General features: G+C 46.9%; 1 long non-coding RNA gene across 1 annotated transcript; it reads right to left on the reverse strand.

Moving 5' to 3' along the window:
• Window positions 1-3,702: 3,702 nt before the first annotated feature.
• Window positions 3,703-22,139, reverse strand: LOC311595555. Its single transcript, XR_014778483.1, has 3 exons — window positions 22,035-22,139; window positions 7,998-8,185; window positions 3,703-3,888 (listed from the first exon to the last, which is right to left on the reverse strand). It is a non-coding gene; the product is annotated as an uncharacterized lncRNA (long non-coding RNA).
• Window positions 22,140-72,089: the final 49,950 nt, after the last annotated feature.

Here is a 72,089-nt window from a genome sequence, read left to right on the forward strand (position 1 = left end):
CAGGTTGCTGGGAGTTATTATCCGTATCTGAGCTTGAAGATTGGTTGGTGACTCTGTGAGACTTATAACATGGTTTTATAATATAGGCCACACAGGAATCAGAGGTGAAAACATGTCATGATCCAACAATAATCTGATTCTCTGAACTGGGGAGAAAGAAAACCATTTGCCTATGTCTAAAATGTTCATTATTTCAAACTCATCATCTATATTGTTTGCATTTAGAGCATGCATTGTAAGTTCTGTTTGCTTAACGGTAAATGATCTTCCAAAAATCTAAGCAGGTTCTTCTTTTCCTAGTTTGTATTGTGTTATTTCCCAGCAGGACACACTGAGTGGCCTGTAGATCAGTCTTCGATCTGGCCAATGCTAATAATAGTTCCATTCACAATGATTCGTTTTCTAAATAAAGTCACATTTTGAAGTTCTAGGTGAAAAATGAATTTTGGAGAGACACTATTCAATTAAGTACACAGAGATAATAATTTACAATGTCAAGCTCTGGTGGCTGGAAGGATGATGGGGGTTGGGAGAAGCGGCCCCTCCCCCTGTGGGCTTCTTTCCTGGGATGGGGACAGAGCTCAGCAACATCTCAGTCACATCTCAGGAACACGCATTCACTGAGCCGGGGGACTTGTGAAATGGATGTGACACCCAGATCCTGAGTCATTGCAGAACAAAAGCAGTCACTGCTTTAGTAACCTCCCTGAGGGAAGAAAGGCAATTCCTGCGGGACTGAGGAAGTTGGCTTGTGATGGAGAGGACGGAGAGCTCCCTCTGGAGCCTCCATCTTTGGACACAGTGGGTTTCCACACTTGGCGCCCTTCCTGTGTAGCTCCACCCCAAGTGGGAAGTATCTCCCACCTCTAGTCCAGTGTTCTGAGACAGCATCCACTGCACTTGGGACATAGGTCATCCTACGTCCTGGTGCCACCAGCCTCACAGCAGGAAGAGAAGAACTCGACTCTTTCCCCCCAGCTCCCCTCCTGCTTTGCTGGCTATTGCCAATGTCCCAGCACAGACATGGCAGCTGTCCAAGACATTCAGTCATTTAGAGGGTGTGCACATACACCCAGGACAGGAAGGACTGGGGAAATCCAACAATAACTTATGCAACTCCTGGGCGAGTCTATTCACCCTCCCCACACCAATGCCAGGAAAGCAGGGTCCTCCAAGAGGTAAAGTACTGGACAGGCCACACTCCAGGTTGTGAGGCAAGAGGTCTGTGGGGCTGCCCCACCCTTCCTTTTAGAGAGCATCTTGTGCTTGGCCAGCATAACCACCCCTTTAAACAGCCCTGGCTAATTCTGGCCCGCCCACCATGCTTTTTGGGGCTTGTTCATATTTGCTAACAATAAAAGTTATTAAAGAAACAAGCCCCCATAACTATTTAGGCAGCTACTGGGCTGCAGCTCCCAGGTATCATGAGGCCTTGTTGTAAAATACGTACAGAGAAATGTGCACCAGACTCAGCTGGTGAAATCTCCTTGTGATTCTTGTATGGCTGGCTGCTTCCCTGCAGGCTGCAAAGATTTATGGGGCCTTTACACTTCCCTCTGTGCAGTGAGGGGGGTTGTCTGTGAACTAAGTCCTTGAGAAGCACTAACAGAGAGCAATAAAATCTTCCAGAGGTAAGCCATCTCTTCTCACACATGCCTCAGGTCCAGGCAGGAGCCAGGATTTGGGTCTCTTGTTCTAAGGACTTGTGGTAGCCACCAGACTGCACGCAGCACAGACACATTTCAAATGAGATTCCAGGCTCCTGGGGTTGAATGAACTACACTCTGAAAACGTTCATGGTAAACTGGGCCTTTCTCACCTGCAGTCAGTCGGCCAAGCTTTTGGGTTTGAAGTGCATGGAAAACCTCAGATTTGTGCCCATGGCTGTAGTATAAATGTGACCTGGGAATATTGCTCAAAGAAAGAATGCTCAGCATATGTGAAGTTCAGGGTCTGATTCCCAGAACCATAGTCACAAAAAGAAATGATATACTATTGGGGGGGGGCGGGTAAGAATGTAGCTCATTGGATGGAGTGCCTGCTCAGAATTCTAGGGACCCTAGGTTTAATTCCCAGTGTCACATAAAACCAGGTGTGGTGGTACATGCCTGAAATCTCAGCACCGGCGGGAGAGGCAAGAGGATCATCCTTGGCTATATAACAGATCTGAGGTCAAGCTGGGCTAGAGTGAGACCCTTTCTCAAAGAGAAAATAAAATAGATCTTGATAATAAATACATGTTATGTATATAATTTGACTACTCTTTTAACTCTGAAATTCTCTGATTTTTCCTTGCCCAATACCCTCAGCGACACTCCTTGTAGTTAGACTATGAACTTGATTAGCTGTATATTATTCACTATTCTTTCAAGTCCATATGAAGTGCATAAAAGGCCTCAGTCGCTTGTGTGTGAGCACCTGATATCCTCCACTTCCTGCTTTTTGATGCATTAAGAGCTTTGTTAACAATATATTTAAAATATATTGCCTCTGTGATGTATTTTACATGAGTGCAATCATACAATGTTTCCATATGTGTATGCAAGCCACCCCCTAAACGTGTGCACATACACACAGGTGCACATACACACAGGTGCAGATAGGACATAATTCTGCTTAAAAGAAGTACTTCGAAGGGTCCAATTCACACAGAGGCAAAAAAATAATGAGGCCAAAAGAGATGGATCAGAGGGTAAAGGCACTTGCTCTACAGTCCCAAAGATCTGCATTCAAATCACAGTATCCACATGAAAAACTAGGCATGGATGCACATGCCTGTGGACATAGCACTGAGGGGTGTAGAGAAACGTGGGTCCTGAGAGCTCCCTGACCAGATAGCCTCCTGTAGCAGTGAGCTTCCAGTGCAGTGGGGTGTCCTGCTGCATGGCAATGGGATGGACAGCTGTCCTCCTGCTCTGGTCTCTGCAGGCAGAGAAGAGAGAGAGACAGTGTGCGTATGTGCATGTGTGTGTGTGTGTGTGTGTGTGTGAGAGAGAGAGAGAGAGAGAGAGAGAGAGGGGGGGGGGGGGACGGACAGACAAATGGATGGACGGACGGAAGGACAGACAGACAGACAGAGAGAGACTGAGAGACGGGGGAGGAAGCGGGCGTGGGGGGGAGGGAGAGAGAGAGAGACAGAGACAGAGAGAGACAGAGAGAGAATAAAGAACGTGGTTAGGAGAGCCGGAAGGAGAGGAAGGGTCTCCAGAAGAGAGCAGACTTCGATAGATTGTAAGTGGTAACGATTGCCCAATAGAATGCATGTGCTGAATGTCACCGAACAGTCCACTTCAAATAGGTAAGATGGAAAATTGTATGTGCTGCATACTTCACCACCAACACATACTGCGTATATATCATCTCACGAGCAAGCGTAACCTCACCTTCTGTCGCATCTACCTTGTAACTGATTTCAGATGACCGTTCTTTTCTGAGTCTCTCTCCTCTTCTACAGGCTGCATCTCGGCTTGGGTCTTTGTCTCTGAACTGTTCCCCAGATTTGGCTTTCAGTCATGCAGGAGGAACGGGGCTCTGACACCCCCTGCTCTGGCCTCCTTCTTGTGTCCTCCGCAGCCACCTCCTCTCGGTTGCTTTTAAGTAGACAGACAAAGCCCATGGTTTTGCAGTGGTACATTTAATAATTCATAAATCACCAGAGGTTCAAATGAGTTCAAAGTTTAAAAGTTTAAAAGTTTTGTTGAAGCTGTAAGTTTAAGCTGTCAAAGACTTTGACAAAAATACTTTTCCTGTCCAGAATATTTAAGATTGTTGTGCCACATTAGCTCCAGGGTCTCCGGTGGTCTCCCCTCCCAGAGTGGCTCTCTCGAGAAAAGCATGGCACTGTAGATGGTCAGTGTTCTCTGTTACAGCAATGAATCCACATGGGTCCTGCAAATGTGCATAGAGGAGGCTAAACGTTAAAAGAGAGCAGTGAGTCCTCAGGACATGCTCACTTTAGCTAAAGCCTTGGAGAAGCCACTGTAGGGGAAGCTGCCTTTAAAAGGATGGAGATTGCACAGTGCAATCCTGGCAAATGTACATAACAAGGTCTTGATGGAGGACAGCAAATTGTGTCTGATCTGATGTTTCAAAATCTGGAAACAGAGAGGCCACGTCTTCTGCTGATCTCCAGGAGACCCCCAATTTTTTTTAGGCATAGTGACTGCATTTGCATGTACATCTGAGCATGCTGTCAGCTACTCACACCGAGGTACTTTCTGGAGTTTCTTGGGATCAGAACAGTCATTCTTTGTCAGACTGGTCCTTCTAACATCCTGACCTTGTACCCTGGCTCCATATATGCTGTTGTTTGGATGGCAATTTCTCAGAAACCTACCACGGCTCCCTCTGGGGGTCGGATGCCAACCCATTGACTTGCCATGCAAATGTGACCACGATGGATTGTCACTGCAGCCCCTCCTTGTCACCACCGTAACCTATCCCATTCACCGACTGCTGCTCAGAGCTGAGAGCATCCTCCCCCTGTGCACCAAGCTCTTTTTCACGCACCGTCCTCAGCACCCTCCCCATCCAGCGCCATAGGCCAAGCACGTCAATACCAGGAACAGCTCTGGCATAATCAAAGACCTTCCCTAGCTTCCAGAATTATGCGACAGGATGTTGTAAAATCACCCATGACGTGAATGTTATAATACTCAACTCCCCACCTTGGGCCCACTCTTTATAACTGTTATAAATCACTTCCTGTGTCCTCGGGAACTTCTCCTTCATGCCCCTATTGCATGTGATGAGCCCATGATCGTAGGTGACGCTACTAAGAAAACTCAACAGTTATTTTCCCAAGTGTCTTTAATGCAGTGTCTTCATGACCTCCACAGCTCGCACGGGGCTCCTCCCCATGCTTGGCGCACTCATAGCCTATTCCATTCCTGGCAAATGGCTGCCTCTGGGTCTCTAGCTGCACAAGTAAAGCCCAAGTCTCCACTCCCCGGCTCCTGGATGCCAGGACCACTTTCCTGCGTCTCCATTACTCCTCACACTGTAAACCAGCAAACCCAAGCATTTTTATTGGTTGGAATCAAAATTAAGAAGACCTACATTCTGTGCGTGGCCCGGTCCTTCATCCCTTCCAAGCTCAGTTTTACCCTTTCTTTCTACCAGTGCATCCTTGGTGCTTCCTCCTGAGTGAAGTGCCTGGCTGCCCACAAGAGACATCCCAACCTCTTCTTCGCAGTTTCCTCCTTGACTTTTCTGTCTGACCTCAGAGAAGTCCTTTGGGGTACACTAATAGTCTCCAGTCCCCTGCACTGCCCCCAACCCTCCTGAAGCCCAGCCTCCCAGCATCCTTTGTTTTCACTGTTGCATTAGCCTCCCTCCTGGCTGTCTCTCTCTCTGTGGCCTTCCCTCTTCCATCTCGACAGGACCCGCCTCCTTCCTGGCGCTGTGGTCCACATGAACACATGAGGCCCTTCCCAGTCTGACCCAGTGGGCTTTGTCAGTCACCCTCACTGCCACCCACGTCCCCTCTCTTCCTCAGTCCTTTACTCCAGCCATGCCACACCAGACTTCCTGCTGTTCCCAACACACAGCCTCTCAGACTGCCACACCTAGGCAAACATAGTCAATGCTATATGGCTGCCTTTCTCGTGGCCTCTGCTGGTGAGCTCTGCTTCTCTACAGGCCCAGCTAGCTTCCACCAGGAGCCTAGGGCAGGAATCTCTGATCCTCCTCCCACGACATGCACCCTATGCCTAGACCACCCTGTGCCATACATGAGACCTGCTTTCCTTGCCTGGGAGCCTTCTCTCATGACAGCAATGGCTCTTGGGAGTATAAGATTAAACTCACCGAACTGATGAGCCCGACCCACCAGGTAAGCTAATTAATTAGCAGCCAGTTAGCGCAGAGCTGAATTTCTTGAGTCACTGTTCCTTTCTGGCTGTCAATTCGTCACTCCTCCCCTGTGCTGTGCTTCGTCTGCTGCACGGGATCAGTCTCTGTGTTCGAGTGCTTTGGTCTGCAGCTAGCTGTGTGCTATGTATCGAAGTTGTTGAAGGTTTAGAGTGTGGGGCTGACCTTGCTGGGGGGAAGGAAGGTCACAGAAGGGCCTGCGGAAGTTGTCCCTAGACCCCAGTTCTGTCCCCCACCCCCACTCCTTTTTATTATTCCTGTCCCCCAACTCCTTCCTGTCCACTATAAGATAGTGTCCCCTCAGACCTACTCCTGCTGCCACGATGTTCTGCCCAAGTGTCACATAAGGCCACTAGTAGGCTCCAAAAGAAACTGAGGACAAACAGCTAACTGAGGTTCCTATTAACATATCACAGCAGATGCTGACTGCCAGGCTTCCCCTGTTACAGAGTCCTGGCCCCTCCCAGCACATCTCACCCCTGCCCCTACCCTAGACCTCTCCAGACAAGGAGGCTCACTTCCCTTTCCCCAGCTTTGCTTTTCCTACGTAGCGTAGCCCAGCCATTGGGCCATGTGCCATCTTGGTTCCTCTTGGTTCTTCTCCCCCCTCCTGGTCTCCTCCTTCCCTCTTCTCTCCTCCTCCTCCTCTTCTTCCTCCTCCTCCCCTTCCTCCTCCTCCCCTTCCTCGTCCTCCTTCTTCTTCTTCTTTTCTCTCTCTCTCTGTCTCTCTCTGTCTCTGTCTCTGTCTCTCTCTCTCTCTCCTCCCCTTTCTCTCTCCTCTCGTGGCCTGCTCTATTCTGCTGGCCATGATCAGTGTGAATCCTTCCAGACGCCTCTGGCTGTTCTCTCCTTCACAGCTACAATGAGAACCTTCTCCCTAAGCATACCTAGGGGCGGTCACGCCCTCATTGTCTTTCGGCCACTGAACCCTCTGCAACCGTGAGGCCAGATAAACTGCTCCTCCCTAAGGTTTGCTTCTGCCAGAGTAACTATCACCATCAGTTTTTACTCTTGAAGATAAAAGAGAGTTGAGGCAGGTTTCACCCTCGGTAGCAACATCTACTCTCTCTGCAGTGATAAAAGCCATTGCCCAGTGCCGGGCATCTAGGTATTGTGTATAGGACTCTAATTTCTCCCAGAGTAGCCATAGTCAGTACATGCTCACACCTGGACACCACCGGAGGCTGTAGCTCAGTTGGTAGAGTGGTTACCTAGCATGCACCAAAGCCTTCCCCACCCCCAGACAGGATTTCTCTGTGTAGTCTTGGCTGTCCTGGACTCACTTTGTAGACCAGGCTGGCCTTGAACTCACAGCAATCCGCCAGCCTCTGCCTGCCAAGTGCTGGAATTACAGGCATGTGCCACCACACCCAGCGCACAAAGGCCTTTTTGTTTGTAGCAACACATACTCTCTGCATAGTAGAGCAGTCAAGAGGTAGAAGGAAGGCTGGGCGGTAGTGGCGCAAGCCTTTAATTCCAGCACTAGGGAGGCAGAGGCAGGCGGATCGCTGTGAGTTCAAGGCCAGCCTGGTCTAAAAAGCAAGTCCAGGACAGCCAAGGCTACACAGAGAAACCGTGTCTCGAAAAACAAAAACAAACAAACAAACAAAAAGAGGTGGAAAGAAGATCAAGTGCTGAGGATGAAAGGCAGGGCCTTTCTCAGGCTGAGGAAGATCCCCACCTATGAGCTACCCTCCAAGGAGGGCTTATGAGTGGGAGTACAATGCTTAGACCAGGATGCGTAAACTCTCTTTGGTTGCCGGGTGGAGGGTTTTGCCTTAGAAACAGAAAGCAGGCTGACATAGAAGAATGAAGCTATAAGCAGGCCAGTGGTGGCACACGCCTTTAATCCCAGCACTTGGAAGGCAGAGGCAGGTGGATCTCTGTAAGTTCGAGGCCAGCTTCGTCAACAGAGATAGTTCCAGGACAGCCAAGGATGCACAGAGAAACCCTGTCTCAAAAAACAAAACAAAACAAACAAACAAACAAAAAAAGTAGAAGGAAGGAAGCTCCAGGCCATACTTGCCTACAGTGAGCTTGAGGCCGGTCTGAGCTACATGAGATTCTGTGTTAAAGTAAATAACTGAATATTAGAAGTCAAACAGGAAAGACAGCTATGTGCATACTTGATAAGGAACAGAACTTTTGGTAGAAGTTTGGTAGAACTCCTGGTCTATGCGTTAATGATAAGATCTGTCCGTTGCCTCCATATCACGATAAATCTCAGGCTCCAATGCCAGACATCCAGGCTTTAAACTCTGGCTCCATCAGCGTTTCCCCTGGATCATGTCGCTTGTAGCTACAGTTTTCTCACCTGTGAAACAATGAGATGCCTTTCAACCTGCCGTAAAGACCAAATGAGGTCATCTCTTTGAAGCCCATCTCCCAGATGCCTCAACCACATCTACTCCTACTGTACTAAATATTTCTATATCATGTACCTGACACACAGGAATATGGAAATGTATGTATATGTACGTATTATATGTGGATATAAATACTTTATATGTATACACACATATGCAGAATGGCTGTAACAAAAACTTTCCAACAACTTTGTGGTGTGGGCACTCCAATTCCAATTTACAGATGAAGAAAGTGGGGGACATTGTGTAACTGGCCCCATGTCACACAGCTAGTAAGTGGCAGACTTGGAATGTAACCTCAGGCAGTTTGAACTAGAAGACTGTGCTCTCAAGGTCTCTCAGTGTCTCAATACCCTCGTCTACTCAATCTATGTTAACTGTCACCACCCTCCTCATCCTTGTCATCATTATCCAAGATACTAAGCACGTCTATGCCAATAATAAGACTAGAGTGAGCTAAGTGTTCGGCTTTAAGGTAGTAACCATGTTGTTCAAACAAAACTATTCGTCTGGCAACACAGGGCTGCAAAGGTCAGTCTGGTGTGGTACTAAAAGTAAGAAAACACTCTTAGGGGGTCTTGGAATGCCAGAGTCAAGTCAAGAGACCCCTGGCACACAGTCAGAGTGCATGACCCCGGCACACGGTCAGAGTGCATAGCCCTGGCACACAGTCAGAGTGCATGGCCCTGGGCATGGCCTCAGCACACATTCAGAGTTCATGGCCCTGGCACACGGTCAGAGTGCATGGCCCCGGCATACAGTCAGAGCTCATGGCCTCGGCACACAGTCAGAGTGCATGGCCCCAGCACACAGTCAGAGCTCATGGCCTCGGCACACAGTCAGAGTGCATGGCCCCAGCACACAGTCAGAGTGCATGGCCCCGGCACACAGTCAGAGTGCATGGCCCCGGCACACAGTCAGAGTGCATGGCCTTGACACACAGTCAGAGTGCATGGCCCCAGCACACATTCAGAGTGCACGGCCCCGACACACAGTCAGAGTGCATGGCCCTGACACACAGTCAGAGTGCATGGCCTTGACACACAGTCAGAGTGCATGGCCCTAGCACACAGTCGGAGTACATGGCCCCGGCACAACTTCGCCCATGGGCTCGACGCCTTCCAGCCCTCAGATGGAGAGAGAGGCTGGCGGATCCCAGCCTCCCCACCAGCTCCAGCCAGACTGGGGTTTTGTAATTGTGTCTGCCTCCTATCAGGGGCCCCACAGAAATCAGACATGCAAGAGCCGTCTTGGGCTGTCCTTGCATTCCGCCCCAGTCAGGAAATGAGAACTTCTAACCCAGTGTCACTGCTCTGCTATAAAAATCACAATTACTTGTAAAATACAGGAGAGGAATTCAACATATCTTGTGACATGGGCTTGTTTACCAGAAATGTCACTTAGCTTGTGTTTTCTTTTCCTTCTTGTCATCACCTACAGTTCCCAAGCCACCTTGCTCCCTTTCCCAAGGCCCCTGTGTAAGCTTCCTGTTTGTCTTGGTCGCATAGAGCCCTGGCATACACGCCTGCCTGGTTTGTTTTTGCTCTGAGGATCAGGCCAACGTTGCTCCCTTGAAGCCTAAGTTTTGCATAAGGAAAACGGACATAATAAAGAGCCCAGGTTGACAGAGTGGCTGGTGCAGCAGCCATTGTCTTAGACAGACCTGTCTCCGAGACCAGTCCGCTGGGTGGAAGGCAGGAAGGCAGCAGTCTGCTTTGTTAGTCCTCTGCGGTAGACCCAGGGCCACCAGGAATAAAGATGCATTCATCTCTGTTACATCTGGGACATAGCATTGGGACACTCATATCATTTTATTTAATCTTCAAAAAAAGTCCTTAGAGAAAGGATCACTTATATGCCTGTTTTTTTTTTTTTATAGAAAATGATGTTTTATTTTTTAATCAATTTATTTTTACATACACATTTATATTATTACACATAGATACAATAAACTACCTACAGCAAGAAGAACCATGAAACAATCAGGAATTACATAAATGTTGCATTCTTAGTGTTTTTGTATTTGTATTTGACAAACTTGAAGAAAGACATCTTTCCTATCTTGGTGCAATTAAATTTCTGAAAGTAAATCAGTCGCCATCACATATTGTCATTATCAACATAAAACATCTATCTAGACCTAAAAGCATCTTAGTCCCTAAACAACTAAGCTTCATTGTAAAACTGAACTAACTGGTCTTCAACTCCTTCAGAGACTTGAGAAGGAATAAACTTGATTACCTGAGTAGGGGGGAAGCGGGAGGAAGGGAGGAATGGGAGGATACATGGGATGGGCTAACAACTGAGATGCAATATGTATAAATTAATAAAAATGTATTTATATGCCTGTTTTACAGAAAAAGGAGCTTCAATTCAGATCACAATGTACCAGGTATGTGGCTTGCAGGAGGCTGCAGCTGCGGGAGTGCTATGAATTTAAGGATATCATCTGCACTGCATTCTTTCCAAAGAAGAGGAGCCTCTTTTAAGTGTGTGTGGTTTTTGGAAAAAATTGAGTTTCTTGTGTCCACAAGACTTCTGGCCTTGCTGAGGGCTGTAGCACTCACCTGTAATCCCAGCACTCGGGGAGGCAGGTGGATCTCTAGGAGTTCAAAGCCAGCCTGGTCTATAAAGTGAATTCAGGACAACCACAGCTACTCAAAAGCCAGATGAGGCGGGAAGACTTCTGGCTTCTTGCTGGATGCTGGAAGGAGGCCATCCTTAGGTCCTAGGAGATCCCTAATGGCCAACCACATGGCTTTCTGCAGAAGAAGTTCACTTCAGAGCAGCAGGTGACTCTCTGCCTCTGGTCCGCAGAAATGAGAGTCCATCCTCTGTGATACCCAAGAGATGCTGTGTTCTCCTAAAGAGACATTTGTACATCCACACTTTCCACTGCTCATTTCACAATAGCAAAGAAACAGAACCAGACTAGATGTCCATCCACAGATGAGTGACTAATAAAGATGTGATACATAGATAAATAGATACAGATATAGATTGCAAATATCTACAGATATATCTAGCTTATATATATATGTATGTGTGTGTGTGTGTGTGTGTGTGTGTGTGTGTGTGTGTGTGTGTGTAAAGAAAAGCAAAATTTGCAGGTAAACAGAACTGGAGACCATTATATTTTAAGTGAAATAACCCAGACTCAGGAAGAAAATATCTATTTTTCTCTCTCACGCAGACTTTATATCCAAGTGGGATGAAACATGGGCAAAGGAAACCGGAAAGGGACCAGTGGAGTAGAAATAGAGGCTCTAAGGGAGGGTGGAGAAGATAATAAAATTAAGTGGAAGCAGGGAACACTGAGGACTAAGGAGCACATTGGAGATGGGTGAGCAGAAAGGTGAAGAGAAAGCAAGATTGAGGAAAATTAAACAAAATGAAATATGTATGAAATTCCTACATGAAAGCCTACCATTTGGAAGCTAATTTTTAAAGTAATTAAATTTATTACTTTAACTTTTTATTGATTCTTTGTGAATTTCACATCATGTGCTGCAGTCTCTTTCATTTCTCATCCCTTCATATCCACTCTTCACTCTTACACCTCCCCCCCGAAACACACACACACACACACACACACACACACACACACACACACACACACACACAACATAAGGCATAGAAAACCATTTCATTGTGGAAGCTGTACTGCGTCACTGTGTGTCCCACACTGCATCCCTCTGTCCACACATCTTCATTCGCAAATGTTCATTGCAATGAGTCTGGTTTGAGGTCTCTGGCTTCCGTGACATCATCAATACTGCATGCTCACTGAGACTCCTCTCAGCTGTTTGTGGAGACCCTGCAGCTTTGGAACAGCAGGACTGGCCCTTCCCACAGATCCCAACCATTCACAGGTGATGTAGACTGTGGGGTGGGCCAACTCAAAGCCCTGGATCTGGCCCTCTGTGGTAGCTGAGCTGGCCAGCGTGTCTCTAGGCTGAGCTCTGCAGCCCTGTTCTGGCTAGGCCACCCCATGCTGCCTTCAGCCAGCCGGAGGCAGGGCCAGCTCTCCTGCTCTCCTGCTCTCCTGCTCTCCTGCTCTCCTATTCTGCTCTCCTGCTCTTGGGGAAGGCTCTCTTGTGCCTTTGACATCAAGGTCAGCTGTAGTGTGCTGCCCTAACAAGATGCAGGGCCCACTCGATGCTCTCCTGAGTGCTGCAGCCAGTGCGGGTCAGGACCAGCTCACCCACTCTCCTGACTGCCACAGGTGATGAGGACAGAGGCTGTGATGGCATCATCCCCACCTACCCACATAGATGAGTGGTGGGGCCAGTTCTGTCATGCTCTCATCCTCAGGGCTGGCTCACCTGTGTCCTCACTAAAATTTAAAATTTTTAAAAGCAAATTTCATCACAGATAACATGGGCCTGTTTCTACCATTGTGTACTACTCAGATCCAAACCATGGTTTTTCCAAGATGCGAGACCAGCTGATGGGAGATCAGTATCTTCAGAGGTCTGAAGATATGGGGAAGTGCATTAACAAAACTATCCAAAATGCAGTCCTCTGTCAGTAGCTACATTCACTTAGCAAATGCTTCTGTAGTTCCTCAATGTGCAATATAAACATTATTTTGGCCACTTAGCAGAGAGATGTCTCAGCTCTTGAAAGAGTTTGCTGTTTTACAGAGGGCCTTGGTTCAGCTCCCAGCACCCGTGTGGTGGCTCTCGACTGTCTGCTGCTCTAGTTCTGGGTGGTCTGATGCACTCTTCTGGCTTCTGGTGCACATGTGCATGAAGGCAAATACTAATACACACAAAAGAAAAAAAGATCCTTAAGCAACGTTTTAGGAACTATAGAAACATTTCCAGAAATAAAAGAGGCTTTAATTCATCAAAATAAGAGTTAGAAACAAAGGCTGGAGAGATAACTCAGAGGTTAAGAGCACTGAGTATTCTTCCAAAGGTCCTGAGTTCAATTCCCAGCAACCACATGGTGGCTCACAACCATCTACAATGAGATCTGGTGCCCTCTTCTGACCTGCAGGTGTACACGCAGGCAGAGCACATAGAATAAATAGTAAATAAATTAATTAATTAAAAAAAAGAGTTAGAAAGAAAACTTTATTCATTTTTCTACTCCATGGTTTGTTTGTTTGCTTGTTTGTTTGGGTGGGGTGGGTGGGGGTATTTTTATTGTTTTTGTTCTTAGAGGGCCCTCAAAATGTAAGTCCTTAGGGGGGATGACAAAAAGCTATTGTTCTGAAGGGGCTCAGAGTGGCCAAGAAAATAGACAAACACACAACTCACTATACACTGACTTATATTTACACACACACACATACATGTGTGTGCATGCCTGTGCCATAGAGGACAAAATTCACAGTGACTTTTCAACTCAGTAGGCTAGAAGAGAAAGAAGCTGGCGCACTCTCACCATGACTTTCTTGGCAGGCAGGGGTGGGGGTGATGAGAGCAAAGAGCTTGCAGACTATTTTCGGTGGGGTGGGGCTTGTTTTGAGAGCTGTCACGCCTCACTTGTAAGTGCTGTTAGTGAGATCCAGGGAAGGGAAGCCTTTGCATGGGACCTGGTGCTGCCTGCCCTGACATCAGCCCCAGTGATCTCACTTTGCAGTGATGTGTTCATGGCAGTATGCTCCAAGTTGGAGGAATTTCACCGCGCGGTAACAATTCTCCGTTTACCCAGAGGTCAGCGCCTGAACATCGAAAACACTTCGGATTTAGACAAGCTGAGGGCTGACGAGACCAAAAGAGTTCTGTCAGCAGGAGCTAACCTATATGTGGGAACGCTGGATGTTTCGCTGAGGTCTTGGCAGGGCAAGCTCAGGAATCCTTCAAACCTAAGAGGTGTCGATCACATCAGCTGAAGGCGAGCACAAAATAAGGAACCGCTTAGCACAGATGTGATATTTGCAGTGTTTTCCAAACATTCTTCAGGGACAAGCAAGGCTGTTGCTTGTCGCTTAAGCTTCCCGGGGTGGGGGAGGGGAGAGCCCCAGGGATTTCTGCGCTAGTTATGGAGGAGGGGCCCAAGGCTCAGCTTTGGGACCAGTCCCTCCCACAGCCACCAGCATGAGCTCCCACTCTCAAGCTTGTCACCTTGGAGGGGATTGTCCTCAGGAGCACACCTATAGGGGTGCCTCATGAAGGTTCCTGGGTGCCACCTGGCTCGCTGACCTGAAATCCCATGTTAGCAAACTTGGAAGCCCTGCACCAAAGCAAACTGCTCTTCAGAAGAAAAATTACTTTTATCAGCCATTTATATGTCAGTGCAAATGCATTTGTCACAGCCTTGACCACAGAGCACCCCAAAAACATCTGAGGACAAAGAGAAAGTTATGGAAAGCCACAGAAGGAAAGAGAAGAAAAAACAGAATGCATCACGGACAAAGAAGCTCAGCCTCTTTGGAGGAGAGAGAGGCATAAGTCCAAGAAGATAAAGGACCAATGCAGATGTCTCCCCATCAACAGGACTTTACCCAGTGAGCACTGGCCCCGCCCACCCCAGACAACCTTACTAGCAACAGCAGTGCCTTGAGCGGTGTTTACCTTTGCTGGCCAAGCATAAGGGGTGAGGGAGGCATCAACCGTGGCTTCTGCGTAGTTTTGTTTCACTTTCTCATATCGCTTAGAACCCTCATGCTTTCTGTTCCCAAGGTGAGCAGTGTTTGCCTAAGGAAACTCAGGCTGCAAGGAAGGAGGCCCTGACCCAGGCCTCATGGTCACCTACTGTGGCAGGCCTATCAGCAAGGTAACCTCAAACCTGCCAAGCTTGCCACGACTGTTTGTTTATAGGACACAGGGATGTCACAACCCCCGACCAGTGTTTCCAACTCCCCAACTGTGAACGCACAGGAGGGCAGGGAACACCAGAAGGGGGCTTGTGAGAATCAATTCACTGCTTTTGCCAAAGTCTTTCTGGCTTCCTAGAATTGGTAATTATTCCTGAGAATCGTAGGCCTGTTCTGTAGGCCAGACTGATCAACCCAGCACAGGCTACTACTCATATTGGGCCCACATGTAGGGGGTGGCTCGTGCACAGACAAAGCTTGAGACGCTGGCCAGCAACAGAGCCCGACACATACACATAGTCAACAGTTTCACCTAAGCAGTAGATGTGTTGTATATAGTCCTATTTAAAAAATAAAATACACAGCTGGGCGTGGTGGCGCACTCCTGTAATCCCAGCACTCAGGGAGGCAGAGGCAGATGGATCTCTGTGAGTTTGAGGCCAGCCTGGTCTACAAAGCCAGTCTAGGACAGCTACACAGAGAAATCCTGTCTTAAACAACTAATTAATTAATTATGTTCAAGGAACATGAATAAAAGTTTTAAAAAATCTTTTCATTATGTTTATATATTGGGGTACCCCATGCACGGTCATAGGTCACAGGACAGTTTGTGGGAGTCAATTCTTTCCTTCCACCATGTTGATCCTGGGAATGGAACTTATGTCATCGGGCTTGGTGCCAATCATCTTTACCTACTGAGCCATCTTGTCAGCCCAGGAGCAGTAGATTTTCAAACGATGTTCTCCAAGCAATTATGCTTGCTAAACTCTAAAGAAAAGCCTAAAGAAGGAAGCTGCTACCCTCTTAGCCTTATCTAACATCCAACTCTTAATCGTAAATATTTTATTCCTTCGGACCAGGAGCAAAACAATCAATGCCTTCCGCAGCAGCTCACGGTGAAAGACTCCCCTTGTAAACTGGTTGCTGTTTGGGCAGTTCCATGTTGTATAGCATCTTGTCTTTGTTTTTGAAACAGAGTCTCACCATTATCTCACAATGTAGCTAAGGCTGGCTTGGAACTTGTAGCAATCCTCCTGTCTCAATCTCCTGAATTCATTTGCCAGTAAGCGCAGCTATGAGTGACTGTTTAATGACCTCTGACACTCACGGCAAGAACACTTCACGGAGCTTCGGTTTACTATCTAACCAAATGATACCTCCAGGTGGAAGTCAGATGCTGCTTGGCTTTAGGTATCAGGGAGCCCGTTATCCACAGCGCTCAGCTTGGATGCTTTAAAAACAAAACAGGGGCTGAACAACGCCATGGTGCATGGCTTTAACCTAGCACGAGGAAAGCAGAAGCAGACGGGTCTCCATGAGTTGTAGGCCAGCCAGCCTACGTAGTAAGAAGACCCTGTGTTAAATAAATGAAATTGATAATAAATAAACGCTTCCCCAGAGAATTTAATTATGCACTTCTTCTTAGAGAGGATGGATTCTGGAAGTCTTTTGGAGACACATTTGCTGCGTTGAAGGTTCTGTACCTCCCACACTGGAGCCCTCGAGTTTGAAAAACTACATCATTTCTGGTTTGATGTATCTCCAAAACTGAGAACACAATGTAAGGGGTGGGTACCATATTTCACTCCACAGTGGAGTCACAGGTTTTCCTTAGACGTGGTTTTAGCATAAAGTAAATTGTATTTCCAGGATCGCCGCCAAGCATAACAATACGAATAATGATGACCAAAAACAGTGACATGCTAGTGAACCAGAAGTGATGATGTTTCAGAAGGAAATGTTCTAAATAGGCTTTGGTTCCACTTGAAGATTAATTAATTAAACCAAGTTGGCCAAACCCCAGCACACAGAGCTGCAGTAGAAAGGAAGCCAGTAGGATCCAACAGAGGTGTAAACAATTCCTAATGTGTACTGATGCAAATCAGGAGAGTCAAGTTTCAACCACTAAGGATTTTGAAAATGGAGTTTGAAAGAATCTACATCCTCCTCCCCCTCCCCTCTTCCTCCTCCTCCCCCTTTCCTCACTACTTATTTATGACACTGGCACAATAGTAACTGTTTTCCAGAGTCTCCATATTACTCCATCTCTGGATTATAAGACTCTATCTAGCAAATCATCCTATCAGCCTCAAATCACTCATCAGACATTAATATGAAAGTCCCTCCCTGCTCTTCTTCAGGGGAGCGCAGCAGGTTAGAGGTGCTGGGGACAGCAGGGAACAGGCCCTTCAGACAAGAGCATTTCTGGCTGGTGCATAACTTTCCTCATGTAATTCTCACAACAATGCTAGGAAATGGCTCTGTAAAGCAAAGTGAGTTATTAGAGTCCAAGCACACTATAAGTTCGGGAAGCACGAAGGAGAATAGAAAGCTCTGGAAGTAGGACTGCGTTCTGTGGATCCTATTTTACACGGCTCAAGAAATTCAAATGACCAAAGTTAGATTTAGACCTTGCCTTAGACCACCAAGTTGGGACATACTCTATTTTTTCTCTATTATAACAAAATCCTGGTGGCGAGCTAACCATATTAAAAAAAAAAAAAGGAGGTTATTTGCCTTACTATTTTGAAGGCTGAAGGTGAAAAAGGCATTGTGCCACTCTGATGAGGGTCCAGGTGTGGATTATGATAATACATGGCTCAGTGAAACAGGAACCAGAGAGGCAGGGTCCCCAGTCCCTTCCTGTGGCATGCTTTAGCTAACCTAAGATTGTCCCACCAGAGAGGCAGGGTCCCCAGTCCCTTCCTGTGGCATGCTTTAGCTAACCTAAGATTGTCCCACCAGAGAGGCAGGGTCCCCGTCCCTTCCTGTGGCATGCCTTAGCTAACCTAAGATTGTCCCACCAGAGAGGCAGGGTCCCCAGTCCCTTCCTGTGGCATGCCTTAGCTAACCTAAGATTGTCCTACCAGGCCCCAGACATGGATGCTGAGGACCAACCCTCTAATGTATGAATCCTTGGGAGACAGATCACATCCAAACCATGGCAGGTGCCGTCTTACGCCAGGGGCAACTCTCTGAGGCAAAACCATGAGGATCTCAGCCTCAGCCTAGACATGAGACTCCTTCTTATTTGTGTAAGGTTTTTTTTTTAAACAAGGGAGAAATGTGGTAAGAAATACCATAATAAATACATTTAACTCATTGTTTTGTGCCTCTTCAAGGGTAGAGCTGGGTGGCCACTGCAGTGTGGACAGCACTTGCCTCTGAATCCTTCGGAGTGTGTTAGTGCAGTGGTATCATATCTTCAGTAGATTTCTAACATCTGAAAGTATCATTTAAAACCTGAAGGAGCACTTATAGCCTCTGATAAAGCAGTGTACCAAAGGAATCTGATGCTGCGCAGACTTTCTTTGGTTGATGTTTTCTCCTCTTTTGCACTTACATTTTATTTTATCCTTAAGGAAATATATGAGTGAAATGGTAAACGTGTTTAGGAAAAATCTTTTGTTCAATAGTGTAGAGACATAGCTGAAGAACGAGAAAGAAGAGCATGGCTCCCTGCAGGCAGGGACTGTCCCTCCAGCACATGAGGACGGGTGCTGCTAGGGGTTTCTTCACTTCTTTCCTTCTTTCTTTGAGACAAGGTCTCTCTGTGTCTCCCACAGTGACCTCGATCTAGTGATTCTCCTGCCTCAGCCTCCAAAGTGCTGAGACTATAGAAGTAGCCTATATTCCTGCCTTCTGTGACCTAAGTTTTGTTTGTCCTCTCTGGGTTTTATGCTGGAGCTCAGTCCTAAAGACGATGGACGGAGAAGGGAAGCTCGGATCTGACTGAGCTACGATGAGGTGGGTGGGGCCTTCAGGATTAGCTAGCTTTACACATGTGTTCCCTGTCCCCATCATGGGGTGCTCTGGCCATTACCATATACAGACCACAGACTCTCCCTTGGCCTTACACAGCCAGGACCATTGGGTCCAATTAAAACCCCTTTCTCTATAACTCCTCCAGCCTGTGGTATTGTGTTGTTAACAGCAGAAAACAACTCACATTGAGGGAAAGGGACACAGAGGTTTATGTATCCTATGAAAAGGAGAAGCAAAGGAGAGTGGGAAGAAACTAGGTACAGAGCTGAAACATCAGAGCGATAGCAGGCTGGTACCCAGAAGCCATGTCTGAAAGTAAATTCTCCAATTTGGCCCAGGGCTGACTGAGTCCTCTTTCCTATTGGAAGCCCCAACCTATCCTGCCCTTGGCACTAATTAGGAAAACAGCCTGCCTCCATGCTGTGTGTTGTACACCATTGTCAGATTCACTTCCAAACAGGGCCTGAGAAGTAAAGGCAAACAGACTATGAGGGCAGTCTCTATGGAGGACAGTAAGGAGGGGCCTGAGCAGTGGGCAAGACAGCTGTGAGGGCAGATGCAGAACAGCTTAGCAGCTGCAGGCTAGAAACAAGGGCACTTTCAGTCTCCTAGTCAACGTTAAGGGAGAGGGGGAGGTGCAGAACAGAGGTGTGGCCAGGGCTCCCGGGGTGACCTTTAAGGAGTGTCTGTCCTTTTGCCCTCAGGCTTTCAGACTTGCAGCGAGAGGCCACAGTGTGGGAGTGGACGTGTGTAATGAGTTGCCTTCCTGCCGACAGATCTGCTCCCAGGCCCATGTGTGCAGAAAACTGACTGCATGCCCCAGAACTGAGGCTGTGCCGCTGGAAGATCCTGCCCGGCCTCCAAATCTGTTTCTAATGAGTCACCATTTGTAAATGGAACTTCCATCCCAGGCTCTTCATTAGTAAAAGGTTATCAAGAAGAAAAATGGGGCACCCATCTGGAGATAAAAATCCCTGATGCCTAACAGATTGTCAGCAAGGCTTCCAGCCCGCTGGGTCTGAAGACAAGGCATCGCACACTCACATGTACTCAGATGTGAATCTCTCTCTCTCTCTCCCCTCTCTCTCTCTCTCTCTCTCTCTCTCTCTCTCTCTCTCTCTCTCTCTCTCTCTCTCTCTCTCTCTCTCTCTCTCTCTCTCTCTCTCTCTCTCTCTCTCTCTGTGTGTCCCCTAGAGCTAATTTTAGCTAGGCACTCAACATAAACCACACAAACTACATGGAAAGCATAGCTCCTCCTTATAAAAGGCAAGCACGCAACCTGGCAACCTGGCAACCTGGCGCGTGGGCCGCTTGGTAGACTGTGTGCCTCTCACCAGGAGCCACAGCTCCAATCCTCAGAGCCACAAGAAGTAAAGCACACAGTACAGCAAATACTTATTCTGCATGAATTTGCATGACACTGTGTCAAGCCAACCTTCTTCAGTAGAGCTCTTCCTGGTCCCTTCATTTATTCCTTCATTTTTCACACTCACTCTTCTGCAGCATCCATCCTCCTGTGCCACACGAACCTGCCTTGTCACACTCACCAGTAACTGTGTCAAGTCCAACGATGACTTCTACATCCCTATTCTTCTGGGTTCTTGTAGCACGGATGTGACCGAACTCTAACTTGACACACTTTGTCACCTTCACCTTGTCTGATTCTCCCTCTGTCCTGGGAGCCACTCTTTCTCAATCTTCTTCCTCCCCATGCTCCTTGTCAAAGTACGAGACCCTAGGTGGCCCCAGCTCCTTTCTCTTATCTGTCTATTGTCTCCCCTAAGCCACCCCACTTAACCTAAGTCACTTGTAACTCTGGTCACTGTTCCTCTCCCCAATTCTGGCATCAAGTGTCTACTATTTGCTCTAAATCCATACTGTGGAGTCTCCTAGGCACATCACACTTAAGGCACCTACAACAATGTTAGGCCTGCACTCCTGTGCCTTCTTGTCTTCTGTCTCTTAGTGATACCAGTACCAAACTGGTGTCAAACCCAAAGCATCTATCCCGTCTTGGCGACACTGTCACCTTCTTTCTGACTGTGAGTTTGAATGAAAATACTCCCCGTAGGCTCAGATGTTTGAACACTTGCTCTGTGGACAGTGGTACAGTATGGAGGTTTAGAACATGTGGTCTTGTGGAGGAAGTATGTCAGTGAAGAGGGGCAGATTTTTGAGGTTTCAAGGCCACACGCCATTTCCCAGATCACTGTCTCCACATCATGCTTGTGTAGTTGAAGGTGTGAGCGCCCAGCTTTCAGCTTCCCAGCTCTAGCTACCATGTCTGCTGCCAGTCGCTGCCCTGCCCCCTCGCCCTCTCCTCCAAAAATTGCCTCAATTGTGGTGTTTCATCAAAGCAGTTAAAAAAAAAATAGCTAAGACACTAGTTTTTCCCCGGCTTCCTACCTTGAAATAAAATCCAAATCTTGCCCACAGTTTGTACTTCACCGCCATCTCCCCCTTCCTGACCGCACCCTCTCACTTCCTCTCTCAATCCCTCCGCTCCCAGACAATGCCCACACCCTGCTCCTACGCCACCCCGCTCCTCAGCACACCAGACACGCGTGCTTCCAGTTCCTGCCTCTATACTCACTATTTCCTCTTCCTGGAGTGCCCTGACCCCCGACTTTAGGGTTATTCACTTCCTCATCTTCTTCTTTGGCCACCACCCCATCAAAGAGGCCCCCTTGGCGGCCTTATCTAAGTCTAGCCGTCCATGTCCCTCTTTACTCCCTCACGGTTTTCTTTACTTCAAAGCTCTATGGCCACTTGATTGATATGTTGTTTATTTACCATCCATCTCCCCTTTAGAGTGGAGTCTTAGAAGCGAGGCCTTGAACTGTTTATGACTGTTCTATCTCCAGTAACCAGCAGGGCGCCTGGTGCATAACAGGTATTAAATCAGTTTTTGTGTAATTAATGAATACATCTTTATTCTTCTTTCCTGTACTACTGGTGCTCAATTCATCTGAAAATTCTTTTCACCTAGACCCAAACCTACCCAGCTTCAATCTATTTTAAACCAACATTCAATTACACTGTTTGGATACTGGCATGGTATTCATTAATATTAGTGCGTAAACATTGGTGGATATTCATCAACTATTTATTAAACTGACTTAAACTTGGTAGCTTTTTTTAAAAAAGGAATTTCTCTGTTTCTAGTAAAACTATTCTAAGTCTTAGGAAGAATTAAGGACACCAAGGTTTATCTTAGCCAGACTAACTGGTAAGAAAGTGAACGAGAAATGTAAAACACAAACCACAGAAGAATGGATTTCACTCTCTGGCACAGGGATCGGCATCCCAGTCGCTCAGTGATGGTGGCTTCCACTTGCTTTACAGCTGTGCATATAACAGCCCCAGCCTTCAGACTGTCCGCTGAGACTTCTTACGTAAGGGAAATGAGAAGTCAATGGAGTGGCTCCATGGAGATTTTGATGGCCAGTCCCCAAAGTGGAAGATATCTCCGTTTCCCACCTCCTATTGGCCAGAATTAGTCACATGGCTCCAACTAAAGCACAAAGGGGGGGTGGAGCTAGAGAGGTAGGGGTGGGGCTACCTCGAGGGAGAAAGGAATGGAGACCATCTTCTGAGTCTTTGCTACACCATTTTGTGATCCACAGCTAGCACCAGGTGTTTGCCATCTGAGCAAGTCGGACCACCTCCTTCCAGGTATTTGAAGCTTCCGGAAGCAGCTGTACCAACCTGAGCGGCCAGGGAAAACCCTGCCTGAGCATGTGAGCATGGAGCACTGATAGAATCATCTTCGCATCCTCAGGGGCCATCATGCCTTCCAGCATTCATAGGTGTATAGTTCTACTCATTATATGAACTGGCCTTGTTACCTTTAGCAATTAGCTGGCATTTCTGAATTCCAGTGCCTACTCTCCTACAATGGATGGACCTTGAAAGTGGCAATTTTAAGTTCTTGTTGGTGACCCTATGTTAAAAAACCAAAGCTCTTCTCAGACTTACTTCTTTGGTGTTTGACAGTAGATGGTCTTGTCCAATAGCATAGGAATCCGCCCACATGAATTAACTATGCAGAATCCAGGCAAGGTTGGAACAGATTCAAATATACCTACTTTGGTCTTAAAAGAGTGAGTCTGAATATTTTCAGATGTACTTAGAATTAAATTTGCCAAGGGTTTTTGTCTCTTAACTTCTCCTAGTTTAAATCATATTCGCCTTGTATTGACCATGATCGATATTGCACCAAGTCACTGGTGGACATTACAAAGTCACAAGATGAGAAACAAAGGTTTTAAGACTGATATGGAATCTTGTGAGTAAAATGTAAAGATCTGGCCTGTAAGATGGCTCAGTGGGTAAAAGTGCTTGCAACCAGTTCAGATGACCTGGGTTTAATTCCTAGACCCAACAGAATGGAAAGCGAGAATGACTCTGAAATTGTCCTCTGACCTAGACACACACACACACACACACACACACACACACACACAGACACACAAACACTACACACACACACATACACACACAGAGACACACAAACACTACACACACACATACATACACACACACACACACAGAGACACACAAACACTACACACAGAGACACACAAACACTATACACACACACAGACACACAAACACTACACACACACAGAGATACTACACACACACATACACACATACAGACACTATACACACACACATACACACACAGAGACACACAAACACTACACACAGAGACACACAAAGACTATACACACACACACAGACACACAAACACTACACACACACAGAGATACTACATACACACATACACACATACAGACACTATACACACACACACATACACACACACACACACACACATGCACACACACAGAGACACACAAACACTACACACACACAGAGATACTATACACACACAGATACACATACAGACACTATACACATACACACACACAGACACTACACACACACACACATACACACACCAGTTTTGACTACATGAGACAGTCTGATAAAGAAGGAGAGAAAATAAGTAAAGCAAAATGCATGAAAAATTAATTGCATATCCTATGGGTTTCCTTTCCTTGTTTCCCCCCCCTTGGTTTTTTGAGGCAGAGTCTTCCTGTGTATTCCTGGGTCTCCTGGAACTCTATCTGTAGAACAGGCTGGCCTTGAACTCAGAGACTCACCTGCCTCTACATCCTGAGTGCTGGGATTAAAGGTGTGTGCTACCATGGCCCACTGCTTCTCTACTCTCCTCTGCTTCCCCGCCCTCAGAGATTAAATACCAACTAACTAACATCCAGATGGACACATGGAAAAGCACAAAACACTTAAGGAGAGACAGTGTGCACAAGCCGACTATCTATGACCGCCTCAAAATAATCTTCACATTTTGTAAACGTGGCTCACAGTCAAACTCTTACATGTGGTGGCACGGCTGCAGGCTGTGCTGGCTGGAAGGAGGATGTGTTGTCCAGACACATGTGAAAATGGTAATACATGATAAATAAGCACTTACCGTATTGAAAGTCGTGGTGACAAGAACAGAGAGACCACGGGCTGACGTGGGGTGTTCAACAAGAGAAAACGAAAGCGTGGGGACATCTTGCCCCGATCTATGCTGCCCTAACAGAATAATGCAGATGAGGTCATTTATAGCAAACTGAAATATATCGGCTCACAGTTCCAGAGGCTGAAAGTCTAAGCTGCAGCGTGCGGAACCCAGGACAGGATGACTACACAGTAACATCGCCAGTCCATCCTTGGACGCAGTCTCCCCAAAGTCCAAACATTTCCCATCACACCAGGTACACCAGAGATCAAGACTGCAGTACGAGTACTTGTGGAGACATATCCAAACTATTGAACGGGTGAAGAAGCTCAGATTCGAGGTAATCAGAAACAAGGACATAGTGTAGGGCCTTAAGCAGAGGAGAGGGACGCTGAAAGCAGCGATGAATCTGGCAGGAGTCCTGGGGATAAATAGAAAGTGAGGAGGACAGTGACGGGGCCGCTGCAGTAATTTATATAGGATATGATAAGGACTTGGCTCTGGGAAGTGACAGCTGAAGCTGAGACCTGGGGACAAATCCAAGAGACTACAGAGAAAGCAAAGATGCTTGTGAATGGGTGGATATAGAAAGAAGGAAGGGATGAATGAACTCTGGGGACGGGGACAGTGGTGGTGGCACTGAAGACAAGAGAAATTTATGAAGCATATGATGCATATTTTTTTTCAGATTTAATTTTGTAGCATATATTTCTGAGTTAGTCATACATGGAATATTTTTTTTAATTCTAATTCTAAGACACATGGTTAAAATTAGGGCTCATATTCTTGTTGGCTTTCGTTTCGTATAACTTTGAAATTTACAAGGTTGAGGGGGTGGAGCACACACATCAAAATGTTATATAGTTGCCAGGCCATGTCTTCATCTTAAACAGAATTACAGAACAGGGCCACGTGTAATCAAAGCATTGTACTAGCAGAGGCGGTCTGCGCTTAAGCTTAAAATTATTTCCGAATAATCTGCAAGACAGCTAACTGATCTTTGAGGTGTTGTGTGATCCCTTCACCTGAGACTTTTTGGGTTGCTTTGCTTTATTGGGGAGAGAGGGAGAGAGGGGGGAAGGGAAGGAGTGAAGGAGAGGGAGAGAGAGAGAGGGGGGGGAGGGAGGGAGAGAGGCGGGGGTGGGGGTCTTACAGTGACTTCTGTAGCAAATAGAAAGCTTTAGTGAATACCAAAACACAAAGAAAAGTAGACCCTCCTCCCACAGTAAGGTAGATATCAGAGAAGGTGTCCCTGGAACTTCACACAAAGCAAAGCATGCAGATTCTAGGAGAGAGCCGTCTGGATGTGAAGCGAGTGTAAACATGAGGATCTGCCAGGAGGAAACGGGAAAGGTGAGAGGATGGCAAACGTCACCCAAGCCATGGCCTGAGTGCAAGAGAGAAAGCTGAGCATTTCAAAGTAACCTGGAGACCCACAGATAGGAGGTGGGCGATTGGCTGCAAATGGAAGCCACAGGATTGCCGGGCAGCGAGGCTTCAGCCTCTGTTGCATCAAGTGCCGGTTCTCTCTCTAAGACCCCAGCCATCTCTCACTGGGCATCCAGCTTTCTGAAAAAAGTACAACTGCAGCTGCCAGAGCAAGATGGCAGCACTCTCCACGCTGTAGAGGTAAAATAGAGGCCACAGGGACACGGATAAGTTCCTGTTTGAAAGAATTGTGTTTTGGGTCCCTGCCACTGTGTTCTCAAAGCCAAGACTGGAGCATTAAACCAATCGCCAACTGTGGCAGCATAGACACAGCTGCGGAAGGAGGGAGTCGGGGTGCCCTTTGGAACTGAGGTGTCTCAGAGGCTTCTGGTTGTTCTGTTTGCTCAGTAGCAGAGTCTTCAGATGTCGGTGGGGTTCACCGTAGGGACACTGGGGACGGTGCTCCTAAAGGCTTCTTTGCTGAGCTGTGACTATGAGAGGAAGAGATGTGTGCAATTTCAGGGATGTTTGCTAGCCTTTTCCCCTCCTGCTCACAGAAGCAAGCATGTGATTGCAGAAACTGCCATCTCAGAGTAACAAAAGCCACATGCTGCCCAGCCTGGTGACATATGCTTGCTCTCTGGTCACTTGGGAGGCTGAAACAGGAAGATCATTAATATAAGGCCACCCTGATCTATATATTGAGACCTGGTCTCAAACAAGCAAACAGAACAAGGAGCTGGTAGAGTGTCTGGCCACATGCATGAAGCCTTGGGTTTGATGCCAGCGCAGCATCCATTGTGCACAGTGACAAATGCCTGCAGTCTTAAGCACTTAGCCAGTGAGACAGAAAAACTGGAAGTTTAAGATCATACTTGGCTACATAGTAAATTGGAGGCTATCCTGGGCTACATACAATCCTGCCTCAAAAAAAAAATAATTTTTTTAAAAGACAAAGTAAGATGGTAGGAGCCTGGATCCCCAGTGGGATCAGAGATGATGTTTACTGAGAAGGAAGGTAAACCTTCATGTTTGACAGAAGTCTCTGACAATTCTCTAACTGATGCAGTTCTCCTTGGGAAAACTAGAACTAACAGAGATAGGGCAGGCTTGACACAAACTGAATGTGAAGAAAGGAGAAAGTTGTCTTCAAGTAAATATTAGGGTAAATCTGATCAGTGTGAATGGACATGGGTTTTAGCTGATGGAGAGAACGACAATTAGACAGCTGTCAGGGTAGGGCTTGGGCAAAGAGAAGCCGCCATAGCCAGCACTGTGCTTAGATGCACAGAGACTAGAAGGGAGGGGTTAGAGCCCTGGGCGGACGGTGAGGGCTGCACAGCAGTCACAGTCAACAGTGGGTCAAGAGCTGTCTGCTTACAGAATCAGGGCAGAAGCGTTGTGTCCCAGGGAAGAGGTCCCCAGTGAAGGAAAGAGTCACAGGGACTCTGGACAGTTCTTGCGGTACTTTGAGAGTAAAGTGCCATTTTTTTTCTATGCAATTTCACTGTTAATTGGGGTCTGTGACAAGAGTCAAAGCTCATGGAGACCAAGAAAAAAAAATCTTAAACACAAGCAAGCGAACCACAGACCAAGCGATGGAGACAAACAGTGGACCTCACTCACTGGTGAAGCACTGTCTGATCAGGCCAGAGGCTCGTGTGCGAGGGACCGCCCTGCAGAGTGCATGGATTTGATGTCTGTTGTCAGATAACAATTTCTGTAGAAAACATCTCAGAGGTTACAACACAATCTAGTTCCACATTCTGGCAGAAAACTAAAAGGAAAAGAAAGCACTACTGTACGCTTACTCAGTTGTGTAAGAAAGGACTGTAACTCAGCCCTCAGCAGCAACCTGGGAACAATGACAACAAAAGAAATATTACAAATTACATTATAGAAAGAACTAATTAAGACTTTGGGTTGTTGTTTAAACATCACTAGAAGCCCAAGGGAAATGTTTGCCAAGAAGAAAAGCAGCCTATATGATAACGAGTAATTAAAAACAAACAAGCAGGTCTTACCTCTGTGTTAGAAGTGCCTTTTTTTGTTTTATTTTGTATTGTTATTTTCCTTTGTGTGTGTGTGTGTGTGTGTGTGTGTGTGTGTGTGTGTGTGTGTGTGTGTGTGTGTACTTCCCCTAGCTGGGCCCTCCCAGCTTCCCACTTAGCCCTTCTTGGTCTCCCAACACCAAAATCCACATCACCCAAAAGTCAGTTCAGTGGCATTCTGCAAGAGGAAACCTACATCACTGCAACAGTCACCATTTCCAGGTCCCTAGATCTGCCCTTGTCAATGCTCAAGTCACCCAGCCACATAACAGAAAATGTGGGGCTGGAGAGATGGCTCAGAGGTTAAGAGCACTGACTGCTCTTCCACAGGTCCTGAGTTCAATTTCCACCAACCACATGGTGGCTCACAACCGTCTATAATGTGATCTAATGCCCTCTTCTGGCATGCAGGTAGAGCACTGTATTCATAATAATAAGTAAATCTAGAAGGAAGAAGAGGAGGAGGAAGAGGAAGAGGAGGAGGAGGAGAAGGAAGAGACCTGGCGTGGTGGTGCACACCTTTAATCCCAGCACTCTGGAGGAAGAGGCCGGTGGATCACTGTGAGTTCAAGGACAGCCTCGTCTACAAAGTGAGTCCAAGACAGCCAAGGCTACACAGAGAAACCTTGTCTCAAACCTCTCCCCCCCAAAAAAAAAGAAAAAAAGAAAAGAAAGGAAGGAAAGAAGGAAGGAAGGAAGGAAGGAAGGAAGAAGAAGAAGAAGAAGAAGAAGAAGAAGAAGAAGAAGAAGAAGAAGAAGAAGAAGAAGAAAATGCTTAAGGAGGAAAAGAGAAAATGTTCTTCCGTGTTTGCAAGCAAGGGATCTATGGTGACAGCAGCTAATGTGCAGAGATCTTCTGACAGTTTAGGTACATTTTCTCTCCTCTCTCCCTGGTCCCCCATTTTCACAAGGAAGTTGTGCAGCCTGAGGAGCAGGAAAGGTTTCTTCAGTCTGGCTCCAAAATTTTCAATCCTTCACACCTTGTGGATTTCCCTCTCTCTCCTGTGTGTTTCAGTGCATCTCCCCCATGCCCCTCTGCCTCACCACCTTCTGGGCAACTTGACTGAAGTCCTCTGGCAGCCGCTTGCTGCCTGGGTTTTCATACGCTCATCACGTCTCATGTACACAGTCTCATTGAGGAGTGTGCAAACATGTAGCTTACCCTTCATGGTCACACAAGCTCACCTCTGTGCCACCTTTCTCCATGGGTGATCATGGGTTCATGACTTAAAGTCAGAATAAAGAAACGCACACAATTAATGGATTCTGTACAGTGAATTAGGAGACTCACACTCAACATCTCTGAACTTCTCAGGGCAAGACCAAAGACAGAACACACTTGAAGTTTTCAAAAGACTTGGTTCCTTGAGCTGTCAAATCAGAGTAAGAGCCTATCTTCTGGGCAGGCTCTTGGTCCTGGAAGGGAACGGGTTGAGCACCTAGGGGTTATGGCCTCTCTGGATCCAAGTGGCCATAGGGAGAGGTGGCCCAAGGCCATCTCCTGAGATTACCTCAGCAAGATCCAGAAGTGAGGCCTGTGGGTTACAGATGTAGTAAGTGCAAGCTGGGCCATCATGAGTAAAGGGTAGGGAGGGAAGGGGGAAGGTAGGAAAAGGGCAAGTCAGTAGTCATCCAATACCTTTATCTTTCAAAGAACAACCCACACTGGTTGAGTGAGCGCACACGCTTGTCTTTGTAAACAAAAACACAGCAGTGCTGTGTTACCGGTCCTCAGCAAGAGGGGTCTTCCAGCTTCAAGGGGGTCCCTAAGTTCTGGGACCAGCATGAGGAGTCACTGTCCATACAAAAGAGAAAGAGGATAAGAAAGAAATACTGGATTTCTTGCCTATCTAGTCATGTAAGAGATGGTACATACTTCAAAGATATGTAAGGTGTGATTCTATAAATGTGAAGTTTCTCATTCTAATTATAGTGTTAGAATTTTTTCTTCTCTCCATTGCATCTCAGTAATCATGGTCTCGACCAGGTACTTCCTCATAATTTCTAAAGCCAATACTGTATGACTCTATTCCACCATGATATTTCTCATCAAAGCATTCATTTCTTTGTTTCTCTCTCTCTCTCTCTCTCTTTAATATTTATTTATTTTATAATGGGACCTCACACAAGAGCTTTACTGTAGAGCTATAGTCCCATCATATGTTTTACTTTTTAAGACATGATATTACTAAATTACCTAATCTGGCCTTGAATTTGAGATCCCAAGTTGGGTGTGGTGGCACACTCCTTTAATCCCAGCACTTAGGAAATCAGAGGCAGACAGATTGCTGTAAATTCCAGGCTAACTTGGTCTACAAAGTAGTTCCATAACATCCAGGGCTACAGTCAGGTACGATGGCGTGCACCTTTAATCCCAGCATTCAAGAGGCAGAGGTAGGCAGATCTCTGTGAGTTCGAGGCCAGCCTGGTCTACAAAGTGAGTCCAGGACAACCAAGACTACACAAAGAAACTTTGTCCCAAAAAACAAACAAACAAAAAACAATGACAACAATAACAAAACAGTCAGGGCTACACAGAGAAACCCTGTTTCAAAAAAACCAGTGGGGGTGGGTGGGGAAGATGTTCTCCTGTGTTGCAGGATATTTGGTCCCATTATGTACCTGAGATTATGAACTGTAAAAGCCTGTTTCTAATTGTGGTATGGCCCAACCTTTGATCCTAGCACTTTCTGTTTACTGTAAACAAGTACTTGTGGTGTGGCTCAGCCCTAGCACACACCTTTAATCCAAGAGCTTCTGTAAATAGGATTAAGTAAAGTTAACTGTAGGTCAAGAGGCAGAACAAGAAACCAGGTGACAGGGGTCAAGCAGAAAGGAGGGACATTGAGATAAGGGTTTTTTAAGACAGCATGGAGAAGGAGAAGGGGCTTCTTCCTTCTGGGACCTGAGGAGGAGGGTCAGCTGGGTGCTTTCTCTGCCTCTCTGAGGTAGCAGGTTTTCACCCCAGCATCTGGCTCCTGAGTCTTTATTGGTAAATCAAACATTTGGGATTTTCTTCTTTAAAACAACATTTTGGTACTCCAAAACGTGGCATGCCCACACAGACAGAGAAATAACTTCATCAGATTTGGGAAGTCATCTGGGAAGTCCACAAGGAGAGAGTTAAGGGTAGGAAGTACCATAATAGAAATCTTTAGGACCCTGTATAGTGTTATGCTAGATGGCTTGAAAATAGAAGCAGAACATAAAAGGCTAAGTGGCTTAACTTAAATTATTTCAATACTGCTTTGTGATGATTATTGTTTGGATATTTTACATTTTGCCCTTAATAGGCTTTCTGCACCTGCTCCAAGAAAAAATTCTTTAGAGATACATAAAAAGGAAAAATATTTTAAAAATGGATCAATAAGATACAAGCCTTATAAATATTTACAGGAATTTAGACATGCCTCAGAAATATCTATAAATGAGAATAAGAAAAAAATCACAGACAGAGGAATGTAGACAAGTCTTAGAAAGACCTATAAATGAGAATAAGAAAAACTCACAGAAACAGAGGAATTTAGGCAAAAGCCTACCATGACACCACATAATGAAACTTAAAGAGGTGTCCCAAGGTTGTTAGTCTATCCAGTTACTATACAAGACATACCAGGAGACAGTAAGTACCCCCAAGTTATGGAGAAGTTTAAATGGAATCCTATAGACAGATTTGAGATTTAAGGAAGTGATTGTTTCCTATGGTATACATTCATCCTATAGGAAATAGATATTAAATTCATGGGCAACTCAGAACAAAACTATTCCCCAAGACTGGAAAGGCTTGGCAACAGCAGTATTGAAAGCTGGTCCTTAGTTACAATGGTGAAAGTGGTGAAAAGAGGAAGCTAGGGCCATAAGACAACAAAATCAGGCCAGACACATTGATATTTCCCAGGATCCGTTGTTAGGTCAATAGCGTGTTTTCTCAGTTAATCAGAGAGTAAACAGCTAGAGACAAGTAACACTCGCCTATTAAAGTATACTGAGATAGATAGGTACTCTTTAAAAACCTCAGAGATCTACAGAATATGGCATTTAAAGATGTTTTTATTGAAGATGTTTTTGACAGAGAAGCACGTCAGCTCCCGACAGCACCCCAGTACTACTTCAAAGAAGATGATGAACATCAACGAACCTCCTTATTGAGTTTGATTCAAATGTGGCAAGGTGCTACTGGGCAAGAAACTGCCCTTGCTTCACCTGCGGATGGTATGCTGTTCATAAGCAGGACACAGAGAAAGCAGAGACTGCCAGACTCTGCCAGCACAAGGTAGAGAAGTCCTTCATGATTCCTGTTTCACAGAAAAATATGACAGATATTCTGGGCCAGTAATCCAAAGAGATGGGTGCTCCAGCATTGCAGAGGAATCTTGGATGACCGTCCAAGTGGCCAGCAGTCTCTGTCATTTCTATAGTTTTGGAAGCTGCTTGCTCTGCACTTCCTGTTAATGCAGATAATATTTGTCCTTTTCAGGTCTCTGATGGGGTTGAAGACTAGATAGTTATAGCCTCACAGTGAAGATTAAGTTGTTTAGGATTTAAGAAAATGTTTTAAGATCCAAAAAGATGTTTTTAGGTTGGTAAGTGCAAGTTATAATAGAAAGTGCTTTAGGAACAGAACTTGGGACTCACCTTGCTAGGACAGATAATAGAGTGCTTTCTCCAAGGTTGCCAAATACTAATGGGTTGCACATTGTGAATGTAATTTTTACCAGACAGTACATAGTTTATTGATGTTAGAGAAAGAGTCTTTTATTTAGACAGAAGGGGGGGGGGGAATATTGTAGGATATTTAATCCCATTGTGAACCCTGAAACTGTGAACTGTAAAAGCCTGTTTCTAATTGTGGTGTGGCTAAGTCTTTGATCCTAGAGCTTTCTGTTTACTGTAGACAAGTACTTGTGGTGTGGCTCAGCCCTAGCACACACCTTTATCTAAGAGCTTCTGTAAACAGGATTAAATAAAGTTAACCACAGGTCAAGGGGCAGAGCAAGGATCAGCTGACATGGCTCAAATAGAAAGGGGATGCATTGAAAAGGGTATTTAAAACAGCATGGAGAAGGAGCTTTTTCCTTCAGGGATGTGAGCTGAGTAGAAAGGTCAGCTGGGTGCTTTCTCTGCCTCTCTGAGCTGTCAGGTTTTCACTCAAGCATCTGGCTCCTGAGTCGAATGCTGGGATTATCTATTATTATAAGAAAACTTCTGCTTCATTGCTCCAAGTATCTGGGATTACAGCCCTGACTTCCAAGAGTACCTACTCTTAAAATAGATATTTATACGCCTTTAATCCCAGCACTCGGGAGGCAGAGGCAGGCGATTGCTGTGAGTTCAAGGCCAGCCTGGTCTACAAAGTGAGTCCAGGATGGCCAAGGCTACACAGAGAAACCCTGTCTCGAAAAACAAAAAAAAGAAAAAGAAAAAAAAAGATAGATATTTATGTTCCAGTCTGGGCCTGAAAGTTGCAAAGCCACTGATGCATTTTGCCACTTTAATATATGTGATTCAACAATTACAAAATCAGTTCACACTGATTAAACACACAACAGGCTTATTCGTTACCTGAAAAAACAATGTGCTAAATTACACAGAACAATAAAAGAGTCCAGAGAAGTAAGAACATGTGTTTGAACAGGACGCTGTGTTTGGAGAAAGTCCGCCCAAAAGCCAAACAACAAAACATAGCAGGCTCAATAGTCAATGCAAGGCTGTTAGCGTGCTGTCTTGTGACGCTCATAGAAAATGCCTGTAGGTGAGGAATTCGCCTCCATCACAACTGTGCTTGAAAAACCCAAGGCCTGTATTCAGAGCAAGACATTCGTCTCCCTTAGGAGTCAGAGAGATAGCAATGAACTCTTACAGGTAAATTCTCATTTTTCCCATTGTCAATGATAGACACCTTTCTTCTATTTGTGCCTATCACTGGGCTCAGAGTTGTCACCGCTACAGTGATTTGTTAGTTATATTTTAGTGGGTAATCTCCATTATAGCAAATGAATGTGAAATCTGTACCAATACAGCTGAGAGATGAAAGCCATTGTGAGCTGCCAGCTGAATCCCGTGGTGTCCAGTGCAGTGGGAGGACAGAGCTAGAGGCAGAGCAGATGAGCTCTAAAGGGCTGCCCTCTTGCAGGATTTTTTTTTTGTTGTGTTTTGTTTTGTTTTGTTTTTGCTTTTTTTTTCTTTGTTTTGTTTTGCTTTGCTTTGGTTCTTTAGTTTGCTGTTTTATTTTTATGATTTTGGAGTCATTTTGGGGGGGACATTTTGTCCTTTTTTTTCACTTTCATTATTTTTTTTAACTATAATCTTTAATTTATTCTTTAGCAGTGTCATACATGTATCAATATATTTTTTTCATATTTGTGCCTACTCTCCCTCTCCAGTTCCACTTCTACACACTCTAAGCTTTATGTTCTTTCTCTTTTATGCTTAACTATATTTAATTAATGTCACACATTGCACATGAGTGTGGAGCCATCCACTGGGGCATGATCAACCTAACAAAGACCACACCCCTAAAAACAAACAAACAAAAACCAGCAAAACTGACAACTGTCTCCCCCCCTCCCCAGCAGCCAGAAACTGTTTACTGTTCCTCTCCATTAAGAGTGGGGATCCAGCCAGGTGTGCTGGCCTTTAATCCCAGCACTCAGAAGGCAGAGGCAGGTGCATCGCTGTGGGTTCGAGGCCAGCCTGGTCTACAAAGCAAGTCCAGGACAGCCAGGGCTACACAGAGAGACCTTATCTCAAAAAATAAAAGAATTAAAAAAAGTAGTGACCCATGAGTTCCCTCTCCCATCCATGCTGCAGTGTTGACTGCCTTGCACTTGTGCAGGTTTCGTGCACAGTCACAGATGCTGTGAGGCCTGGAGTGAAATGGTCTCTTCTTACTAACCCTGACAAACCACTGATGCTTTCTAATGCAGAGTTGTAGGAGGAAATTGATGTTTAAAGAACCAATTCAGGGTATGTATTTTTTTGGTTATAAAATGTTCTTTTATTTAAATTTTTTCTCATACAATATATTTTTTATCAAAAATAAATACAAATAATGGGCAAATTGAGCTAGGTAGTGTGTGTGTGTGTGTGTGTGTGTGTGTGTGTGTGTGTGTGTGTGTGTGTGTGTAGGGTAGTGGAAAGAAATTGGTAACTTCGATGTAACTTACAGTGAAAATACATAGGACACAGGCAATGGAGGGGGGCCAGAAATTACCGAAGACCCACTTACGTATTTATACCAACCAGAAAATGCACTGGATGCTAAAAATGGGCCGGTGCTTGGCTACGGATTTGGATCAGACACTCAAGTCCCTGTCCCTCCTGGAATCACATGCTAGTGGAAGGGGACACAAATGGGTGAAATGCTAATATGACCTGGGCATGCCCGGGGAAATCATTTGTAGGATTCTCATTGCTTCCCCTCTCAAGAGGTCGCTGCCCTGTACCACCTGTTGGCATTTTAAAGATCCTGTCTTAGAGCCTGGCATGGTGGCACACACATGTAATCCCAGCACTCGGGAGCCAGAGGCAGGCGGATCTCTGTGAGTTTGAGGACAGCCTGGTCTACAAAGTTACAAAGTGAGTCCAGGACAGCCAAGGCTACACAGAGAAACCTTGTCTCAAAAAAAAAAAAGTTACAGCCTGTATTTCTAGGATAATATACCAAGAGTAAAAACTTGGAGAAGATACGGTTTATTTCATCTTATAGTTTATAAGTCCATCACAGGAGCCGATACAGAGGCAAGAGAGAAGTTCTGCTTGCTGGTTTGCTCTCCATGGCTGCTCAGCCTGCCTTCTTATAGACCAGGGTCACCTGCCCAGGGTGGCACCATCCACAGTGGATTGGATCCACAAAAATCATCAATCAAGAAAATTCCCTAGAGACTTGCCTCTAGGTCAATCCTGAGGAGACACTTTCTTGACTAAGATTTCTTCTTCCCAAAAGACCTCACCTTGTATCAAGTTGACATTAAAAAAAAAGCGGAGCCAGCACAGACCCTGTAACAGTGAGGTGACTGAATAAGACAGAGCTAGGAGGTTCAGCAGCTGTCCAGGGGAAATGGGATGGCGCTCTGGCACTCTAGAAGTTATGCCATGTATTCTTCCCAGCTCTCCAGGGTGATGAATGGAAGTTGGTATCTGTTCCCTGTGGAAAGGCGGTGAAAGATCGAAGATCTGCTAAGCAGGGAATAGCAATTGGTTCCAACACTCCAAAGGGTTCAAGAATAAGACACAAATTCAAAGGTGCCCATTAGGTTGGGAGGTTGGAAGTCGCTGGGGAGCCTGTTAAAAGTCGTTTTGGTAGATGGGTGAGAGGAAGTTAAGGCAGAGTGAGATGAAGAATGTATAGTGTGCACAGTTGGGCAGAATATGCAGAGAGAGAGAGAGAGAGAGAGAGAGAGAGAGAGAGAGAGAGAGAGAGAGAGGGAGAGATCATGAGTTATGGGAGATTTTATGCATATCTTTATGTATATCTTTATCTTACATATATTTATTTACTCTGTGGTGTGTGTGTGTGTGTGTGTGTGTGTGTGTGTGTGTGTGTGTGTGTGTGTGTGTGTAGGAATATAGGTGTGCAGATGCCATACACGTACATAGAAGTCAAAGGGCAGCTTAGGAGACTTAGGAATTCCTTCCTTCTACCATGTGGGTCCTGGGGACAGAACTGAAGTCACCAGTCTTGGTGGTTGTATGGGTTTAATCTTTTGTCAACTGACACACAAGCTACAGTTACCTGAAAAGAGGGAACCTTAATTGAAAGAAAAAATACCTTCATAAGATCTGGCTGTAAGACATTTTCATAATTATTTATTGATGAAGGAGGGCCCAGGCCATTGTGGGTGGTACTATCCCTGGGCTGGTGGTCCTGAGTTCGATCCATGAGGAGCAAGCCAGTAAGCAGCACCCCCCCCCCATGGCCTCTATATCAGCTCCTGACTCCAAGTTCCTGCCCTGTTTGAGTTCTTATACTGACTTCCTTCCATGATAAGTATAAGAAAAATAAACCCTTTCCTCCCCAAATTGCTTTTTGGTCATGATGCTTCATTGCAGCAATAGAAGCCCTAAGACAGTGACACACTTTATCTGCTGAGCCACGTCAGCGAATCTTCATATTAAGATGTGTGTTGCCATTGTATGGTAATGCCATTGTATGGTAATGGTAATGTCTATGGTAAAACTCAGACATAAGAACTGATACACAGAGGAAAACTTCTCCAAAAAGCTCTTGAGACGTCCAGAAGCAGATCTGGTGACACATGCCTTTAATCCCAGCACTCAGGAGGCAGAGGCAGGTGGATCTCTATGAGTGTGAGGCCAGTCTGGTCTACAAAGCAAGTCCAGGACAGCCACGGCTACACATAAAAACCCTGTCTCAAAAACAGAAACAAAAACAAAACCTGAGAGAGGTCGGGGTGGGGTAAGGTATCCATAATCTAGAAGTCACTTTCTGGGGGCTCTGTTAACCTTGGCAGAACATTCTATCATGACTACAACCATGAAGAAATTAGCATTTCTCCCTCTGCAGTGTGTTTTATCTATCGGCGCACAGGTACCGTACAAGAGAGAAAGTCAGTTTAAAGCCACCCCACCTTGTATGCTTGGCCTCTCCTGCGCCTCCTCACTTTCCCTTCTGCTCCCCCACCATATTATGACACCTCTCTGGATGTTGTCACTGTACTGTCTGGACCTCCTATCAACTGGAATCAACCAGTCAAACCTCATTTCTGCTTGTAAAATTAATCTTTTGGATTAACATACCGAGTGATGGATTTTATTATGGCATTTCCTTCATATGTTTCATCACACTTTGCTCACATTCATTCTCCTCTCCCCATTGACCCACTTAATCTCTACTTCCAGCGTCATTTATTCTATTGCAGCAGAGTAAAATAGGTTAAGACAGGATACACAGTGCAAGTGAAAGAATAAGCGAAATTTATCTAATAAAACCTATCCCCAAAAGAGGGGCAAGCATCTCTCTTTCAGTATACTTACATCAGAAAATGCTTTATGTAGAGGTTCAAGATTGTCTTCAGAATAAAAAATAAGCACAACAGAAATAAAATTATTAGTAGTATTTTAAAAATAAAGAATATAATATTTTTCCAAATAAATCACAAGTGATAAGTAGCTATTTCCTATGTAGATGGAATGGTTTCCTTCGTTATTTGGGGGAAAGAGTAATTGTTGTGTTTTCCATCTGAAACCCAATCTCTTTTATGAAAAGCACATTGGTTTGCAAAGTGTAACATAATTATGTCTATAATTTCTATAACATGTTGACACAGTGTTATTATGCAGTCAGTTCTCATCATTAGTGCCGGGATGGAGTCATATCCCAGAAGTCTGAAACAGTGAAACAGGGAAGTGGGGAGCGGGAGACCACAGGCCATGGCTGGAATCGAAGTTAACAGTCCCCGTCGACACACTGATGCCAAGGGGTTCTGCTAAGACGCACTTTTGTGGCAAGGTGTGTGCTTGAAATATTGTGATAAAGAGTTTATATTGATCATATATATATATATATAAATCACCTGACTTGCTCAAGGTTATAAAGTCAGTTTAATGAGCCACTGTCACATGACACCTCACTTTTTGTGTCCTCAATGTCTTCCTCCTCTGTCTTCTTCAGCAGAAAGAGTCGTTTCCAAATTCTGAGGGGGTATTTTTAAGGGTTTAAGTCTGTGTGTGTGTGTGTGTGTGTGTGTGTGTGTGTGTGTGTGTGTGTGTGAACGCAGGTGCCTTTGGATCCTCTGAAGCAGGAGTTACAGGTGGTTGTGATTTGTCCAGTGTGGGTTTAAGGAACTGAATTCTTGTCTGAGTGTTGTTTTTAAACAGAAAGAATAAATTAGAATCCAAGGTAGAAAACTCATTTGGGAAACTTCAGATTTTTGAAGCTTATGTTATTCCAGACACTAGCATAGCTCATAACTGGAGTCATGAAGCCCCTTTGAGATCTTATTCCCATTTGCAGATGAGGGAACAGAGGCTACCGAGACTGAGCAATTTACTGCAGGTCGCGCAACTGACAAATGACACATCAAGACAAGAATTTAAGAGTACAGCCATGTGTGGTGGCGCACGCCTTTAATCCTAGCACTCTAGGAGGCAGAGGCAGGCAGATCGCTGTGAGTTCGAGGCTAGCCTGGTCTACAAAGTGAGCCCAGGACACAAGCAAGGCTACACAGAGAAGCCCTGGCCCAGAAAACAAAAGTAAGGGTAGGAGAGTCTCCCCGTGTGTGTGTGTGTAGACTGGAGGCTGGATCTTCAGCACCCAGATGAGAAAGTAAGCTGGCATGGCTGCCCTCTGGGGCCCCGAGACACAGAATCATGCCCAAAGTAAGGCGCTTAGATGGATTAGCCAGTTTAGCTAGGTCTGACTGCATCAGCGAATAAGATGGAGCGTGAACAAGGAAGGAAGACCATCCTCCTCCAGCCTCCACACGTATGTGCACATAGGCACACACACATGTGCAAATGTGTATATATACATGTTAGCACCACACACACCACACACACACAAATAGAAGTAAAAGATTCTTTTAAAAGCAAGAATTTAGGTTGATGACCCTAGGTACAGTCCCACAAGTCCCTCGAGCTCACGTCTTCTGCCCGGACTGGTCATAGCTGGAAACGCTGCAATACCAGGCATGTGGTTATGCAACTTGTGCAGGGAATCCCGCTGGCAAGGGAGAGGTCGTGATGAACAAAGAAGTGCCAGGAGCCTGGAAAATAGTTTTTGATTGTGAAACTGGAGAAAGCCTAGATTCCGGGAACTATCACCTAGTCGAAATAAATTCTTGATGTCAATCCTTGGAAAACTCTAGAATAAACCACTAATCATGGTTTATGAACAACAGAGAGGAGGATTTTGTGCTTCCTCAGAACCAGTCTGCTGTGACAAACCAGCGAGACTATGTTCATTAGGAAATGAGGTGTGCCTGGTAAATGCAATTGTGGCTTACGTGGGATGTGTGGTTTAGAAAAATAGGACCGTCTGGTTTCTTAGCAGCACACTGGCATTGCTGCTGGTCCACACACGTGGCCCTGCCTATGTCACTCATCAACAGGCTTAGTGGTGGTGTTTAAAACACCGACACTTGTCAACATTGTGGATGTCTCGAGGTTCAAGGGGATAATATGTTCAATGGTGAAGATCATTTTGAAATACTACAGTGACGGCTGATTTAGCCTGCAGTTTCAAATTAACGGGAGGAATATAGCTGCATTTAAGTTAAACGGGTAGTAAATGATATGTAGGCAATGGATGGTAACTGACAGAAGAAAGGGAAGGAAAGGAGAAGGAGAGGGAAGAAATCAACATCAAAAGAAGAGGCCAGGAAAGAAGATGGTGCTGTCGGATGACAGACTCACACAGGTTCCACGTGCAGAGCATGTGATTGGATCAAAATTCATGAGACTAGACTTTGGAGTCCAGCTGCCTGCAGGTCCCGTAAGCCTACAGTTATGCTGTAAGGCACACGCCCCAAGGCTGGACTCAGCCCTGGACAAGCTGAACTCACGCCCAGGCCCACCACTTCACAGGTACATGATGTTGAGCACCTGGCTTAACCTCAGAGCCTCACGTCCCCGTCCTGCTGATGAGTATGGGGTGAGTGCGTGTCACACTATCCATGTTCATGAGCAGAACTTAGATTTCAACAATACTCTTTTTTTTTTTAAGATTTATTTATTTATTACTATGTATACAATGTTCTGCCTGCATGTCCACCTGCAGGTCAGAAGAGGGCACTAGATCTCATTATAGACGGTTGTGAGCCACCATGTGGTTGCTGGGAATTGAACTCAGGACCTCTGGAAGAGCAGACAGTGCTCTTAACCTCTGAGCCATCTCTCCAGCCCTCAACAAAACTCTTATGATTCCTTATCTGGCTCATTTTGCATTAAAAAACTGTCTTCAATGTGAAGATATTTGTAACAAAGGGCATTAGAATTATTTATTTCTTAGGATCCTAGAGGTCCAACCAATACCAGATCAATAGAAGGACATTAAGAAGCCAATTTAGTGATCTGGAAGACAGGTTGGTCAAAACACAGGGGAAAAAAACCTCCAAAAAAGGACAGGTGATATAACAAGACTCAAATAAGGTCTAAGAGGCACTGTTCAACTCAACCATTCTCACCTTTCCTAATGTTTCTACCTTTAATACAGTTCTTCATGTTGTGGTGACCTCCCCAACTATAAAATTATTTCATTGCTACTTTATAAGTGTAATTTTCATGCTGTTATGAATTGTAATATAAGTATCTGTGTTTTCCTGTAGTCTCTGTGCAATGATCATTCAACCTCCAAAGGGTCATAACCCACAGATTGAGAAAAGCTTATCTAACTAAAGACACTAAAGAACTAACACAAAATGTGTAAAAAAATTTTATTTTTTAAAATTCACAAAAACCATGAAGGAAAGCCCCAAAATACTCCATAACTTAAGTAGGATAAACTCAGAAGGCACCACAGTTCTGTACATCAACATAAAACTTGAGAAAGTGGAAAATAGTCACATATTTTCAGAGGATAAGTAGTAAGTACAGAGCAGTGTCTGTATAGTCTCAGCAGAAGCTACGGGCGCTTCGAGCCTGGCACTGAGCCTGGCACTGCAGCTCACATCTGTCAGTATAGCTCTAGTGTAAGACAGCCACTGACGTTTGGGCTAGCCTGGGCTCTACAGTGCATCCCAGGACAGCCTGGGCTACAGGGTAAGAAAAACCCTGACTTAAAAAAAAAAAAAAAGCAAGGAATGAGAGGGAAAGAGAAAAGGAAAGAGAGGCGAAAAAGAAAGAAAGAAAGGGGGAGAGAGAGAGAGGGAGAGGGAGAGAGAAAGAGAGACAGAAAGAAAAAAGAGAGAAAGGGGGAGAGAGAAAAGAGAAGAGAAGAGAAGAGAAGAGAAGAGAAGAGAAGAGAAGAGAAGAAAAAGAAAGCCAACTGGCGTGAACACAACAAACCTGAGACAACTGTGCAGCTGATAAGATGTGTGCCCCAAAATGAGACACAGAGAAACTGGAAATACAGAGAAAGAGTTAAACCAGGAACTGTAACCAAAGGCTGTATAGTTCTTCTCTATAACCATATATGGTCATATGATTATATGTGGTTACTCTAATATCAAGCAGCTGAAGTTTAAGGCAAGAAACATTAATAAAAATGAATGTAATATTCATAGTCATAAAAAATGTAGTCTTCCAGGAAAATATAATAATTCTAAAGATGTGTGCCCCTAATAACATTGCTTCAAAACTGAAGAGCTTGCATGGTGGCACACACCTTTGATTCTAGCCCTTAGAAGACAGAGGCAGGTAGATCTCTATGAGTTTGAGGCCAGCCTGGTCTACATAGAGAAGGCCAGGTCAACCAGGGTGACGTAGTGATGTCCTGTCTAAGAAAAAATTGGAAATGTTGTGGTCCATCTTTATTGTTAACATGGCCTCTGAGTGTCTACAGGGGAGTGTTTAACAGAGCAAGTGAGCCCCATCTGAACACGGATGGTCCCATGCAGTGATCCAGGTGTGATCACCTGCCCCACACTCTTGCTCCTATGCTTTCCCCATCTCTGAACATGCAGACCAAGAACTCTGCCTCTTCTATTTTATTTTTAATATTTTATTAATTTATTCATATTAGATCTCAATTGTTATCCCATTCCTTGTATCCTCCCATTCCTCCCTCCCTCCCATTTTCCTCTTATTCCCCTCCCCTATGACTGTGACTGAGGGGGATTACCTCCCCCTGTATATGCTCATAGGGTATCAAGTCTCTTCTTGGTAGCCTTCTGCCCTTCCTCTGAGTGCCACCAGGCCTCCCCATCCAGGGGACATGGTCAAATATGAGGCACCAGAGTTCACGTGAAAGTCAGTCCCCACTCTCCACTCAACTGTGGAGAATGTCCTGTCCATTAGTAGATCTGGGTAGGGGTTCGAAGTTTACTGCCATATCGTCCTTGGCTGGTGCCATAGTTTGAGCAGGACCCCTGGGCCCAGATCTGCCCGTCATAATGTTCTTCTTGTAGGTTTCTAGGTGAAGTTGCTTTTGTCAGGTGTTGTGTCATGGTGATGAGGAAAGTAATTAGCATATTAACACAGAAGGGAACTGTAAGAAGACACTTAACAAGCCACTGCAGCATACAGAGCGTGACTCGTGTTGCATGGTTGTCGCCCCAGCTCTCACCTGGGACCTGGAGCCTCTGGCAGAAAAATGAATCTGCAGTGATTCCAGCATCACCCTTTCAAAGAACTAGCTGTACTGATGTATATTCCACATTTGTTTTCCATTTTAATTAATGACTTTGTTTTTATTATTTCTTCATGTTTTATTTTTGGACTTAAGTTACTATTTTGGTACTAACTTCTTTAGAGAGGCTGTTAAATTTCCAGCCTTTCCCTTTTGTGTTAACACTATTTTCCTTTAGCCACACTTTCAGCCACGTTATACAAATTGATGCCATGGCTCTAACATAGGTGTTGTTGTTTTTGTTTTGTTGTTATTGTTTTGCTTGTTTGTTTGTTTTTCCGAGACAGGGTCTCTCCATGTAGCCGTGGCTGTCCTAGACTCACTTTGTAGACCAGGCTGGCCTCAAACTCACATCGATCCACCTGCCTCTGCCTCCCGAGTGCTGGGATTAAAGGCATGCACCACTACACCTGGCTTAGTTTTTAGCATAGTTTTTTTAGCACTTAAAAAAAAGTGCTGCTTTTTATTAGAGGGGGGCAGGTGCTGGAGAGGGGGCCTCTGTAAAAGCCACTCTCTGTTTAGAAACTGAGGCAGTTATATGGTGGGAAGCGGGGAAGAGGAAGGCTGGATTTTTCTAGCACACAGTTGGCCATAGTGATAGTGGGTGGCCTGCCTTTTGCCTCAGGGTAAGTTTACCTTTCTTCCTTCCTTTCTTTCTTTCTTCCTTCCTTTCTTTCTTTCTTCCTTCCTTTCTTTCTTTCTTTCTTTCTTTCTTTTCTTCCGTGTGTATACCACTATGCCTGGCTTCAGGCTAAGTTTTCAAGCACAAATTGATTCTAGAGGTGAATTGCTAAATTTACAAGCATTTAAGAGCATATTAGTCTGGTCAATATGTATACTCTGAATGACTTGTATAATTTGAATTTTTGAGAACACACTTATGGACAGTATAAGGTTAATATTACAGATAATCTGGGTTTCCTCTACACAGGCCAGTGCAGTGTCCCTGGGTGGACTCTATTTTGTACAGCCACTGTGAGCTATGGGGAAAGGTTAGGGCCTAGGGGGCCACACAAGTGCAAAAGCTTAATAATGAGTCTAAGCTGATGAGATTTCAAAACCCTGAGTCTCTTATGTCTGCAGTAAATGCACAGTCAGGGGCTGGGGGATAATGGGGCATACATACCCTTTCAACAGGTGATTCCATTGCTCAGTCACAGAACCTGTGAGGCAGCACTGAGGACTGAGGCACATGGCTCACCACCCAGAAACCTCCATCAAGGCCTGGCCCCATAGGGTAGCTAGCTGCACATTCATAAATATGAGAGAGGGGGTAGGTGGGGGAGGGGAGGGGGGAGGGGAGAAGGGATAGGGAGGGAGAGATGGGGAGGGGGAAGAGAGAGAAAAAGAGGGAGGGAGAGAGGGGGAAAGGGAGAGAGAGAGACAGAGACAGAGAGACAGAAAGGGGGGAGGGAGAGAGAGGGTGAGAGACAGGGAAGAGAGAGAGAAAAAAGAGGTACTGTGGTTTGAACGCTTTCACCACCTTCTTAAATATGCAGAATAGAATAGCACTTGGGAGACTGAGGCAAAAAGACTTTAGTTCAAGGCCAAGCTAGGCTGTGCAGAAAATCTACATGTCCAACAAAGCAGTAAGGCCTGAGCAGATGGAAAAGAGCAACACGAAGGGGCAAGAATCCGTGTTCTGCAATCACGGTGCCTAAGCATGAAACTCAGTTACAAACCCCGGGCCCGTCACTTAGCCCTTCTCTGCTCAGGGCCTTGGCATGCAGAACATAATGATATTTATTTGTATGTGTGTATGTATGTGTTAAGAGCATATATGAGTGTGGATGCTCCTGGGATCCAAAAGAGGATATTGGACACCCTGGAGCTGGACCAAAAGACAACTGTGAGCCACCTGATATGGGCACTGAGAATCAAAGCCAGGCCCTTCAAAGGAAGGTCAACTGCTCTTAATTGCTGAGCCAGCTCTCCTCTGCTTACAGCTTTAAAAAAAAAAAAAAGATAACCTTGGACTTGGATATATTCATATCGGAGGCATTGCTCCACATTTCACAGCACTTATCGGACACCTGTCTCCAGTTCCCTGGACTCGGGCTTAGGGACAGGAACAGACATGAGGACACACTTACACAGGGAAGACATGAGGACTCACTTACACAGGGAAGACATGAGGACACACTTATACAGGGAAGACATGAGGACTCACTTACACAGGGAAGACGTGAGGACACACTTACACAGGGAAGCAGCCGATAGATCTCCCAGTCACCAAAAAACATCCCAGAGAAAAGGCAGGACAGTGCGACTGCACTTACGACAGTGCTGTGCCTCAGCAAAGTGCATCGATAGAAAACACACAGTGTGGTAAGGCACTATTTACACACATATGTGGCGCTGGACACAGAGATCCAGGTTTCGGGAGCTGAAAGAGGCAAAGTCAAGGAGTTGGTGAGGGTGAGTCAGAAGAAGCAGGAGGTGGGCTTGCCCTGGAGAAAGGCTCCTGAAAGTGGCAACCGCTGTCACTGGCACGGCTCACTCTGTTTGCTTAAGAAACACCCAGACTTGGAATTGCCTGGGCGGGGATTACAGGTTTGGACTGGGAAGGTCCTGGCAGAGAGAGGAAACAGAGGAAGTCAGCCGGGGGACACCCACTCACTCTCCGCTGACATCACTCACATCTCCCAAGGTATACTGTCAAGTGATAGCTCTCCAAAGCCCTCTGTGTGTCGGGATGGTCACGCTGATGCTCTGCAAGGAAATGTGTGGCCTTCTTTCCCACTTAACTGAATTCCAAGTGAAAACAAAGCACATTTCTTTCTTTTTTCCTTTCTTTTCTTTTTTCTTTTTTAAATTTTTTCCTCTCGTATATTACATACAACCTTTGTTTCCCTTCCTGTTGTTTAAAACATCCCCCTAAAAATATAACATGACTCACTCTAAAGAAATATGATTTATAAAAAAGAGTAGGCATTTTATGAAAGTGGTCCGCACCGAGACTTGCAGGCTTGAAATCCACATACTTACTAACCTTCTGGCCGTCTCGCAAATGAATCTTGAATTTCTCCAGTCGTGCCTACCTGGTACTCAGACCTGCATCTGAATTGAATGCGTGAAAGAGCAGTTTGTGGATCTGAAGCCCCTGACTTTGTCTGTCTGTCCTTCTGCACGCTCACTCTCCCCCACTTACTCCATCCAGGCTGTCCGTCAAAGAGAGGAGGCTGAACTAGATCTGTCAGGGAAGGACTGGCCTGACATCTGGGGCAATGGCAGACTTTCTTTACTCTCTCAGTGATGGCTTTAAAGCCCTCTTTCTCCTTTCTAAATGACAAGGGAGCTTGGCTACGACAGTGCTAGGCCTGTGCAGCTTTCTGTTTGGACATGCTTTGTGAGGGATGGGCTACTACCTTGTCTCAAACACACACACACACACACACACACACACACACACACACACACACACACACACACACAAACCTGATATTTTATTCCAAAGCCCCTTAGCTGGCTACTATGAACACTCTGCTGACTGACCCGGGTACCTCAGAATCAGCCCTGTTCCTCGCTGCACTTCGCCTTGCATCCCCAGCAATCCCAAATTATGATGATGCCACTCTACAATTGTTTCTGTGCGCTTGCTTCCTCCCATTCTTCCCTAGAAGAACTGCCCACAGCCTCTCCATAAAAGCTGCCCCATTCCCCTAAGCACACCCTCGCCTCTGGTCTCTACCCGCCCCCATCACTCGAAGTGAAAGAGAATATGTATTCCATTAGGAGTGACCCACAACCTTGAGGGTGAAGGTCAAGCCAACGGCCTTGGCAGAACGTCTAGAAAGGCTCGGTGCTCCGCTTTCCTGTTCTGTTTCTTTGCCCACCATCCCTAGGTTTTCACTGTTCATTTCAGGTACCTGACATGATGGAGGTGCCTCATGCCCTGCAAGTCTCCCATCCCCAGTACGTTCTCCGCACAGAAGGCCTCCCTCACCCACTCACTTCCTTCTACACCTAAGCACTTCCAGGGCCCTCCACCCCACTCTGCACTTGCTCATCCCCGAAGCCTGTTTGTCCTCTCCGCCTTATGGGCACTGCCTTGCTTCTGTGTCAACATCAGTCACTCAACAAACATCCACCAAATACACCAAATGGAGGGCTGCACGTGAAGCATGTATCTTTGAAGAGTTTTGAAGTTAGGTATATAAAACACGATATGTGAAGGAGTAGGAAACAAATATGCTTTTAAAGCTTTTATACGGCTTGGGAGCCACAGCGCAGAAGCAACCCTTTTGTTCTTCCCACAGATCAGTGGCTTCTTGCCAATGCATTAGATGACTTTTGCTTCCTGAACAATCAGAGTAAACATCGATTGCATTACTTATCAATTGCAGGTGCTCGGTGGTGCACATGGATTGTCTCATTGCGTCCACTGAACTGGCCTGTTAGGTAACAGCTGTCTGAGGAAAGTGAAGCCTGGTAGGGTTGTCATTGTTGGTAGAGCCTGGATTTGGACTCTGATGTCTGACCTAATGCTTGTGTCCTTGGCCATTACGGTTTCCCTGGGAGTCGGGTCAGAAAGTAGCATGCTGGCGAGAGAATGCAGAGATTAAGCTTCCTTTTGGAAATTCCTTTTCATCAAAACCTGTGCCTCTTTGACAAGACCTTGGAACACGTATTGAAGCTGATGGGCGGAGCCGGGAGCTCAGCTCAGTGGTAGAACTGAGTGTTTGCCGTGGGTGAGGCTCTGGTTTCCATCCCTGGTCTCCTCCTCCCCACCCCCTGGAAAAAAATCATATTCTATATCTGAGCTCTCCAGGCACAGGTCAAACATCCTGTGAACTGTCACTGAACACTGACACTCGTTTGTCACTCATCTCAGCACTGATGCCACAGTGCCATGACCTCCACCTCCTGCTAGAGTGAGTAAGCCCATCACGGGGGACCTGCTTGGAGACAGCTTCTACACTCAAGTGGAAACCAATCCCTGAGGGTCACATGGATCAGATGACTGGCATGCTGGAGCCACACTCTGTGTCTGTAAGAGCCGTGAGAGTCACATCGAGGACAGAGAGCTCTTTACATGGACAGCGTGAGGAAAGAATGATCTTATGGCCCCCGATTGAATGACAGGCCTGATGCACCTCCATTCACATGGCCGTCTACTCACTCTTGAGAGTGTGTACTTGAGAGCATGTGTGTTAGTCACACAGACAGAAGGATTCAAGGGCTTAGAGCCCTCCTGTTGCCCTGAAGGTCAGGACATCTGCGTTGGGCAATGGGTTAGAGTTGGTTAGGGTTGGGGTTAGGGTTAGGGTTAGGGTAAGGGTTAGGGTTAGGGTTAGGGTTAGGGTTAGGGTTAGGGTTAGGGTTAGGGTCATGGTCAGGGTTAGGGTTGGGGTTAGGGTCATGGTCAGGGTTAGGGTTGGGGTTAGGGTCATGGTCAGGGTTAGGGTTGGGGTTAGGGTTAGGGTTAACGTCATGATCAGGGTTAGGGTCATGGTCAGGGTTAGGGTTAGGGTCAGGGTTAGGGTTAGGGTTAGGGTTAGTGTCATAGTTAGGGTTAGGGCTAGGGTTAGGGATAGCACTAGGGCTAGGGTTATGGTTATGGTTAGGGTTGGTTAGGATTAGGGTTGGTTAGGGTCAGGGTTAACGGTTAAGGTTAAGGTTAGTGGTTACAGTTAGGGCTAGGGTTAGTTAGGGTTAGGCTATGGGTTAGGGTTGGTTAGGGTTAGGGCTAGGGCTAGGGTTAGGGTTAGGGTAGGGTTAGGGTTAGGGTTAGGGTTGGTTAGGGTTAGAGTTAGGGTTAGTGTTAGGCCTAGGGTTAAGGATAGCACTTGGGCTAGGGTTATGGTTAGGGTTGTTTAGGATTAGGATTAGGGGTTGGTTACTCAGGGCTAAGGGTTAAGGTTAGGGTTAGTGGTTAAGGTTTGGGCTAGGGTTAGTTAGGGTTAGGGTTGGTTAGGGTTAGGGTTAGGCAATGGGTTAGGGTTGGTTAGGGTTAAGGTTAGGGTTAGGCAAGCACTCTGTCATAGACTGTGTTCTTAGCCCTTGAGCTTTTGAAAGACAATCTTACTGTACAGTCCGGGTTGGCTTGACCTTGTAGTCCTGCTGCCCCCACCTCCCAAGCACTAGATCTATTTAAAACAAAAACGTGGGAACCAGAGGAATGGCTCTGTGGTTAAACACAGGGTTAGGGTTAGGGTTAGGGTTAGGGTTAGTGTCATAGTTAGGGTTAGGGCTAGGGTTAGGGATAGCACTAGGGCTAGGGTTATGGTTATGGTTAGGGTTGGTTAGGATTAGGGTTGGTTAGGGTCAGGGTTAACGGTTAAGGTTAAGGTTAGTGGTTACAGTTAGGGCTAGGGTTAGTTAGGGTTAGGCTATGGGTTAGGGTTGGTTAGGGTTAGGGCTAGGGCTAGGGTTAGGGTTAGGGTAGGGTTAGGGTTAGGGTTAGGGTTGGTTAGGGTTAGAGTTAGGGTTAGTGTTAGGCCTAGGGTTAAGGATAGCACTTGGGCTAGGGTTATGGTTAGGGTTGTTTAGGATTAGGATTAGGGGTTGGTTACTCAGGGCTAAGGGTTAAGGTTAGGGTTAGTGGTTAAGGTTTGGGCTAGGGTTAGTTAGGGTTAGGGTTGGTTAGGGTTAGGGTTAGGCAATGGGTTAGGGTTGGTTAGGGTTAAGGTTAGGGTTAGGCAAGCACTCTGTCATAGACTGTGTTCTTAGCCCTTGAGCTTTTGAAAGACAATCTTACTGTACAGTCCAGGTTGGCTTGACCTTGTGGTCCTGCTGCCCCCACCTCCCAAGCACTAGATCTATTTAAAACAAAAACGTGGGAACCAGAGGAATGGCTCTGTGGTTAAACACAGTTGTTGTCCTTGCAGAAACCCAGGTTTGATTCCCAGCACCTACATGGTACTGCATAGACATCTGTAACTCCAGTTCCCGGGGAGCTGATGACCTCTTCTAATCCCCTTAGGCACCAGGCATGCGAAAGGCGCTCACACAGACAGACACAAATAAGCAGGTAAATAGAAAGAGTAGATTAAGCAGTCCAAAGCTCTCCACCGTGATGGATTATGTTATGAGTTAACTTTTGGCCACCACAAGGTTAATCCTAAATTCACATCTACTCATGGCTGGAAGGGCTGGCCAGGCCTAGCTGAGGGCTCTGTACTGACAGGAGAAGGGATCCAGTGAGAATGGGCTAAGGCAGGGAGGGTTGTACCCAGATATAGAGATACAGGATGTGAAGGGAAGGCTAGAGGCCACCGTGTACCCAGACATCACCCTTAGGGTTGGCTCCAAGGTCAATGGAAGTCATGGAGCTCGCAGGGCAGGTGAATCAAAGTGACCAAGACCAAAGCGGAGAGAAAACTGGTCCAAGGGCAGGCATCTCTGATGGAGCAGCTAAGCAGTGAGAGGTAATAAAGGAAGGGGCCATGGGCATGCTCCACAAACTTGACAGCCCCTACTCTGTTTTCTCCTCCCCAAAGGTTTCCTCCACACCTGGGGTAGCCATGGCAACCCTAACAACTGCTCCTCTGCAAGAGGTTGCAATAAGAGGCCACTTTGAAATAAACTTAGGGTACTTTAGCAGAACCATAAAAACTTCAATTTGAATCTCCTTAGTGACCCAAACTCCTCAAAGTCCAGTTCTTTCATCTGCGGAGTGATGCCAGTGATGGTTCCTGGAACCTAGTGCTGTTTGGAAGGATAAGTGGTTGTACATAGCTGAAAACCTTGACATAACACCAATCCTATTGTTTTCCTTTCTATGCTTAATTATCTTTTTGTTTTATTTATTCTCTCATATATTACATCCTGACCATAGTTTCCGCTCCCTCCTCCCCTCCCAGTCCCTCTCCCCATCTTCCCTCCCCACCCCACCCCAATCCACTCCTGCTGTTTCCCCTCAGAAAAAGGCAGGCCAACCAAACAGGCCACATCAACCTGCAAGTAAGGCTAGGCACCGCCCTCCTATTAAGGCTGGACAAGGCAACCCAGCAGGAGGAAACAGATCCCAAAAGCAGGAAGAAGAGTCTGAGGAAGTGCCGGCTCCTGCTGGGCTCTGGTGCTCAGCCCTGGGATTGGGCTCCTTCTCTTACGTCTTCAGCCCTTGACATTAGGTATAATCTCCTCCATTTGAAAATACCAAAGTGGAAACTTACATGGACTTCAACTGGCTTGTTGAAGAACTAGAAACGGCAGTAAAATGAGAGTGCCTAGCTCCCCAGCCAATGAGAGTGCCTAGCTCCCCAGCCAATGAGAGTGCCTAGCTCCCCAGCCCCTCTGTCCTGCAAAACCACTGAGTCATTGATCACCTTCAACTGACAGCTTTGGGCACTTTTTTTATTCTTGTACTTTTTGGAGACAGAACTTTACTCCACCCTGGCTTCCGGCTCAAGATCCCCCTGCCTCAGCTTCCTAAGTTGCCACCACTGCAGCTGTGCCAGGCTTGTCAACGCACATCTAGACACAGCTGCTTCTAAGAACTTGGTGAATGAAACTCAGTGTAATAAAAAACTCTTGTGTGTTAGTAAACATGTGTCTGTCTGTACATACACACACACACACACACACACACACACACACACACACACACATAATTTGTTGGTTTCTGGGATGAACTTTTAACTGCTAAAGGATGACATCTAATTATATTTCATTTAATGTTGAGTGTTTGTCTTCTCAGCTTTTCCGGCACGTGCTGGCACCCAGCAGTCCTTGGGAACTGCTTTGTAGCCCATTGATTGTGGTAGCACTGTCCTCTAAAACATCACTAAAATTCCTGTCTTGACATGTAATGCTTGGATTGCTTCTGAGCACCGTCACCCAAGCCTGTATCACATCCTCAACACGTCCACAGATGCTTTGGGAGCAGTAGGGCTGTGCAAAAAATATACATATGCCAGGAACAGCTGAGCCGGGATGTGTTTCATCCCTCACAAGTACTGTGTTAGCATCTCGGCCTTGTACCTGACAAAACAGATGAGAATTCTGAGTGGAAACATAGACTTCCACTAATTTTAAAACTTAAGAAGGGTGGTGGCTCCTCCCAAGGCTCTCTTAGTTTCAGCTCTTGGGTCATTTAATCTTGCTTAACCTTATTCCTCCTTGTCCAAAGGCAACTGCCATATTCATCTAGCTTATCCTTAAAATGTCTTAGAAGATATAAAAGCTTAATTTTGATCCCATACTCTTCAGAATGTACACAGGATGTGTGATTTATGTGCCTCCTGGGTGCCTGAAGAGGTCTGCTCTATTAGCACTTGAGGAAACTTTGGCCAGTAAGTCATTGAGCCAAGGTCATGGAACTAGTTGCGTCAAAATTTAAATTCTGTATCCATGGTTCTGTTCATTATTTCTCACATCTCTATGGCCTACCAGAAGCCAGCTTCAGTCCATCACTGTAGGGAAGGCAAGTCAGAGTACATGGCAGTGAAAGTGCATTGAGGGGAGTGCTGACCTTGCCGCATGGGGCATGGCAGAGTGTGTAGCCCTGGAGGTGTGTGGAAGAGATGGAACGTGAGCTGGAAGCTCCTCATTTCCTGGGAAACAGGAAGCAGAGGCCAGGGCTGGAGGCCTGAAGGCTAACCTGCGCTGACCCACCTTAACCTCACAGAGCAGCGCCATCAGCTGGGGGCTCGTAAGACACCTCGCAGACTCAAACCAAGTGTCTAATGTGTGTCCTATTTCCCCTTTTCCTTTTCTGCTTCAGTGCTGAGGATAAACCAGAACCTTCCTCAAACCAGGCCAGTGTCCCTCTACTAAACTCCATCCTCAGCCCCTTCTCTCTCTAACTCCCTCTCTCCTCATATATGTGTGCGTACACATTGTATATACACACATACATACATACATACATACATGCACATTAAAACAAACACACAGACATACCTTTTTAAAACATGCGTTCATTTATTTTAGCACAGCCACGACTCTTGGAAGGAAGAAAAATGGCATGGATACAATCTGAAAAATTATTAGGGCCTGTCATTAGAGTAATACGCCAACCCAGTCAAAGATACCGCCCCAAGAGGCAGCCCTATGGAGGAGCCTTTTCACTTGACTTACCCCAGGTGTGGCCTTTGCCTTCCTGGCAGCCACTTTTTCAACAAGCCTGCTGGGCTCAGGACTCACATAGGGCTGGCTACACACGAGAGTCCCCTATAGTGCCTCATTCCAGACACCCCACCACGAGCTCCCTCCCGCTCCTCCCAGCACCCCCATGGTTCCATGCCACCTTCCACAGGTGGTCAAGCAGCCCTGCGATGTGACATTTACTATCTACTGGATTCTCAGATGAGGAAGCAGACACTCTTATCCCCAGATGACAAAAGAGAAAGTAAGACTTAAAGTAGGGATCCTGTTTGTGCCTGGCGTCCCACATCACAGCTGGGATTCCAGCATCACAAAGGCTAGTCCTCTGTTACTTCCACTCACACAGAAACACACGGAAAACCCTGTGCTGTCCAGGATGCAAGTCTCTCCAGATGGGTTTGGAAGAGGGTCTCGCTTCCCTGGCTTCCACATCGGGGGCCCTCAGGAAGTAACCCTGGAGTGGACAGGAGACCTCAGCAGAATAGGGTGATGGGGGCTGGGTTTTCCAGCTGACGGGGAGGGAGGGATTTCTCAGGCTAATGTACAGATCCACAGCCCCAACTGCCAAAAGAGGGAAGTACCAGAACTCCCAGAGGCCTGAGGGAAAACAAAGGAGGAAAACTGAAACAAAAGCTATCTCTTTGACAATCTGCCATTTCCGAGTTTCCACCTGCCCCTCCCCCACCCCTTGGGAAAACATCATCTGCCTCTCCTCTCACCAAGAGCTGGGACATGTAGGGACAAGGGCTTGAGGTAGTAACCTAGCATGGTTGTGCAGCCAAGCCCCGGTGGAGGGCTGTTTTCTCCTGGACTGAGCAAGGTTCTACCTGGGAGGCACTACCACTTAATGGCTGACAAAAGGCCAGGGATTTTGACAGGCTTTTCTCAGTTTTATTGCCTGGTTCTGTGTTGTTTTACTAAAAATAACTAACTTACCTGAGTATTACCTACACTAGGCAAAAATAATGTGAAATGTTATTTGGTGAAACAATGTTTCAGAAAGTAAAGGTGTGGTCTACTAAGGCTGACAAAACAGCCAGAGTTTGGTTCCTGGAACTCACTTGGAGAGTTCTGGTTCCTACCATGCTCTGGCTTCTCTATATAAGCTATGGCATGTGTGCACACACACACACACACACACACACACACACACGCAGGTGTGCGCACAGGCACACAATCTTTAAACATAATTAAGCAAAACTAAGGTTGAAAAAAGATGAAAACTTAGCAGAAAATAAGTAAATAATCCATAAAGAAGAAACATAAGCACGTGAGCATTCTCTTTATTCTTTATTTATTAATGTATTGAGTCAGGGTTTTTGTTGTTTTGTTTTTTAGGAATCTGGCCAAGTTTCCCAGACTGGCTTCAACCATGTCTTCCTTCTGCCCCAGCCTCCTGAGTGCTGGCACAGGCATTCATCACCACAGGCTGAGCACCAGGCTCCTGAGTGCTGGCATAGGCATTCATCACCACAGGCTGAGCACCAGGCAGGCTACGGGTGGCAGATGAACCCTAGAATCCCGGAGTAAGAGGCCGAGGCAGGGAGAGGCCAGTGTGAGCTACAGACAACTCCCTCCTCCCCCTCCCCCTCCTCCTCCTCCTCCTCCTCCTTCCCCTCCTCCCCCTCCTCCTCCTCCCCCTCTTCCTCCTCCCCCTCCTCCTCCTCCTCCTTCTCCTTTTCCTTCTCCCTCTTGTGTCTTCTGATTCTTAATTTTCCCCTCCCAAGTACAATCTGTATCCTTCAACTTGCTATCAGCAGATTCTACCAGCCACAAATGAAATATATCCAGTAAGCGAGAAATCACGTCTGTACCAAACATGCACAGACATTTCTCTTCTTTGTCTCCCTCAACTTTACAATATAGCAACCACTGATTATCTGTCATCGAGAGATGGGGCATACTTGCTTCAGTGAGTAATGGGAATAGTTCTGTCGAGAAATGTTTGCATTGTGCAAATCTCACAAGGTGTATTTACACCAATTAATACGGTGGCAGCGTCTCAAGTTGATGATGCACTCTTATGGGTTTGTCTAGTTGTATAAGCAGCCCGTCACTGCTAGAAACATCATTATGTGGTGCGTGACTGCATAGGGGAGGATGAGTGCAGGCTTTATGCAAATGCTATGCAGTTTGATATAGCGGATGTCAGAGGTCTGAGTATCTGCAAATAGCCTGGGTCTGATCTGCTCCCAATGCCACCTGTATGGATAGCAGTATACTTCTACACTGCTTGCAGCATCCACAGGGTAACTACAGTGGGTTTTCCACCTCTGTCCGTGGGTACCAGAGTTTCCTCAATTCTAGATATGACATGTTACCTCAAACTATAGCGCCTTGGTCAGAGTGGAGGGTGACACCCTTCCACAGCCTGCTGGATTTCCCCTGTGGCTTGTCCTCTCAGCCACTACCTAATTTCTCAACTTACTCTATAAATATTTCTCCTTTTCTAGCAGCCTTCCTCTGGGTCAAAATCTTGCCAGATGCAATTTATCTTCCTGGAGGCAGTCACAAGAGCCAGCAGAGAAATGTTACTGGGGTGAGGAGGAGTTAGTATGAAGGGTTCCCTCTACCCAAATCCTGTTTTCCCCTTGACACTGAATCCATTTCAAATAAAGGTGAAGCAAAGGGAGACTAGGGAAGGTTCCAGAAGCATCATGAAATATAAAATACCCTGGCTTGTGTATTTCATCCAAGGACTCTTCCTAGTTGAGGTCAGCCAACAACTTAACTTGCTCCTTGCGTACATTGAAGCTCCCGCTGGAATGCAGCAGATTCGCTCAGCAGGGAATATTGCATCAATAATTAAAATGCTGTCACCTAGCTGACTTAGGACTGGCAAGGACATGGTTCCATTGCATTTGCTCACCCCAGAGCTAGAACACAACGGCACTGAGGGGCAGGAGTTGCATTGAGGAGGACTCCACATAACCAAAGTGTAAAACTGTGGATGGGCGGGGGAGCAACTCTCTCTGCAAATCCCCCCTGTGCACTTTCTTTGACTAGACTCTAGGCTGTGGTTATGAGGGCCAGGACAGTGAAAGGACAGAGTCTGATCACCAGACCTTTATACAACCCAGAGGTGGTCCACAGAGGTGACGACGGAAAACGAAAATCTGCTTTTCCAAAATGCAGGCAAGCCAATGAACGAGCCTTGCGGTGAATAAAAACTGGTTTGGCTGGTGATCCAAAACTTGAACTGGGAGGTGGAGGGGTGCACCTAGCCCAGCTGTGTTTCCGCGCCCATCATCTACCTGGTCTCCCAGGACCCCAGCTCTGCGTGTCATCTTACAGGGGCTTTCTTTTGCTGCGCCTATGGGCTGAGTATTCGAAAGCACTGTTATTCTGGAGAAAAACAAAAACAAAAGCAGCGGCTGTATTGGCAGCCCCCATCCACAGGCCGGCTCCACGCCTCACCTGAACGCACCGGGCCACCGAGGATGAACTGGGAAGCTGCCTTTTAATGGTGAGTTGTCCCCGAGACCTTCAGAAGCCAACTCTCTGGCCACTGTTTCTAAAGCCCTTCTTCAAGCACCTGTCTAGTGTTCGGTGCATCTATAAAGGGGATAATGCTCCATAAACATTGCCTATGCTGATTCACAATGTTTGTGCACAGTACCTATTGTAGCTGGCACATAGCACTCAGTGCCAGGTAGGCTTTTTCGGGGGTAAGGGTTTTAATGATTAATGTTGGTTACTCTAACAATGGACTAATCCAGAACTTCTTGCCTTCTGTGTGCACGACAGCAAACGCCATGGTGTTCATCTCTCTCCGCTCCACTCGGTTCCACATCTCACATACTGTGGCAATCCAGTGCTTTCTACTGTCAGCCCATGGCGCCCTGCTCCTTCATAGTCGACATGCCTTTCCCACCTTCCAGCCTCGCCTGGGCCACTGGCCACCACTCACTCCACTCGCTCACCCGTCTTGGTCTTCCTTGGTGTCCCAGCCTCAGCCACAGGCACTCTCGCCTCTGTTTAGGATATTTTCCCCTACTGTTTCAGTGGGCAGCTTTGCCCCTCAAGAGTGGCTTCAAATCCCCTTTCTGATTTTAAGCCATCAATATCTGAATCAAACACATGTCTTAGGGCTGAGAAAGTAGCTCAATGTGTAGCGTACTTTTCCAACATGCACAAAGCGCTGGGAACAGTTCCCGGCACTGAATAAAACTGGGCACAGTGGCCTGCAGCGATAACCTCAGCACTCTGGGGGTAGAGTCAAGAGGATCAGAAGTTCAAAGCCAGCCTAAGCCATATAATAAGTTTGGGGCTAACCTGTGCTACATGAGATTCTGTCTCAAAATGTATATGTATAGCATTTCCTAACAACTTAAATGGGATAATAGTTCATGTGCCAAAAATTCATCCTTTAAATGAACGCCCATGGTTTGCAATATGGTCACAGGGATGTGCAACTATCTCCAAAGGCTCATGTGAAGTATATTCAGTCACTTTAAGATTCTACTGTCAGTCACTCCTTTTCCATCCACCCCAGACCTGAGTAAATTCTACTCTACTTGCTGTCTCAATATGCTTGCCTCCCATGGATAGTTCATATGGATGGACTCCCGTTGCTGTTCTGCTAACTCCCTTCCCATACTGTGATGTTTTGGAGCTTTATCCGTGTACATATGTTAGCCTTCATTCATTTTAACTTTCTGGAAAATATTCTATCTAGCCATAAGTTGGTAGGCACATGGGTTGTTCTCCTGGGGGCTGTTAGGAACTGTGTTGCTGTGAGTGGCATGTTTGCTTTTGACTAAGAAAAGATCCAGGTGTGGGAGCACAAAACTGTAAATGCATCACTTCAGAGACTGAGGTAAGAGGGTCGGGAGTTCAAGGCTACCCTGGGATAAATGAAATCACCTAATGAAAGGAAATCATCTAGGGAGAAGAAAGGTTTTGACAGTGGACCCTGAAGGAGGCAGAGACAAATAGGAGGAGAACACTGCCAAAGTCAAGTCACTAAGTACACACCACAAGCACCGTCCCCTCTCCTGCACCCCGGTGTCCACAAACATTTGTCCTCATAAACTTTCAGACGCATGATCTAATTTGAAAGTGAGAGGCTGGAGGGACAGGCTGCTATGGAAGCTAAGTGAGGGAGTGAGCGGACTACTTGCTTCACAGGAGACCCCTGGTAAGTGGATTGGCTAATTTTGGCTGTCAACCTGATGGGACTTAGATCACCATGGGAACACAGCTCTGGGTGTCTAGGAAGGCTGCTTACAGAAGAATTTACCTGAGCATGGATGACCCACCTGACTGTGGGCGCAGTATAAGCAGCTGCCTCCTACTCAGGTTGACATGATTTCTCCCACTATGGTGCTCTGAGCAAAACAAATGCATCCTTCTTTAAGTTGATTTTGTCAGAATCTTGTCACAACAATGAGAAAAAAAAAGCAAAACAAAAAGAAAACAATTGCAGCAATCACACACACACACACACACACACACACACACACACACACACACACACAGTGAATACTTGGCACCTACCACAGCCGCCCAGCAGGGAGAGACAGGGCAAGCCCAGCGCCCCAGTTCCTCTCTCTGTTTTCCATCATGCTTTTCATCTGCTCTTGGGGTACTGAGACCAATCTGATCCCGTATTTTAGCCCCCAAGGGCATAGACATCAGTGTACCATAGTTTATCACCTCAGTGCCCCACTGGAAGCCAGCAGGAAGGCTTGTCTAACAATGAAGGCAAAGGGCTCTTACACAGATGCTAAAGCCCAACAGAGCACTGGCTGAGGGATCCATCTGCCTTCTAATTCTCCTCTGGGCCACATAGACGCGGAAACCCTCCTGTGAGCTTGTCTCTGGAGTGGGCCAGGGCTCAGCACATGGAGTGTGTCTCATCCCTTCCAGCTGATTAGACATGCCAAAGTACATTAAAGGACAAGAACACACTCCTCCGGCTGCTGCTATTTAGAGCCCTCGATAGGCTGCCTGGCCTCTGAGTGCCTCCTGGCCACCTGACCCCGTGTACCAAGAGCACAGGATGATGTTAACTGGCTGGATACCTTCTGTCACCCCAGAGGTTCAGGAGGTTCCTGGTGACAGCTCACGGCACACAGACCCTAAAATAACTGATTAGGAGATGGGTGCTATTTCTAAAAAGTACAGCCTGTTCTGTTGCGGATGCCAGTGGGTTACGTCACTTTGTTCCCATCACAAAGAGATGCTTTTCTGGCCTGCCAGTTCCCAACACCTACTTCGCTAACTGGCTCCTGCATTTGGCTGGGCCAGGACTACCATCCAGGTAAAAGGTGGGAGCGTTGCCTTCCATCTAAAGGGAAGGAGGCTCACAGGTTCTTGTTCCAGAGGGGAGCCATTGCGATACAGTGTATTTGTGGATAGGATGCAGCACCACCAAAACCTGAAACACTGGGTCCTGGCTGCCCTGGCCCAGCTGAGGACGAGGCTCACTGCCAGGCAAGGATGGCAGATCTGTTTCCCTCTGCAGAGGACTAGCAGCAGGGGAGGGAGCAGTGTCCAAACCCTTCGGCCCTTTGCCAGGAAGAAGGGGGTCAACATGTGACCTCGGCTTTCCACGAGCAGAGAATGTTTGTGAGCAAAGGCTCCCCACTGCAAGCAGAGAGGGAACTCTGAGGCAGCAGATGAGGCTGCCAGGCTCTACTCCAGGTCCAGGCTACCTGGCTTCTAACCTGGCTTCTGCCATCTCTACAGCCTCCCTTATGTGGTCTCTGTTGAGAGAGGACATTGTTGCTGTCTACTGTGTGATACTACTAAGAATCAGATGCATTAATAGCCACGGTGAAAGCCTGTCAAAGGCCAGGCATGACATCAGCAACACAACTAGCTCTATCTTTTCATAGACAACAGGATCTTGTGTTTGCCAAACTGACCTTAAACTTGCCTTGTAGCAGATGGTGACCTTGAACCTCTGATCCTCCTGTCCTCACCTCTGAACACCGGGACTACAGAAGTGCACCACCACGCCCAATTTATTCAAACTCAAGGCATCTCACGCATGCCAGGCAGACACTCCATGCGAGCTGGGTCCACAGCCGCACCGTCTCTGGGAAGTCTTCTGGCCAGCACACACAGCTTTACTCCTGAGTTGGCAAATGTCTCAGGTCCCAGCCGTCCTGAATCTCACCAAGCGTCACCAAATGAGTAAATAAATAAATGAATATGATCGGTTGTAAAACAGAAATCTATTAATATTTACAATGAAAGAATTTGTTATTAAATTTTCTTTTTAATTATTCCTAATTATGTAGTGGAGGAGATATTTGCATGTGTGTGGGAGCCCAAGGAAGCCAGGAGCACTGGAGCCCCCTAGTACTGGAGTGACAGACAGTTGTGAGCTGCCTGGCATAGGTGCTGGGAACCAGACTCAGGTTCTCTGCACTGATAGAGCACAGCCCTGACCCTCAGCCACTCTCCAGCCCTGACACAGCCCTGACCTTCAGCCACTCTCCAGCCCTGACACAACCCTGACCCTCAGCCACTCTCTAGCCCTGACACAGCCCTGACCCTCAGCCACTCTCCAGCCCTGACACAGCCCTGACCCTCAGCCACTCTCCAGCCCTGCTGGCCATTTCAAACAGGCAGCAGGTGTAGTTCAGTGGTGGAAGTGTGCTTAGTGTGGGGGAAACACTTGCTTGGTCTCCAGCATTGAAAACAAAGCAACAACAACAATGAAAAATAAAATAAAAACTCAACCAAGGGGCTGGCCAAGCCTGGCAAGACTATATTCCCAGTACTCAGGAGCCTGAAGCAGCAAAGTCATGAGCTCAAGACCACCCTGGGCTAAACAGCAAGACAGTGGCTCAAAAAAAAAGTGTGAAAATTGATAATAAAATAAATGTAGGCCCGGCCTGCACACACAGGCTCACGGCTGAGGCAGCCTTACCTCTTCTCTGCTAATGGCCCAAAGACAGAGGATGTCTGTAGTTTGGGCTCCTTCTAAAAGGAGTATTGGGGAAAGAGTAAAACAGTCTTTTTCTCAAGTCCTAAATATTTCCATCCAACCGACAGATTACAGTAGGCCTTACCTTTTGTTGACAGGGAGAGACAAGAGAATCTTTAGAGCAAAAATGTTAAATATAGTGTCACCCATGGAAGTGTGTGGAGAGATTTACTTAGAAAGAATGAGAGAGTATGAAAGAGAGAGAGAGAGAGAGAGAGAGAGAGAGAGAGAGAGAGAGAGAGAGAGAGAGCGCTAAATACATAAATAAGTAACTACATAAATAAATGTAGTTTTATGATTAGGGTAATTCTCTGAGCCAAATCTCAATCTTGGGCTTCTAGGCGCACCTGTAAAAACAGACTGTCATACCTGGTACTGCCAATGCCTGCAGCGTGAGTGGCTGTCGCCATCGCAGGGAGTGTGGGAGGAAGAGGGGCAGGCAGGCCTGAGGGTGAGCATCCGCCCACAGCTGGGGCCAGGGTGGCTTCTCTGGTGCTGTAGGGTGAGCCGCAGATCAACAGTGGCTCTGACTAAAGACGGTAGTGTCTACCCTCACCTTTCATTGCTCTGTTTTTTAAGTACTGTGCACAGCCACTCCTGAGAGCCGCCTGGTACACACCATGGGATTTTCCTCGAATGAGAGACAGCTGCAGGAGCTTTACCTCCCTTCCTTTGTTGCCATTTTAAAAGACACGTATGGATAGGAGCAGGGTGTGTGTTTTCTTAGGAGGATCAAATCAGGACTGTAAAGTGAAACGCACATTGGATGAAGGTGACTTGGATTCGGGGAATTAAAATGAGCACAATTATGTTTAAAAGACAAAGAGTGAATCAGGAGAAGACGGAAGAGAGCACTTTAGAAGACCAGGTGTAGCCAAGCCAGCAAAGGAAACATTCAGTGGGATTTCTGTTTATTTTAACCTATCAATTTTAAAGGGTGGGCAGGCAGTCCCTTTGCTCTCTCCCTCAGGGAATACCTGTGCGACGCCTGTCATCATCACCACATCCTCATCATTCTTCCTTGACAGGATTTCACTGCACCATCCTGGCTGACATGGAAATCACTATGTAGATCAGGCTGGTCTCGAACTCACTCTGATCCACCTTGCCCCCACCTCCTGAGTGCACCACCCCTGCCTGGCCTCAAGCAATTTTTAAAAAAATAAACTTCCTTTTGATTGGTTAGCAGTAAGTGTGAGAGTTGCACACCTATTTTATAGACCTGTGTGCCTGGGTCACGGGAAAACTTCTCAGGTGAAAGGGAGTCCTGAGTGGAATAAGCTAAGAGGCCGTGTTCTAAGCGAACCACACACGGTGATGCTTGCCTCTCATGAAGGAGGCAGCCATGACAAACAGAGCACAGGGTGGTCCACAGTGCTAATGCTGCTGAGGAGAACAAAGCAAGGAAGAGTGAGTAGTCTGCTCAGGCTCCACCTAGAACAGGACTGCAGAAGACAGATGCATTCTTCAACTGAAAGGTGTTCAAGGATCATCAAGCTGTTGGACATTTGGAGTATTGTTCCTACTTATGATATAACGAATAGTTCTTATTTTCAAGGATGGGCACCAAGCTAAAGCTTGGCTTTAGAGTGAAGGGTATCTGTAGGACACTCTCCACCCTGGACACGACATCTTTCATTTTTATTTGGTTTTGCCTTGTTCTTTTTTTTTTTTTTTTTTTTAAGAACCTCTTGCTATGTAGCCTACACTGACTCTGATATCATGGTCCTGCTACCATGGGTTCTCTGAGATTTCAGGCTTTTTTAACGGCCAGGGAGGGGAACACAGGAGGGAATAAGCCATTTGGCAACTGGGCTGTGTGATTCACGCTAAGAGAGAGATAGCGACCACAAAGACCTGTAAAGGAACATGCCTCAGGTACAGCAGCATGCCTCAGGCACAGGAGCATGCCTCAGGTACAGCAGCATGCCTCAGGCACAGGAGCACGCCTCAGGTACAGCAGCATGCCTCAGGCACAGGAGCATGCCTCAGGCACAGGAGCACGCCTCAGGTACAGCAGCATGCCTCAGGTACAGCAGCATACCTCAGGTACAGCAGCATGCCTCAGGTACAGCAGCACGCCTCAGGTACAGCAGCACGCCTCAGGTACAGCAGCACGCCTCAGGTACAGCAGCACGCCTCAGGTACAGCAGCACGCCTCAGGTACAGCAGCATGCCTCAGGTACAGCAGCACGCCTCAGGTACAGCAGCACGCCTCAGGCACAGCAGCACGCCTCAGGTACAGCAGCACGCCTCAATACCTCAAGCACAGGAGCACGCCTCAGGCACAGCAGCATGCCTCAGGTACAGCAGCACGCCTCAGGTACAGCAGCATGCCTCAGGTACAGCAGCACGCCTCAGGTACAGCAGCACGCCTCAGGCACAGCAGCACGCCTCAGGTACAGCAGCATGCCTCAGGTACAGCAGCATGCCTCAAGCACAGGAGCACGCCTCAGGCACAGCAGCATGCCTCAGGTACAGCAGCACGCCTCAGGTACAGCAGCATGCCTCAGGTACAGCAGCACGCCTCAGGTACAGCAGCATGCCTCAGGTACAGGAGCATGCCTCAGGTACAACAGCATGCCTCAGGTACAGGAGCGTACCTCAGGTACAGCAGCACGCCTCAGGCACAGGAGCATGCCTCAGGTACAGCAGCATGCCTCAGGCACAGGAGCACGCCTCAGGTACAGCAGCATGCCTCAGGTACAGGAGCATACCTCAGGTACAGCAGCACGCTCAGGCACAGGAGCACGCCTCAGGTACAGCAGCATGCCTCAGGTACAGCAGCATGCCTCAGGTACAGCAGCATGCCTCAGGCACAGGAGCACGCCTCAGGTACAGGAGCATGCCTCAGGTACAGCAGCACGCCTCAGGTACAGCAGCATGCCTCAGGTACAGCAGCACGCCTCAGGTACAGCAGCACGCCTCAGGTACAGGAGCATGCCTCAGGTACAGCAGCATGCCTCAGGTACAGCAGCATACCTCAGGTACAGCAGCATGCCTCAGGCACAGGAGCATGCCTCAGGTACAGCAGCACGCCTCAGGTACAGCAGCACGCCTCAGGCACAGGAGCACGCCTCAGGTACAGCAGCATGCCTCAGGCACAGGAGCACGCCTCAGGTACAGCAGCATGCCTCAGGCACAGGAGCATGCCTCAGGCACAGGAGCACGCCTCAGGTACAGCAGCATGCCTCAGGTACAGCAGCATACCTCAGGTACAGCAGCATGCCTCAGGTACAGCAGCACGCCTCAGGTACAGCAGCACGCCTCAGGTACAGCAGCATGCCTCAGGCACAGCAGCACGCCTCAGGTACAGCAGCACGCCTCAGGTACAGCAGCATGCCTCAGGTACAGCAGCACGCCTCAGGTACAGCAGCACGCCTCAGGCACAGCAGCACGCCTCAGGTACAGCAGCATGCCTCAGGCACAGGAGCACGCCTCAGGCACAGCAGCATGCCTCAGGTACAGCAGCATGCCTCAGGTACAGCAGCACGCCTCAGGCACAGCAGCACGCCTCAGGTACAGCAGCATGCCTCAGGCACAGGAGCACGCCTCAGGCACAGCAGCATGCCTCAGGTACAGCAGCATGCCTCAGGTACAGCAGCACGCCTCAGGCACAGCAGCATGCCTCAGGTACAGCAGCACGCCTCAGGCACAGCAGCACGCCTCAGGTACAGCAGCATGCCTCAGGTACAGCAGCATGCCTCAGGTACAGCAGCACGCCTCAGGTACAGCAGCACGCCTCAGGTACAGCAGCACGCCTCAGGTACAGCAGCATGCCTCAGGCACAGCAGCACGCCTCAGGTACAGCAGCATGCCTCAGGTACAGGAGCACGCCTCAGGTACAGGAGCACGCCTCAGGTACAGCAGCACGCCTCAGGTACAGGAGCATGCCTCAGGTACAGCAGCACGCCTCAGGTACAGCAGCACGCCTCAGGTACAGCAGCACGCCTCAGGTACAGCAGCACGCCTCAGGTACAGCAGCACGCCTCAGGTACAGCAGCACGCCTCAGGTACAGCAGCACGCCTCAGGCACAGCAGCACGCCTCAGGTACAGCAGCATGCCTCAGGTACAGGAGCACGCCTCAGGTACAGGAGCACGCCTCAGGTACAGCAGCACGCCTCAGGTACAGCAGCACGCCTCAGGTACAGCAGCACGCCTCAGGTACAGCAGCACGCCTCAGGTACAGCAGCACGCCTCAGGTACAGCAGCACGCCTCAGGTACAGCAGCACGCCTCAGGTACAGCAGCACGCCTCAGGTACAGCAGCACGCCTCAGGTACAGCAGCACGCCTCAGGTACAGCAGCACGCCTCAGGTACAGCAGCACGCCTCAGGTACAGCAGCATGCCTCAGGTACAGCAGCACGCCTCAGGTACAGCAGCACGCCTCAGGTACAGGAGCATGCCTCAGGTACAACAGCATGCCTCAGGTACAGGAGCGTACCTCAGGTACAGCAGCACGCCTCAGGCACAGGAGCATGCCTCAGGTACAGCAGCATGCCTCAGGTACAGGAGCATACCTCAGGTACAGCAGCATGCCTCAGGCACAGGAGCACGCCTCAGGTACAGCAGCATGCCTCAGGTACAGCAGCATGCCTCAGGTACAGCAGCATGCCTCAGGCACAGGAGCACGCCTCAGGTACAGGAGCATGCCTCAGGTACAGCAGCACGCCTCAGGTACAGCAGCATGCCTCAGGTACAGCAGCACGCCTCAGGTACAGCAGCACGCCTCAGGTACAGGAGCATGCCTCAGGTACAGCAGCATGCCTCAGGTACAGCAGCATACCTCAGGTACAGGAACATGCCTCAGGTACAGCAGCATGCCTCAGGTACAGCAGCATGCCTCAGGTACAGGGCATACCTCAGGTACAGGAGCATGCCTCAGGTACAGCAGCATACCTCAGGTACAGGAGCATGCCTCAGGTACAGCAGCATGCCTCAGGTACAGGAGCATGCCTCAGGTACAGCAGCATACCTCAGGTACAGGAGCATACCTCAGGTACAGCAGCACGCCTCAGGCACAGGAGCATGCCTCAGGTACAGCAGCATGCCTCAGGCACAGGAGCATGCCTCAGGTACAGCAGCATGCCTCAGGTACAGGAGCATACCTCAGGTACAGCAGCACGCCTCAGGCACAGGAGCACGCCTCAGGTACAGCAGCATGCCTCAGGTACAGCAGCATGCCTCAGGTACAGCAGCATGCCTCAGGCACAGGAGCACGCCTCAGGTACAGGAGCATGCCTCAGGTACAGCAGCACGCCTCAGGTACAGCAGCATGCCTCAGGTACAGCAGCACGCCTCAGGTACAGCAGCACGCCTCAGGTACAGGAGCATGCCTCAGGTACAGCAGCATACCTCAGGTACAGGAACATGCCTCAGGTACAGCAGCATGCCTCAGGTACAGCAGCATGCCTCAGGTACAGGGCATACCTCAGGTACAGGAGCATGCCTCAGGAGATTGGTACAAAGCATGGACACCCGTGGTTAGCAGCAGAACAAGTGGCAGCAAAAGTCTATGAGGAAGGGGTAGAAAGGAGGCTGGTCCATTTTAGGCTCAAATTTGGAGTAAATTGCAGGAATATGTGTGTTATGGACTAGAAATATAAATTTGAACAAATACATCAGTCAGCAACAAATAATTACAGCGATAAAAATGAGTAAGTCACACCTTAAATATATTCAAGAGTCTGGAACCATCCTCCAGGACCTTCTGAAGAGCTAAAACAGTATCAGCCCTAAGCTGAGAGAGTAGAGATACTGAGACACATTGCCCTCTGCCCTCCTAGGGAATGATCTTCTCTCTTTACTCCCTGCAGAGGTATAATGGCAGCTAGGATTTATGCAGGGAACAGAGAGGAGAGGAGACAGAAGCCAGGGAGGAAACAGGCGGCTGCTCTTAGGACCTAGAGACTGTGGGTCCTGGTGCCAAAGGAGAAATAACGGGGCAGGAGTGGAGATCTCGTGTCCAGGGCCAAGTGGCTCAGACAGGCCCAGATGTTATGCCGCGCCGATGTCAGCGGGCCGTGAAAACTGTGCCAAGACAGTTGAACTTTATAGAGAGGAAATAATTGGCAGATCGTGAGTGAGAGAGAAGCATCATGTGTCCATGCACAGTTTTAATGGAAAACACATTATAGGTGGATATGAGATGACCTCACAGGGAAGCTTCTGGAGCAAGTGTGCATGGGACGCAAATGGTCGGAGGCACAGCAGGGGGAACATACATTCCCCTAGTGTCTTCCGTACAACAAGCATAAGGCAACAATGGGTAAGATTTAAAAATAGAAAACCCAAGGCCCATACTCGTCAGCACCGTGTTGTGTGCTCGCAATGCCAGCCCCGAGCCAGGGTGAAGACTAGCAGTTTCCAGAGGCTCGCTGGCCAGCCAGGCTACCACTAACTACACTACTTACAGAGTTCCAAGTCCTGTCTCTACAAAGACCAAACTGGGCAGCTGAGATTATCCTCTGGCCTACACACACACACTCACATGCACACACATGTGCACACCCATACATGTATGCACATACACACACACACACACACACACACACACACACACACACACACACACACACGAGCATGCCTGCCACATAAGAATTGATGTGATGAAAATGGTAAGCACTGAACAAGTGGATATACATAATTTCAATCTTAAAAATTAACAATACAGTCTGAAGTATAATAAGCAACAAATGGCACTGGGATGGATGTCTCAGTGCATAGCTCTCGGGTCTGAATTAGGTGGATTAGGCGGCATGCTCTTGTAACCCAGTGCTGTGGGAGCAGAGACAGACAGGGCCAGGGACCTGTGGGCCAGCGACCTGTGGGCCAGCCACTCTAACAGAAATGGTGAGCTCTGGGACTGCTGAGAGAAATACTGTTATCAAGAATCAGCTATGCCCACTGGAAGCAATCCCAGGTTATAGCAGAAAACAGTTCAAATCATTCCTACTTATCAAACTAGAAGGAGAATCAGTGTGAGGCTGCACACTTAGGAGGCCGGGGCGTCAGGGTGCACACTTAGGAGGCCGGGGCGTCAGGGTGCACACTTAGGAGGCCGGGGCGTCAGGGTGCACACTTAGGAGGCCGGGGCGTCAGGGTCTCCGTGAGTTAGTTGCCAGCCTGGTCGACATAGAGATCCAAGGCAACATAATAAGATGCTCTCAAAAAAAAAAGTGGAGAGCAATGGAGAATAGAGGTGAACATAACATACATCAGCCTCTGGGTTACACATACACATGCACATACATGCAAAATAAGATAAGTGAAGTAAAGTGTAGCATAATACAAGCAAGGTGAAAAGGAAGTATCCGAGACCTTTCTTTTCCTTAGAGTTGTTACAAACTGAAGAAGCAAGCCACATGACAGCTAAGGCATCTTGTATTTTTAGAATTCTGCACCAAAAATTAAAAAGGCATTCATACAACAGTTGTTCAAACTGTTGATGATGACAGTTGGTCACATGTGAGTAAAGGCTGTAGCAGCTGCTGTGTTGTAGCAATACTGACATCAGTGTTTCCTTAGTGAATACGGAGAAAAGTTATAAGAAATGTTTCTTCTTCTTCTTCTTCTTCTTCTTCTTCTTCTTCTTCTCCTTCTCCTTCTCCTTCTCCTTCTCCTCCTCTTCTTCCACTTTCTCCTCTTCCTCCTCCTCCTCCTCCTTCTTCTTCTCTATTTTCTTTTGCTACTGTTTTCTTGGGACTTCTCTATTAACTCCCAGTGTATCAAAATAATACATTTAAATGTAAATAGGAAGGATTTTGATTATTTCCTAATAGACTTAGTATGGCTTCAAAAGGGATAGCAAGCAGATTCTTTTTGTTCTTTGTTTGTTTGTTTGTTTGTTTGTTTGTTTTTAAAAACCAGGTTTTTCTGTGTAGCACTGGCTGTCCTGGAACTAGCTCTCTAGACCAAGCTCTACTCGAACTCATGGAGATCCTCCTGCCTCTGCCTCCCCTAGTGCTGGGATGAAAGGCATGTGCCCCCACACCCGGCTCACAAGTAGATTCTTGATATTAATATTTCTTAGTCAAATTTGGAAACTGTAAACAACACATAAGAATAATTTGTAAGATGCAGAAACAGGTCTTTACGCCTCTTTGCCTTCAGAACAAAACAAAACCTTTCATTTGGCTTCACTGCAGGAAAACAAAGAAATAAGCCTGCCGTGGTGTTAGCAGTGAACAGGTTCTACTGTCCACCCATTAGTGGCGGAGCCCCTCTGAGGAGGTGTCTGACAGAAGTTCTTCTTGAGAATTCCTCACTGTTCCCTGATTCTTCACCTTTGGCTTATGTCCATGCCATTTGCTGTGTGGCCCTGCAGCTCTTCTCAGTGGAGGCGTTGTTTTTGTGGTGTGTGTGTGTGTGTGTGTGTGTGTGTGTGTGTGTGTGTGTGTGTGTGTGTGTGACCATAGAATAAGAACAGAGTGACCCTTTGAAGCCAGGTGTGGTGGTGTATACTTGTGATCTCAGTATTCTAGAGGAAAAGCCAGGAGAATTGTGATTTTGAGGCCAGCCTGGGCTACATAGAGAATTTGAGACTACCTTGGGCTATGTAGTAAGATCCTGTCTCAAACATCAAACAATGGGCTCAACATTCATTTTTCTTTTGAGTACTGGGAGAGCATTAATTGCAGACGTGATTATGCACAAACCAAGGAGCTGTTCCAAGTACTTAATACCTGAGATATGTTTAAGTAGAGACTTTATTATTGTCTCGTAGTCTGTGGTAGTTGAGAAAATGGGGCTATCAGGTTTGGGGAGTGATGTGGGTAAATGTGACTATTTCCCAGGAAGTGACAGCAGGGGCACAGCCTGGGAATATGAACACCCAGGAGGAACAGTTAGAGGAAGCGAAGGTGTTTGTTCTAGAGAGATGGCTCCAAGGCACTGAATTGTTTGCAAATATCCATGGCAACGGCGTGTAGAAAAGGCAACAGGTTTATTCTGCATAGTTCAAATGGTCAGGCTAGCACTGGCATTTTAAAAAGAAAAGATATCCAGTGGCTGAAGCTCACTAGCATGGGCTAACCGTTAATCCTGAAAACTGTCACCCTGGGTCCTAGTTTTTCACAAACAAGCTTTGGGACAGTGTATATATAAAAACATATATACACACACAGAGATACACACACACACACACACACACACACACACATTCACACACACAATATCACAAAACTACTCCAAATCTAAGTTGCTTTTACAGACATTTTGACTTACCATTGCTTACTACTAAATATTTAAATGCCTACATTTTATTTGTGTTTCAGTCTGTGCATAAGTTATATTTCTGAACTTCTAGAACACCGGAGACTGAGAGAGGTCAAGGAGTTATGATTGAAGAAATAATTACTCATTTAGAAAAGAATGGGTCTTCTTCAAGAGTTAGAACAATTAGGTTATAAACTAAACGTGTCGGGCCCCACTCATCTCCCAAGCCTGTCCAGCCTTAGCACATGAGTGTCCACCACCATCATCACACGTTCGGTGAGCTAGCCCTCTGCCTGTGTCTCCTGAGGCTCTATCAGCGCTTGGAGAGGAAGTTATTAAAGAAAGGAAGTAGTCTGGGCAAGAATACGACCTGTAGTCAGCCTCCAACTATCTGGGCAGGACCCTGAGCCTCTATAGCAGAAGAAAGCTGAGCCCCACCCACCCCAGCTTTAGGCCTAAGAACCAGGCATACTCCTATGGCTGAGCTCTCCAGGAGGAAGCAAGGCCCTGCTGAGGGGGAAGAGATGAACGGTGTACACACATCAAGAGGGTCTTTTGTTTTCCTTCCTGCCTTCCTTCCTTCCTTCCTTCCTTCCCTCTTCCTTCTTTCCTTCCTTCCTTCTTTCCTTCCTTCCTTTCTTCCCTCTTCCTTCCTTTTTTTGGTTCAATGCCAGTTTGAGTCCAGACCTTAGCTGAGCCATCCTCAGAACAGGTAGCACCACGAGGCCCTTGGACATGATAACAGTTCTGAATCCTAACTGAGATGCTGGTCATCTAAATCTACATGTATGATGAGAAAACAAACAACCACGGACAGACATGCATACGTGCATGCCAAAGATGGAAGACCCTGAATACGCCTTTATCTTGGCTAACAGTTCTGTGCCTGGTTCCTCTTTTTTAACTTGTACTGAAGTTAGGTAAAAGCCAGCAGGATGGCTCAGTAGATAAAATGCGTAGACTGACCTTGACAGCCCAGGTTTGCTCCCCAGGACCTGAGGGCCAGGAGAGAACTGACTGCTGCAAGTTTTCCTCTGACCACCATGTGCTCCATAGTATGTGAGAGTGCACCCCTATCAAATAACTAAAATGCAATTTAAAATGTATAATTCGGTAAGATAATATTATTGGGTGGATTTATGTGAAAGTTAAAGGAGATTTAATAGTTATGCAATTTCACTTGACTCCATAATTACTCCAAAATTCAAAGACTGTGACAGGAGAAGGAGTGCCAGCCATTGTTTGCATCTGGAGTGTCCCCTGGGCTGGCGGAAGCAGCTCACTGCGCCTGCTCACCTGCTCTCTCTCCTGCTCACCATGCCATTGAGCCACTGTCACACCCCTGCCCCCCGCAGGTGCTGACTCCGGCTGCCCACTCTCATGGACTGAAACCCTCTGACAACACGGACCAACATAAGCCTTTCCACCTTCAGTTGTTCCTGTCCAATAGCTCATCGCTGTAACTGGGCGCGTAACCAAATGATGGGTCTTCAGCAACGTTTCTCAGAGCTCTGGAAGTGATGGGTAATGCAGGTGAAATGAACTTCCCACAGGAGAGTCTGTTTCCTGGGGCACTGTGAGTCCCCCACTAGATCTGTGGCTTCCTTCTCTTACGATGCCTTCCTCCAACACTATCCTCTTCACCACCATAAACACATTTTTAACATCTGGTCTGGTTTATACCTTTAATCCCAGCATTTAGGAGGCAAAGGCAGAGGCAGTCAAATCTCTGAAAATTCAAGACCAGCCTGGTCTACATAGTGAGTTCCAGGCCAGCCAAGGTTACATAGTGAGGTCTTGTCTCAAAAAAGAATTAAATTAAAGTTTAATTTAAAATAACATTTTGA

The sequence above is a fragment of the Acomys minous genome (genome assembly GCF_964271855.1).
Source record: "Acomys minous genome assembly, chromosome: 4".
Lineage (NCBI taxonomy): Eukaryota > Metazoa > Chordata > Mammalia > Rodentia > Muridae > Acomys > Acomys minous.